Source organism: Cyprinodon tularosa, unplaced genomic scaffold (assembly GCF_016077235.1).
Source record: "Cyprinodon tularosa strain WSP-4 unplaced genomic scaffold, ASM1607723v1 ctg74, whole genome shotgun sequence".
Taxonomy (NCBI): Eukaryota; Metazoa; Chordata; class Actinopteri; order Cyprinodontiformes; family Cyprinodontidae; genus Cyprinodon; species Cyprinodon tularosa.
In genome coordinates, this window is record NW_024039496.1 from 1,278,581 (window position 1) to 1,338,320 (window position 59,740).

The window sequence follows — 59,740 nt, forward strand, 5'->3', positions numbered from 1 at the left end:
TAAAGTGGGGTTTAAAATGTGTTAAAAATCTTTATTTTGTGATATAAGATGCACATTTTTTTGTATTAATTTATTTAACTCATCCTTCCATGTTTTGTCCACCCTTACTTTTTTCTAACTATTTATTTTTACTCATTTTGATTTTATTCTTTCACATTAAAACATTTTAAGATGATTTCATATGTTTGTCTGATAACCTCATTTACACATATTTTTAACAAGTACTCAGTACTTGAGTAAATACTTTTTTGTCATTTTATAGTCTTGCTTTCCTGAGTATCATTGCTCTTATTCCAGTACAAGCTTTAGCTACCCTTTCCACCTCTGATTGGAGCATATGAATGAATATATGGCATTATATTCATTCACTTATCATTAAATCACCATCATGTCTGTTATGCAGAAACATGCCATCGTCTTTCAGAGGAACTCATGGAAAAATTGTCTACAAACTGGAGGCCAAACTGTCCAGGAGCTGGAGGATGGATTCCACTGCAGAAAAGGAGTTCAAATTTGTTTCCAAGTCATTTTCCAACTTCAGGACCCTTTTAGTGCGTATTATATTCATTATGCTCAGACAATAAGCACAGATTATTAATTGTTTTTTTTCACCAATATCATGTAAGTGAGACTAGACAAAATCATTCAACAAAAAGACGACTAAGATGACTGTCAAAGTTGATGTCTGAATGATGATTTCATTCAAAAGTTTTATTGCATCTAAAAGGTTACAGTAACAAGACTAAACGTATCAGCCATATTTTATCTCAATACATGTTTTGAGTGGAGAAAAATTGACTATTATACTGTAATAGCTATATCTCACATGAGACAATAGAAACAAATTTCACAGCATTTTGTACTTTCAGTCACACTGGCATCACATTCAGTATACCAGTATCAGTATGGTTAAATTAGCTGAGTTATGAGGTAATATAAGTAAGAATTTACTGTTCATAACTGCAGAAATCTTTACCAAGGAAATGTTTTGCAGCCATATTATATATCACTGTTGTACTCTTGGTAAAACTTTGAATGTGCCACCTGAAATCTAGCTTTAGGGACATTTGGGACCTGAACTTTACTCCAATATGTAGATCATATTCTAAAGGTATGTTCACATCGAACGCGAATTTCACAGCTTAGAGCAAAGGATTCCCATGTTAACTCTATGTAGAAGGGTGGATCTGGTGCGAAGCAAACCCGAACGAGGTGAGAGTGGCAAATGGATTGAGGCGACCAGCGCAATTTTGGTGATGGCGACATTTGATCGCCCTCTCGGCCACAAATTAAATTGAAAAATCTTTACTTTTTTTTACTTTTGCGTCGCAAATTCCAGTAAGAGACTAGATGTAGGTGTGAGCTACAGTGAAGGAGCACAGTAGAGATCAGCTTTTTTTCATTAAAAATGGAAGATAGAGAAAATAATGTTGACAAAGGATGAAGTAGGAATGCTCTTAAGAGGATTTAATGTGGCTTTTAAAAAAGCTGTCTTAATTTAGTCCTAGGAATTTTCCATTGTGTTGCCTCCAGTGCAGACAGATGCCTTCCTTACCCAGCTCTCTTGTTGTCTGCCCAGGCAAGCTTCGCTGATCCTCCCCATTGCTCCTTTCATCTCCTGCAGTTAGCCTAGAGTCTAGCTCCAGCCAGCCGTAACCTCTACTCACTCTGCTTCCATGGGTGGCATCTTGGATGTTCCACTGTCCTATCCCCCCGGGCAGCTGTGTTCTCTTACTAATCTAGTGCGCTGATTTTCTGGGGGCCTCCTCCGATCCCCTGCTGTGGTTCCAGAGGATGGCAAGGCTGGCAACCTGGTCCCGGTTCTGTTTTTTTTCTATGTTGGTTTTCCAAAAAAGTAAAAAAAAAACAATCTACTGGACTTTGTTTCCAAGTTTGAAGATGTTTCGCTTCCCATCCAGGCAGCATTGTCAATTCAAATTGACTGAGAATCTTCACCAACATATCCTGGTTTTCTTGCACTGTTTTCCTGCTGCTGTGGTCTGAGCTCCAGAATGCCATCTCATCTACCCTGTGTTGTCCAGGTGATTCGTCCCCCAGTGTGGGAGAGTAGATCCCCGCAGCAATCTGTGACTCACTACGGGAGTCACGGATTGCTGCGGAGACAGCTAGAGACAGCTTTTTTCTGCTTTCTAAAGTAAAAAACACTGCTGGTTACTTTGTAAATACATGTCACCATGATGAGGTGAAACCAACAATGCGCAGATTCCATGATATAGGACGCTTTCTCCAACTGGCCAGGCCGAAATAAAGACAAGCAAAAGCAGACAAAACTGGCAAAACTTTTGTCAAGTTCGTGTTCAGGGGAAAACCCACCTTGATGCAGCTCTTGTGGTAATGACAAAAAAGGTCTAATTAATGGGTGGAGGAGAATATGTAAATGTAGATATTTAGCACAAAGCAATTTTCCAAATCAGAAACTCAACTGCGTTCTTGAGTCTTTTAGAAACTCAGAAAGCCAGGTGCAAACTAACACCAAATATAACTGCTATTGTTGCTGCCACAAAAAAGACATTTTTATAATGGCAGAGGATAGAGAGAAATTCTTGGCGCATGTAAACATTTGCACCTTCAGAAAATAACAATAGCAAAATAAATGAAAAAAAAAAAATCTACAGGCCACCTCAAATTAATGCAGCGGCGACTGCAGACAATCTTTATACTATTAAACCAAATTGATTCCTTTAACTTTTGTTCTTATTTGGTATTTTGATTATTATCTTTATCTCCATGGCTTTGAACCTTATCCTTCTTTTGCAGCCTCCCTCAAACTGTTAGTCGAACGTAAAACCTGCTCTTTTTTCATGGGCAGAACCTAATTGTTTTGCATGTCTAAACATACACAGCTATCTTTGTAGATCAGCCGCAACATGCCCTTTTATTGCACATATTTAACAAATTGCACAGGTAGGTTCTTATTTTGAATCTTTGAAGATTAGGCCCTTAATCTATATTCTTAAACTTTTTTCTTTGGAATCTTGACTTCTTACATTGAAAATGCCTTTAAGCCAGTAGTACCTTAAAGACCCTTCTAGGTAGTTGTATCTCTGGGCCTAGATCACAATCAGTACTCTTATAAAAGCTCTTCAGGGTCACCATTATGACCTTTGCTGTTCACATAAGAACATTGTTTTTCAGATTTTGTCATGAATAAGGTATTTTTTTGTTTTTCTTCTGTCCTTCAGAATGAGCAATCTGGTTCTACTGAGAAGAAGATGGGAGTTTTCTCTAAAGGACAAGTGCAAATAGATGCTACTGTTAACAAGACAGCTTTCGCCACAGGTAATCGGATTCCTTTCAATTATAGGTTATGTTTCATTTCCCAAAATTTTTTTTGGGTTTTTGGTTTAGAGGGTTAAGATATCAACCTAGAATTATGAGCAGAATGCTTGAATTGTGTTATTCAATTTAATTCAAAAATACTTTATTCATCCCAAAGGGAAATTAAATGCGTTGATAGCTATAGGCAGGAAGGATCTTCTGTAGCGGTCTGTCTTGCACCGGATCTGGAGAAACTTCTTACTGAAGACACTGTGTTGTTGTTTAATTATCTAATAAAGAAGATACTCACTATTGCCCATAATGTTCCTCACTTTATGAAGAATCTTTCTTTGCGAAATCACCTCCAGATGTTCTAGAGGAGTTCCTAGAACACAGCCAGCTTTATTTATTAGCTTGTTGAGCTTTAAGTCATAAGCTCTGATACTACTACCCCAGCATATGATGGTAGGTGAGATTACACTCTCCATAACAGACATAGAAGATATGCAGCATCTTGCTGCAAATGGTGGAGGACCTAAGCTTCCTTAGGAAGTACAGTCTGCTCTGTTCTTTCTTTTAGATAGCTTCATGGTTGCTTTTCCAGTCAGGTTTCAAGTTGTCCAGTGGCCTTTCTATGTGGAGTTTGCATGTTCTCCTCATGTCATGTGCATATGTTTCCGATACCACTAAAAACGTGCTGGTTAGGTTAGCCAGTAGCTCAGGCTAACCCTCTATCTGATCTATAAAATTTCATTATATGTACACTGTAGGTATAATGACAAATAAAGCGTCTTATCTTATAACGCACACCAATAACTACTCTAGATTTCCAGAAAAAAAAGTCAGAGAGAGCATACAGTCTATCTTCCTTACAAAAATCAATCCATGACATAAACTAAAACTGCTGCTGCAGACAGTCAACATATATGGATTATTTTTTAGTATAGTTTTAATTCCTAAAATGTAATGACACATGTGTCCAACAAAAACTTCCTTTTGACAATATTGCACACATTGCTGTTTTCTGAAATATGAGGACTGTTGTAGTGTCTGTGGTGCTAAATAGTGAGCAATGAATGAAGCATCAAGTAGTGAATCTTTTGGCAAAGCATTGGGTTGGAAGCCTTCTTTGCTTTGTGAGGCTTCATTTGGCCATCACTAGCTTGTAGAGTCCATCTCATGCAACCACAAGTGCGAAAGCACATAAACATTCAAAAGTGATCAAAACATCAGCCAAAACGCACAGGTACTGAGAAATGGTCTGTGGTCCTCGCCTGCAGAACCACTCCTTTATTGAGTGTGTCTTGCTAATTGCCAATAATTTCCACCTGTTGTCTATTACATTTGCACAACAGCATGTGAAATTGATTGTCAATTAGTTTTTCTTCCTAAGTGGACAGTTTGATTTCAAACAAGTTTGATTTTATTTAAGTTATATTTTGTTGTTTATATGTTCCCTTTATTTTTTTGAGCAGTTATGTGCAGTTTGTAAATTTGAAAAACTCCACAAAGAATGCCAAATCTAGGAACCTTTCACTGAGGCGACATTAATAGCTGAAAGGCAACAATTTCTATCCTTGGCTAAGATAATGGAGTTTAATGACTTTAATGGCAATATACAATAAACATTGCTGCTTCTTTGATTCATCAAAAAGAGGAAGAGACCGATTAAATGAGATTGAAATTGTCATGGTGTAACATAATGATGTGGCCCATATTAGGAGAACTTTATGGGTTTCTCAACTTGTGAAAGACTGGCACATCAGAAACTTTACATCCAGTATTGTTGCTGATGGGCCTGGGCAATCAACTGCATTTTAGCATATCAATGTATAAAACTTGAATTTCTAATCCAGTGAAGTAATCAATTTTGGTCACATTACATTTAAAGAAAATAAGGCACCAAGTCTCAATCCAGCCCTTTAGGTAGTAGTTTTACATTTAGTGAATTTTCTTACCCACCTATTTGTTTTTTTGTTTCATATTCTTGGCTTATGTTTTCTGAAACTATTTAAATTTGTAACTTTGAGGAAAATAAACATTTTATTTTTATTTATTTTTTGCCAACAGGTGAAACTATGCATATATTTGCAAACGTCAACAATGCCTCCTCAAAAAACATGACTCCCAAATTTAGTTTGATACGGACTATCAAGTTTTTTGCGAAAGGAGACTCCAAAAGTGAGGAGCAAACTGTTGAAAAAGTGGTTGATAAGGTTATTAAACCTCACACCCAGCAGGAGGTGAAGTGTGGGCTGAAGATTCCCACTGATGAGATGCCTTCAATCGAGAACTGTGATATCATCTCAGTGACACACCAGTTAAAGGTATGTATCATTATGTGTCAAAACAAATTTTACTTTTAAAGCCTTTTTAACTATAACATTTTCCCTTTTTAAACGTTAATGTTAATTTGATGCTGTTGTATGTGAAACATGATCTTCTTATCAGGCATACCTGTTTTTTTGTAGGTGTATCTGGACATCAGCTTTGCCTTTGATCCAGAGATAATCTTCCCAGTGGTTATTGCTCATCCTATGTTTGTTGCTCAACTTAGTGGGTCTTTGGACCCTTACCCTGCTGGGGCTTTTGGTGGTCCAACTAACAGCGATTTTCCTCCTCCTGTTGCGCATTATCCTGCACCACCATATCCAGGTCCTCATGGTTACCCAGATGCCCAAAGTCCTTATGTACCACCACCCACATACCCTACTGACCCACAGGTCTATAGTGGCCCACCAGGTGCATATCCTTACCAGCCACCTCCCATCTTCGGGGCCCAGACCAACCCAGTACCCATGGGGCCTTCTCCCTATGGATCTCCATTGTCATCGTCCTCTTCCGGGCTTCAACATCCACCGCCTGTCCCTGCTTTCTATATGCCGCCTCCAGACCCTCAGAACCAGCCTGCCTTTGCTTCTGTGCCTCCTTCAGCTCCCTCTTTCAATCTGAATCCCTCTGCTCCTGAATTGAATGCAGACTTTCTGTCTCAAACAAACAATGCTCCTCCAGAATACACATTGCTCTTCCCAACTTCTACTCCAGGAAAATCTAAAGATAAATAACAACATATTTTAACCTTACTTAAGTAGCTAAAACACTTAACCATATAGATTTAACCATGTAAAAGCTTAAAAAAGTGTAAAACAAATAATCTTTATGTGCACTGCAAAAACTATCTAAAATTATAATCTGTGTATTCATCCTTATTTGGTAAATAAGATGATCTGCCAATGGAATTGGTATTTTTACAGTTAAAGTATAAGTAAATAAGAAAATTCAGTTGTTTTTTATCATTTCAAATGTAGATTGTCTTATTCGATTTGCAAAGAGTCTCACTTCCCTGCCTAATTCAATAGAAAATTCACGTATTTTTAGAAAAATTGGCCTACTTAGATTTACATTTTTTGCAGTGTGCATCTTTTGTAAGACCACTGTATGCACTATTAGAAACATTTACACTTGTATGGTATCTAAAAGGATTACTTGCTGTATCATATTACAGGTTATATCTGATGAGTTTAAGTTGCGATGCTGCAGTCTTCTGTCTGGTGCTAATATCATAACTAAAAGCGTCGCCTCGGGTTGTACTCTGGAAAAAAAGGCCATTTAATACGTAAAGTGCCCTTCATTGTTTGCATGAATTTAAGTCTGTTCACTCTACCTCTATATAGTTTATATCTAAAGCATGTTAACACTAGTATTATATATATATTGTATATTTGCTATATTGTATGTCATTTTAAGAAAGTAAATGCATATGCTTTAAGTGGCTGCACAGTTGCTAAAAATGCAGTGAGCTTGTCATTATCATAGATAAAAAGAAGTTAACTTGCTATAGTTTAAAACAGGTCTCAGAATGAGGAAAATGGTGCTTAAGTTCCTTTATTGTGTAAAATAAATATGGTGCTTCAGAAACTGTTGATCTTCTGTTATTTTTTATATCCAAGCCTTTCTTATGTTGAGTGAGAATTGTCAAAAAAAAACAAGGAAACCTCAGGCTAAAAGGTTTAGACTATTAATCTCAGCTTTCACATTTAGACGGTAGTATGAATAGTCAATATTGTATGCATGGATACACCCTTTTCAAGCTCTCGGACAGGTGGTGATAACATATTGGTTTGGGTAAAATACTGACTCTTTTGGCCCTTAAAGGTCCCATTTTATGCTACGTACTCGTACTCGTCGTCTCCTGCTTTATCCGGAGCCGGGTCGCGGGGGCAGCAGACTAAGCAGAGACTCCCAGACTTCCCTCTCCGCTGACACCTCCTCCAGCTCTGTTGGGGGAAGCCCTAGGCGCTCCCAGGCCAGCCGAGAGACATAGTCTCTCCAGCGTGTCCTGGGTCGTCCCCTGGGCCTCCTCCCGGTGGGACGTGCCTGGAACACCTCCCGAGGGAGGCGTCCAGGGGGCATCCGAAGAAGATGTCCGAGCCACCTCAACTGACTCCTCTAGATGTGGAGGAGAACCGGCTCTACACTATGCTACATTTGAAAATAAAAGAGCATGTTTTTGCTGTGTGTGCAGGAAAATTCCTCAAATTAGGCAGATGGTCTTTACTAAAATGTCCTTATCCAGCCCCCCACCCCACCCAATGAGCTGATTTTACTTTCTCCGCCCCATCCTTCCAAAGGCTGTGTGCCCAACCCGCAATTATGACAACTAGTTAGAATTTGTAAAGATAGTCTAGGAGCATGGAATATGCATCAGTTGAAGGCTGTAGCTTGACCGATGTGCTCCTACAGACCACTCTGGACAGCTTATTTCCCCTTATGACATCATCAGGGGAATGCTTTTTAAACAGACCATGTTAAGCACAGATAAGATGTGAGGAAAAGGCAGTAATAGAGGTTAAAGGATTTTTTTTCCACTTGTGAACCTCATACTCTGGCTTCACTGGCTGTGACTGTTACAAAATTTTAATAAAGTTAATTTTGCATTATATGGGACCTTTAAATACCACTTAAGCATTTTGTTCCAGGTCCAACTGTGGTGGTCACAGTGTGTTTCTTTTCACTAAACTATTAAACAGAGCACAATATATAGAAAGATATGAAGATGCAAAGCGCCCTGTCATTTTAAAAAGAAGAAAAGAAATGTAGTATCACGTCTCTGCTGATGCATATTGCCCCCTGCAGCTGCAGGAGGCACAGTACAATAAGGGGGACACCAACAGCCTTCTAAATATGAAAAGAATAAGGAATTGGGCTAGTTTAGCAAAGATACAAAAAAAAAAGAGAGAAATATATGATTACAGTGAAGAATGTTTGTGCTGGCTGCAACCTGTGTACAAAAGAAATCAAGTCTTTTTTCGAAGAAACCAAGGTCAGGTTGGCTAGAGTCAGCCAGGACAGCTACAACACCAAACTGAGCAACATGGCTACAGCAGGTTAACAAACACTGGCTACATATCATATCTATTATCCTAGAATTGGTTTAGACCTGCTTTACCTATCTTTGTCATTCGTTCAGGATGTAGGATCATCAGTAAGTAAAGAGACGTTTTTACTATTTTTAATGATCATTTGTTGATTTGATTCTAATAAACGTGTTATTTTTTTTTTGTTTTTTGGCGGGGGGAATTAAGATAGTATTATCAATATTTGACTGAAGGAAAAAACATTTAAATAGCCAATAATTAAGGCAATATGTGAGAAATGTAAAGGCTGATATCCTAAAAAGTGATGTTGGATGTTTGATCAAGCATGTTTCATGATGCTCTCTCATCTTTTAGCCTGGTAATCTAATTTAGTTGAGTGCTCATTTTCGAGTAAGGCAGCAAACCAAACCGCAGACCATTACAGAGGCAAATGTAAAACACATTTACGCTGCTTCCTCTGAGCATGCTGGTCCTGCTTCAACAAATATTTTCTGTAATATAACATATTTGCTTATAAGTAAGGTCTTGAACTTTGTAAAATGAAAGGTGAAATATTTGTTTGCTATTAAAACTTATTAGAGCAAATATTTATTAGAGCAAACTTTAAACTCTTTTGTCCAATTAAATACCATACAGGAAGGCAGGCAACAGTGACATTAGACAGATAAAGGGTTTGTATTCATACTGTTGTGCAAATTTAATATTTTTATTGCCGATGTTTTATTAGTGATTTGCTTAATCAGGGATGATAACATTTTGTCTATTGATTCTTAACCTTTTTTGATTGAGCTAGACATTAGAAGACAGGATTCTCGTGCACTGAGTTTTGGTCAGACTTTGGTAACAGAAAAGGAATGAGCATTTGATAAAAGACATGAATGTTAACGTTATATTAGAGTCTAAACTCTTAATGACATAAAGCTCCTTTTAGCTTTATAAACAACAGCTCAGAAATTTTACCAGGCGTTCTGTCTTGTTAGCTTTGTCTAAGCCTTAACATTTATTAAGTACTATTTAGAGCTAGATTTTTAATTGGACAGCATCAAAATCTTTATTATTTAATAGTAACCTAACTACCATTAATTATGCATCCATCCATCCATCCTCCGCTTCCCCAGCTGTCCTTCTCCCCAGCCACTTACCATTAATTATATAAATTAACATTTTGATGTATATGTTAAAAAATGAGTAGATAGATAGATTAGTTTGTTTGAATTTATCATTTTCTTTTTTAAACATGTTTTTTTTTTTCTTAATTTTTATTAATCTATGGCAGGCAAAACATGCATTTTAAATTATTTTTTAACTACATTTAAGTATTTAGTTTTTTAAATGTATGTTTAATTTTCTAATGAAAATAAATTAGTAAATTGTGCACTTTCCAATAGAGTTATGGGATTATTTATTATACAGATAAAACGTACATTTATTAAACTTTATTCCTTTTATGGTATAGTTGGTGAATTTGTCAGTTTTTGCCCTCCAAAGAAAATTGTTTTTGATCTAATTGTGAAAAGATGTAAATTTATTGTGTTTTAAAGTCAACATGCAGCATAGGAAAGGGTTGATGGATGCTACCCCATGATACAGTATCTATGATGCTGACATTTACAGCAGCTTAGACATCATTTAAAGATTTTATTTATCATGGCTTAATCATAATAGCTTTAGTAGAAACACAGGCATAAGAAACCTAAAAGATAGATGTCCGTAGTATGTATGCATGCATCTTCTGACTATATTGTTTTAAGTGTTATTTTAGGCGCAGAAGGGATAATATTGTGGGGATGTTTCTCAGGAGTTTGGATTTGTCCCTTATTTCAAGTTAAAGCTTTACATGCCAAGACATGTCAGCCATTTCATAAGTTGTAAATTTGACCTTAATTCGACTATGGTAAGGTAAGACTGCTGATGCCTGAGTTATGAGTTTAGTGCTATTCACGCTCAGGTTCACATACAACTGCACACTGGATACAAAATAAATCTGTATTGCCTTTTAAAAATACTACAGCCTTTTTCTGTTTTCCACTTGTTGTTTTTTATGCTCTCAATATATATATGTATATATTGTCCAGTCCAACTATCTAGGCCAATGCTACTAAGAAAGACTTAAACTTTTTATTTATTTATTTGTTTTATATATATTTTTTTTTGCTTTCTTGTTATTTTGTTGGTAATTTATGGATTCAAGAGACATGTTTATGAATAGGCATATATAAAAAAGACTAAACAGCAAATGAATAACAAATATCCAGATCTGGTTCTCGGATGAATTTCTTCCTGGTCAAGATTTTTCCGCACACAACCAGGTCTTTTCTACAGAAATATTAAAAGTCAAAAGCTAAATGTCAAACAAAGGCAGTTTTACAGTCTTTTTAAATGTTTTGTTCAAAATACTGAGATCTACTGTGTGTTGTGCCCTCTGTAAAATGAACTCTGGTCTGTTTTTTTCCTGTCCAAAATAAATGGTGGTGCCTTTTAAATTATTCAAGGAGTGGTTTTGTGTCAATAAAGAGAAACTAACAGCTTTGGTCTTATGTTGTTTCCATGTTTATGTGTATTTACAAATATTGCATCTGCAATATGGTGGACTTTTTGGTCAAATATAATATTCTAATACTCTGTTTGTGTTCTTATGAAAACATTCTTTGTTGGGGGTTGAGCTACAGGAAAACATCACATGATCAAGCAAGTCCACAAAAGCTTTCTAGCTTCTCATAGCGACGAGTGGGGATGTTCTATTTGAAAGAGAGTCCTGTTTTCTTCTAATAGCAGATTTATGCTCTTTAAAACTCATTAGTAGTCTATGGAGTCTTGGCAAAGTGCTTGTAAAGTCCTATTCTCCTCAGGCAGGGTGGGAAACAAGGCGGTGAGACAAAAGGCTGAATTTCCATTTTACAAAATACTTCTCATGTTTTTAATATATAAAGTAAGGTTAAAGTTTTGTACGTTTTCAATGGCTTTTTCATACGTCCTCTTTGTAACATGCTGTGTACATATTATAACAACAGATTTGTTTTGAAAGCTGCAATTAGTTAAATATTTGTTGATTAACTGTCCCCATGTTAGTAGCAATATGTAAATATTATATTTCATCTCCCTGAGTTTAAAAACAGTTATAATGAATATTTAAGACATATATGCCACACAAGGTTACGGTGTAATCTTAGACCAGAAGTGTTTGGGTTCTTCCATGTTTTTCCGCACCTGCTTTTCATTTACACAGACAAAACCACAAACACATATCTAAAACTAAATAATTTTTTGTTTATTTAACCTTTATCCAGGGGGGAAAAATCCAATTGAGTTTAAAAACCTCTTTTTCAAGGGTGTACTGGCCAAGAGGCAGCAAAGTTATATAAGAAACAGAAATACATTAAATTAAATGACAGGTACATAAAAAGTAAGACAATTGCAGATCATTTCATTGAGGCTCCTTCAAATTCTTTCACATTCAACTTTTATCATTAAAAAACCAAAGAAAAGGTTGTTTTGTTGTTGTTTTTTTGTAAGCTACATTTTGTATTCCATAGCCTTTTTACTTTGGTGCTGATAGTTGAACATCCTGTTACCAAAAAAAATATATATATATATTCTTATTTATAAATGGTAATTTTATTTTAAAAGTCACGTTTAAGACAATATTTCACAGTTTAAGTCACTTTAAATGGTAAAAATATATCTGCGTGTCCCCTTTAAGACATTTATTTCGCATCCCCTCCCTGCAGTGCGCACTGACTGTGGGAAGTTTTGCCCCCTCCCACTTGTTGCTAAATAGGAGCTCTCTGGGGAAAACTCAAGTTTTTATCTTTGACTGCTGTCGCTATGCGAGGAAATCGGCTTCCTTCCTTCTTTTTCCTTATCCTTGTCATTTTCAGAGGTAAAATCTGTTGCAGTGTGTAATTTCCGCTGGTTTAATCAAATCTAACTTTGCACAGTTTAGTAGACTAACCTATTCGAGCAGCAGCGTTGTTTTAGACTTAATCTGTCAACAATAGGCCTATATCCTGAAATAAATAGATCTAGGAGCTGACAATTTAAACACGTGGAAAAAAATCCTGAAGTCTGATAAAATGCTGGTACAACCCTGATGCATCTGCTGTAAGCATTCAGGCAAGAATTTAAATCAAACACTGAAGTTTCCCTCTGTCATAAGGTAAAACGGTAGTCATTTTTGATTAATTACTCATTTATTTAAAGATTTTTAAATTAAAATATGAACTAATTAAGAATGAATTCCATCCTGGCCTTAATTTTAAATATTAATTGTAATATATGATTTTTAGTTTTGGTAGCTCATTGTTGTGTTGTTCTCCATGATGGGGGCCATTCATGTCAATTACAGGTGTTTTAAAATCAAGAACTGAAAATCTTTAGTCAACAACATAAGGTGCACTAAGTTATAACGTGACAGATTGTTTTTCTTTAGTTCAATAACCCACTAAAGAAAGTGCAACTCTTGTTACATTAATTACCCAGGTTAGAGTTGTATTTGTTGCTGTTATGATTATCTTACATTTTCAAAAAAAAAAAAAAAAAATAGCATGTGTTGTGTGACTAATACAGAAAGTTAAGTGGAAAAACAAACTGTTGAAAAAGAAGCATCAGCAACAGGAATGCATCCAAGCTTTGGTGGAAACAATAGAAACTACAGCACTTTCCGTAATATGGAGATTCACAATTCATGGGTTCCGCATTCATTCTCTGTGGACCAGGGGTCTGCAACCCATGGCAGCAGGTAGCTCTATGGACCCTCTACAATGGCTCTTAATATTGGCCAGAAATAATCAAGAAACCGACTAATGGTTTTGAATAAATAGCATTAGTTGAAGCTTTAGTGTTTTTTTCTAAAGAATATTTTAACTGAATTTTCTCATTATAGTGATTTTAAAGAAGGAGACATATGTTTTTAGTACTATATTTCTTGTTATTAGTTTGGAAACTGTGTGTTAATGCTTTTAAATAATATCCAGTAAAAAAATAATCCATTCATCATCTTTATCCTTATTTTAACCCTTTAAAACACAAACCATTATATTATTGACACATTTTTAAACTGTTCATCATTCTGACAAGAAAAAAAAAACTCCACCAATTTGGAATAATCTAAATTAGATTATTTAGTTATGTCATTTATGATACATTAGAAATTTCTGTACAGTGCATTGTTTATTCACTGTGAGTTTCTGATTGCGTAAACCAGGGTTACTGTTCATTTTTTTTGTTTTGTTTTTTAAATATCAAACTAAATATGTAGAGGTCTTAAAAAATATGATACACTTGGTGTTAAAGGGTTAAACAAAAAACTGTTTGTTGCTTCATAAAATGGCATAAGAAGTTCCTACAACCAATATAATAAGTACTGTTTTATTTGAAGGCCATGTAATATTTGCGGATCTTAATGAAATTAAATTAGCTGCACTCTAAGAATGGATTGGTTGGAAAAACAACTAGTTGGTTAAACTAATTTTGGTTAGATTAAGCAATATATTGGTCTGAAAATGACATAGCCATTGGTTTTTGATTAACCAATTTAACCAAACAACCAACATAAATGGTAACTGATGGTTTACTACTCTAAATGCTTGGCCGTAGTGAAGAGTAGTGTATATTAGTTATGTACATAGAGAACAATTACAATGATGTGCACACGCACAACATGCTAATCTTGGCATTAATCTTGTTTGTAACATTAGGATTAACTATTAGTAAGTCCCAAAACTCATTAGCGGTGACAGTGGTGTTTAATGAATGAGTTTCCCCTGCAATCATAGGGTTAGTGGTTCAAACACTGGTCCTGGCTTTCAATGTTGTTACACTATTAACCAATATTTTGGTCAAGGTGAAAATTTTGTATTTTTTTGCCTTTTTACCAATATATATTTCTTTAAAAAAATCCCAATTAGATTGGTTGTTTTAACCAAATAATTAGTTGGACACATGATAGGTAGATAGATAAAATCCAACCAACCAATCTTTTGTTTGTATTGACCAATCTGCTTTTAAGGTGTGAGCTTGGCGTAAAATAGCTCTTTGGATTTGAAAGGTTGCAGACCCTTGGTCTAGAGCTACAGACAGACATATCCTAGCCTGGAATTAGTTTAGCTACTCCCAAACCAGTCCCAGTTCTGAACAAAAGTATTTTTTCCATCTTATTTATGAATTGAACACAGAGGCAGAGATTCAGCATCCCACCCATGAAGGTTCCACGGTTTGTGGTGATTGGAGGACCCAAAAGTCATTGCAGTCATTATTTTTCAACAATACTTTATGCTTTAACTGTTTAAAGGAGAGAAAGATAAATACACCAAAGCCAGCAATACAGATGACCTAAAGAAGGCCACTACTAAAATGCCTGGGCCTTAAAATCTCCACAATGCCACTGGCTGATCACCTTCATACCGTGTTGTATTGATAAAGTTATTCTTGACCCAAAAACATAATAATCTTGACGGCATGTTTAGTGCATATATACATTTTAATAAGTAAACATTTTTACTTTTAAAAATAAACATTCTTTATTGCTCTAATAGGATTTCTATATCTTAATTTGTTGCTAAAACAACAAATAAGCAAATGTTTCAAATCACTTGCATCCTAATATAACATAGTCTTAATTCCAGTTTATAATACTGCTCTTACCCCTGTTTCATGATTACTAACCTCATTTTTATTGGTTGGTTCATGTCTAGTTTTAGCTTTTATCTTCATGTCATTTTCTATTGTAATGTACCTCACATTGGTTCTGTGTGGTGTTTAATTCGCCAGATTGAAATGGAACTTTCTTTTGTAAAAGTCTTCCACAACCGCTATGCATAACTCATACTAGATTGTTTAGTTGTATACAGAATTTCTTATCAGAAAACAGCTGCTTTATGTTCCCTTCTTAGGGGCGTCTGGATTAAAGATCCGGAACAAGCTTCTGGGTAAATGCCTGCAGGTGCCAGAAGGAAAAAAAGAAGGTCAAGTAACACTGGGAGAGTGCAACACATATTCAACTGTACAAGAATGGCACTGGCTACCAGGGGGCAAAGCTCTCCTCAACCAACACACCAGAGAATGTCTGACCGCACCGAGGGAGGAGTATGAAGGTGTTGTTCTGCAGTCCTGCATTTTCAAAGATGGAGCTTTGGCAGACGATGTAGAAAGAGAGGCGAGTGGTCAGGCATGGACCTGCTCAAAGAAAGGCCATATTACTCTGATAGAGAATAGGCTTCACTTAAGTGCAACAAAAGATTCCTCTTTAGTTTTTCTGTCGAGGGAACATAAGCAGGTAGTCCCAGTCTCTCTTATAATACTTGTGGCTAAGTTTTAGTTGGTTTTATTTTATCTCATGATACCTTCTGTTTTGCAAAGCAGGGCAGCAAGTGGCGCGCTCTTGATAACCAGACGCTGTGTAACAGGAGAGACCATAAAGAAAACCAATCTCATCATTTGAAGGAAGAAAAAACTGAGATTTCTCAAACCCTGTCATCTGAAAGACCCATGCATGAGAAACCATGTAAGAACTAAACAGATTCTTACTCCTAAATCTGTTTGCTACATTCATTTGTGAATTGCATTGAAAACAGTGTGATGAAGATTGCTGGTCTACCACCAAACAGGCTTAAATGGAAGGTGGTCAGACTTCAAATGTCCAGCTGTCCTCTTTTTAATCCTTTTTTGTAGTTGCCGTAACTTAGTTTACTAAAATGTACCCAGGTAATTAATATAATGAGCTTGCTTTATTCCTGTAGTTGGTAATAGTGTGGGGTAGGGTTGTCACGATACTAAACTTTTCAACTCGATACCGATACTAAGGAAAATATTCGATACTCGATACCATTTTCGATACCACAAGGATAAAAACAAAGACTCCAAAATTCTACAGAAATATTTTCATTAATAAATAAAATACAATAAATAGATACAATAAAGGTTGTATGCTGTGCACAATATTAAGCAAGCTTGATAAAAAACGTATAAAATTAAAATTAAGTGTTCCTTCCTTGGCTATGCTTTGCACACATAGCAATAACGCTAGCCAAACCGGTTAAGAAACAAAAATAATTCTCAGCAGCTGCACCTCTTAAAAAAAAAAAAAGGTCTGAAACTGAAAAGTGCACAGAATTATTCAATCACACGGTGTTCTGAAAGTGCATTGTCCTCTATTCTGCACTTTAGATGAATGACTGCTTAGGTGCCACTGGTGGTAGCACTGTATCGATACTTTTAAAAACGAGTATTGTATCCGGATACAACATTTCAGTATCTTTTTTGAGTATCGATACTTTTGACAACCCTAGTGTGGGGATATAAAATAGGTTCACCTATTTTTTTATGTTTAAAGGAATCCCTGTTTTCATAGTGCTGTAAACACAACTTAAAGCAAAATCAATACTAGACTGCTGCAAGTGCTAATGTATCTAAATCAGCCACCAAAACCTTTTAGAGTATTGCTCATGAGAAGCTTTTATTTTACTGATGCTTTTCAATGTGGCAAATTAGTTGCAAAAGCTAATGAAAGAAATGTATGTAGACCATTTCTTCTAAAAACAAATGATCCAGCCATTATCCCCCTATGATGAGACCACCAGTGGTTTTTCTGATTGACTGAAACATGATCCGCTCTTAACTCTTGTGCTTTAGCTCAGAATTTGTGTTTTCAACCATAAGAACAATGTGCAGAACTACAATATGTACTCAGCAAAACTTGATAGCATTTGAAAATCACTAAATTTTAAGAATGTATGTTTGCTTTCTAATTAATCCCCCAAAAAAGGGTTTAATCATTTATTTTCAATACAGGCTTCTTAATAACTTGGGTCTTCTTTTTTTTCCCTCGTGTTCAGTTCCAGGTATAATGGGCTTTAACGGGACAGAAGCTTATTCTGTAAAGAATGGGATAATCCCTTATCCCTTTGGCACCAAATCTCCAGCAGATCCCACCATGGTTTTTTACACTATGGATTATGGTAAATTCAGCAAACTGTAATTCACAAAAGGGTTGAACTTGTTACTAATACTCTGTTGTAAGTCAGGTTGCAATTATTTACTTCCTAATTTACTGTAATTGCTTTACACAACCACTAGGAGGAGGTAATTCTTTAATAATGGTGAGCAAATGTTTCTGTGAATGTGGTACAGCACTTGTGAAGACTCAGTTACAGACTCAGATATGATTTATTTAAACAAAAATATAAAATATAGCGCAAGAAATAAAACATTAAACTGGTCAGCTTACATATCTATACTGTATGTGCAGGAATGGGATGGAAGATAACCATGCTGGTGTTGAGCTCTTTGGCTCTTGTCCTAGGAACTGCAATTTTCATCCTCAGTGTGTATTCCAACAGGTGAGGATTGCAATACACAAACACTGAAAATGTAATCAATTTTTTAAGTGAAGATAACAACCATATCCTCAATTCCCTATTAAACCCACCGTCTTCACTTTTGAACAGCAAAACAGAATGCCTAATTCTAGAGTTACATGTAATTCCTCACAATAGCTCTTAATACCTGTCTTTAAAAAAAATCAAAACAGTTATTATATATTAGCATTAAATGTCTATATAAAGTCTGTAGTGTCTATTTTAGCAGTTTCTCCATCTTTGTTGATCTTCAACAGAACTATCCAACCAAATCTTTCAACAAACCATTTACATAAACAGATATCAGAACCACAGTGCTAAAGGAAATGTGGTGCAATGTAATTTCCATAGAAAAAGAAATCAGGCTGAAATTTAATTACATGTCAAAAATCCCCATTTTATAATGATCTGTATCTAAGATTTATCCCATAACCTGCAAGGCTTTGTGGAATGATTGATAGCTATTAAACTTTTTCAGTATTTCCTGGCCTCAATGCCACAACCTTAAATGAACCATGTTGGGATTTTAGGTAATATAGCATCACAAGGCTATACATATGAGTTAAAAATTAGGCACACTTTAATTTAGTGTATAAATAAAAAGTTGAAAAAATGAGTATATATTCAGTCTTCCCTGAATCTGTACTTTATAAAACCACTTTTCTCTGCAGTTACAGCTCAGAGTGTTTTGGGATATGTATCTATCATCTTTGTATTCTTCTTGGCAGAATAGCTTAATCTTAATCAGATGCAGTAAAGAGCTTCTATGAGTATAAATTTTGTAAATCCTGCATAGCTGCAAGATTTATTTTGCTCTGAGCCTTTTTACATATTACATAAAGGTCTGGCTGTGTGCCTGCTCTAAGGAAAGTCCTTGGATATTTTGCACCCCTTCTCTATTTTTTTATTGCTCTGTTTTTATCCCTTTGCCTGTGTATAAACTCTAACCCCACTGTCTAGCTAGATAGAAGAACTCCCACTGTAGCGTGCTGCTATTACCATGATTCATGGGGAGCAGGATGTCTTCAGGAGATTTGTATTCTGTCACACGAAGGGTCTGATATGGTTTCTGTGTTATAGCTGATAGCGATTTGCTTGTGCAATTCAGCAGACAGTGGTTGCAAACTGTTTTTTTTTTTTTTTTGAGGTGATTTTGCATAACCCAGCGACCTGGTCTCGGATAAGCGGAAGATCCAGAAACTCCTAACATTGTGTTCTGATATACACTCTAGTACCTACCATGCTTGTGATAGTATGTATTCTTTTGCAATAATATGGAAATAACAAAACACATTAATATCCATGTACTTTGCATCTGTTTTGTGGGAAAAAAATGCGAAATAGTTGAAAGGGTATTTTTAGTTTTGCACGAACTTTTAACTACGAACAAAAAATAAACTGATTTGCAATGCTTAAATACAAAGGGATAAATGGTTTGTTTGCAAATAACGGTAAGGATGTAGATATGAAATGCTAACGGACAGTTCCCAGAGCCCTGTAGTCTCCGGAGCTGTAATTTGGTTCCAAAGTTTGCAGGAAGGATTGTAAAAACTCAAAAAGGCTTTAACGTCCATGTATATGACTGAAAAATGTCTTTATTTTTATTGCAAAGTAGTGTCTTGAGTTGAAAAAGAAAGCCAGTTAAAGCATGAAGGTATAGCCATTAGGATTATTTTTATTGATGCTATGTGAGCCTGTTGAGTCCTAATAATACCTGCCTGTTACGTGTCAAAATGAATGTTTTCCCTAGTAGTTTATCTAACTAAGACAGTTCTTCTGTCAGAATATGCAGTTATCATATTCATTATGTACAAAACAAAGATTTGGAAATGAAATGGGGGCACAGACAGACCTTTCTTAACAGTGAGTTATCTGTGCTTTTATCGGGGACATTCTGTAATTGTTATGCCATGGATGTGTCCTCATTTACAAACATGTATGATGTAATAATGTGATGATGTGGCATACCGGAGTTTTATAAAATGTGAACTGTGAAGCAATACTCTGATCTGAGTAATATTACAATTTCTATCAAAATCTGTTGTCATGTCTAATGGTTACTTAATACATACACATTATGGAGTGTTATTGAAAGAGTTTGTCCCGAGTGATCTGTTCTCAGGAAAGAATCGGGGAGAGAAAGCTTTATGCAGCTTTCCTTTACATAGTTTAAAAAATTATGTTTGCTTAGCTTGCTTACTTCTTTCTCCTATCTTTTTACTTTTGTTTCTTTATGTTGTGTCAGGAGGAAGAAAGTGGTTTGTGTCTTGAAATCATACACTCCAAGGTCAGAGACGAGTGTTCCAGGATCGCCTATAATCAGTGAAAGAGCCACCCTGACAGAACATGCCATGCACTTTCCACACTCTTCGCCCGCCTTACATCGAGGAGAGATCTTGATTGAGTGGAAGGACGGCACGGTCACTCCGCTGTATGAGGCCTGAGAGCTTTCACTGCTGATTCACACCTGCTATGAATGTGGTCATTTTTGTTAGAGTGAACTTGTGCAGGAGTATGTTTATCCTTTGATACTGTTCTTCATATGACACTAACAGGCACAACAGTCAAATCTATGTTAGCAAACTGTTAACAGTGTTCAGTAGATTGTAGATATGTATTGAAAACATTACGTCTTTAAAGCCTGCTGACACCTTTATCTTTTTTCGTAAAATTTAAACAATGGATAAAATGTGTAGACTGTGAAAGAAGGTTGTCATAAACTGCTGTTTAACAACACAGCACCAAATTGCAATTTAAATTTTGTGTGTTGTTTAACTGCCTGTTTTAGTTTTCTTATGTTGTCAAATGTTCGTTTTTTTTGGAAAGATTTTTGTTATTGGTTCTAACTGAATTATAAATTTAACACAGGTACAAGATTCTGGTAAAGAATCCAGAGGGGCTCCTTTCTCTATTTTTTGTAAAAGGGTAAACATTCTGGATCCAAAGCAACTCTAAAATAACAGTGAGTAAAATGCTGCCCCGAAGAAATCAATTAAAAGTCAAAAACATAAAATACCGTAGTTTTTCTTTCAAGGTTGAATGGTTTTTTCCTGTTACATTCAGGTAAAATGGTCCGTAATTTTCACATGAAATGTATTTCTTATGTGGTCTAGTTAATAAATTAAATCATAACTGTTATTTTGCATTGTAAGAATACTGTTTGGCTACTGTAAAAGTTAACCATGCTTCAATATACCAAATTTGAAGTACATTTCAAATTATTATATAATTAAAAATATGTTATGGCTCATGATCAAACAAATTTTTATTATAGTTTTGTTAAATTTTAGTTTAAGTGTTTCAAACAGTTATTTATAATGAAAACTAATGAGATAATTTGCTTTCATAAAAAAATGAGACCCAACTCTCCTGGTGATGTGGCATGGAGTCATTCCATAATAGCTGTTCTGAGGTGTTACAGAAACCAACTTTCAGGTGCCTTTAGCTCATCTGCATCATTGGCTCTATTGTTTCTCATCCTCCTCTAGAGAATCTAAATAATCTGTGGAGTTTTGGCCAGTTCAGTTTGCTAACCAATTAAACGCAGTGCTACTATAGTCATCAATGGTTTAGGTACCACTATAGTACCTGAAAAGATATAAAACCAGCATCTCTGCAAAGCTTGTCAGTGAACAAAGCATGAAGCTCTCTGAATTATCTCTATGGATGGTTTCTCTGAGTTTTGACTTGATAAAACCCAGGTGGAAGAACGCCACTAGAATACATGGCTTCTCATTTCATCCGCAGTAGGAAGGTGGTATGGATTTTGGACTGTTACATGTTTCCTTCAAACTCCGTGAACTTGATTTTTAAATTAAATGACTAAGTTACTTTCATCTGATGAGAGTACTTTCTTTCTCTGAGTAACAGTTGCATTTTGTTTCCAGTTAGTAAAGTTGACACTATTAACACTGTCTTTGGTCCAGGAGTTTATTCACACAAGGTAAACTAAGGTTTTAGCTATTGAAACACTTCCTAAAGCTGCAGGACACACTTTCTGAATCCCCCAAACATTTACATAGGCTTTGCCTCACAATCCTTTTAAGGCTGGGGTCATCTCCTCATTGGAAATATTTCCTATTGTTCTTCTTTAACTCTGGTAATATAGCTTTTTTAAATGAATATAATTATATATTCCAATGAGGCACAGTTCTAAGATTAAAAGTGCCATTTCAATATAACAACCTTTAGGCATTCCTTGTAAGCATATTATGTAATATTACCTATCTGCTACACATCTGTGAAGTGCTCCTTTGGGTCTTGTAGAGTCTTGTGCTGTATTCTTAATTTCTAATATGATTTTTTTGGTTTTCTTTAGGTATTAAAATGGGCAAAACCCCCACTTTGAATAAATAAAACATTTTCTGCATAACTCATCTTTATATTATTCAATTTATTTCAAGATACTTAAATAACTTTTCTCACTGAAATTCAAATTATTTTAGATGAACCCTTATGCAATATACTATCAAAGGATTTTGATATTTAAGACATTTGAGCAAAAGCATCTCAAAAGATACAGACATCACAGATATTAACATAATGAGAACTATCTTAGATTTGTAGTTTCTGTGGTTCCTCTGAGCACAAATAATGTCCCAGTAGGTGGTCTTTTTTTATATAAAACCAAAAAACGCTTCTGTTTGGGATCTGTAGGTTGGTTTGAGCAATGAGTTGCGTGTACATGTTTGGTCCGGACATTAAAGAGTGTTACGGGGAATACCAAGCACTTGTATTTGGAAGCGGCATAATTGTTTTTTATGAGTTTTTCTTCTATTTCCACCTTAGTGAAAGTAACATTATGTCAAAAGATTATAGCCATTTAATATTTTAAAGTTTGCCGAAGAAATATTGACAAAGAATCCCACACCCCTGTAAACCATAGTCGCGTACCGAGATAAAAAAAAAATGTAAATTACAAGATTTTAAAAAATATTTTTACTTTTGTTTTAATATAAACATCTTATGCATTTCTGTTTGAACAGTCTGGAAGCTGAGCGTTAGCCAGTCTTCTCTCTTTTGTCTCTATTATTTGTTATGAAGCTGCCACCTTTGTAACAACAAAAGGTTCATGTTCGCAGGCAGGGCAGAACAGGGTGTGGATCGCACCTGTATGAATAAGGGGTGTGTTAAAGCCGACCCAGCGTTCAGAACATGTAACAATTCACAAAACGGGTTCCTTTAAGGAAACCTTCCAAAGCTTTTTACACAGGCGAAGGACTAAAGAGGACTGCTGTCACTAAAGGTTTTACTATTTTATACCACATTAAAAGTCAGCATTAGGTGTTGCATATTTACTATAGCTAACTGGGCAGAGGATCTCAAAGCTTTACCCCATCCAAAAACTTTAGAATGATTTATAATTCAAAAGTTGTGGTCACATGTAATATGACAGAGACAGCTTTTAAGTGTGAACACAGATAGACAAACACTATGCTGTATATGACATTCGATTCAATGTCAATATTTTGTCTTCTTGAGTACACTCCTAAAATCAAGCAGAGTAAGGCTGGTTCATCTGGAATGAAATCCAGATGCCCTGCAGGATATTGCAATTATTGCAGGATATTGATTATGCAATTGTACATTGCATAAGGCTCTTACATGATCTCATTCTTTTTAGAAACATATCAGTCAGGATGGCAGCACAAAAACGTCTAAGGCATTTTAAACATAGATACTACTTTGTAATCAGAACTTCAGTTACTGGAGAACAGAGGATGGCAGTGACAATATAAATACTTGATGTTCGAGGTGTGACGTTTTCGCGACATGTATGGAAGGCAAAACTAACACTGATGACGAAGATGCTCAGCCGCTGATAAAATTAAACTGTAGGGACATGATTCCATTAGGTATATATGGTATAAAAAAAAGTCTGTAGATCACTAAAGGATTGACATCAGTTAAACATAATGTTGGTGAAATAATGACAGTTCTAAATGTCTATAAGTTTTAACCAAAAACCCTTGGCTAGAAATCTGAAATTGAAATCAGGTAAATCATTATCACTACAGTGAGTCCAAACAACCTCACATAACTAAAGAAATGAATTAATTAGAGAATAACTTACTTATTTTTGGAATAGCCTAACTAGAATCCATATGGGCTCCGCTGTAGAAATGTCATCGCTAAGTAAAAGAGCTGGAGAAATTCTACAAAGCAGAAGGGAGAACTAGTGATAAGATGGGATTTGTTCTGCAGCAAGACTTCCACCACCGAGGGGTGAATCTGTGATCTTTACAGTTACTGAACTCTCATTCAATCATATCTTTTACATTGTTTATTAGGTATTTTTTAGATTGTCTCTATAATTATTTGTTAGTGAGTGATACTGTATGAGAAAAAAAAATATTTTTATACATTATTTCCCTCTTGACAACACAAAAAATCTACCCAGTAGTCTAAACTTTTGAGAACAACTGAGCATATGCCTGTAAAAAACAGAAATAAAAAAAATAAAAAAATAAACAACCTTTGCATATTGGACCAAATACTCAGAAAAATTGCCTTAAGTAAAAGGGAGGGGAGGACAAAAGAAAGGAACAAACAACCAAAAACAGATGTGTTTTATGGATTAAATGTTTATAGTTGTCCTCTTGTTTTCTTCCTTAGTATCACCCTTTATTTTTTAGGATCCAGAATATTGTTAACATTTTTTTTAAGTACATACCGATAATACCTAAAAAAAATAAAATAAAAAACACTCCTACTCGTTGTCTTCTTTTTAATCTAGTACTAGGCCATAGGGGCAGTAGTCTCAGCAAAGATTTCCAGACTTCCCTCTCCCCAGACACCTTCTCCAGCACAGCTGGACGATGCCTGAGGTGCTTCCATGCCAGATGAGAGACACAGTCCCTCCATCGTGTCCTTGGTTGTCCCCTGGGCCTCCTCCTGATGGGTTGTGCCTAAAACAAATCTCAAGGGAGGTGTTCTGAGTGTAACTAATAAAGAAGTCCGAGCCACCTCAGCTGACTCCTCCTAATTGGGAGCAGGAGCAACTCTACTCCAAGCCTCTCACAAATGACCGAGCTCTTCATCCTATCTCTAAGGGAGCATCCAGCTACGCTGCAGAGCAAGCTTATTTCAGCCACTTATATTCAGGATCTAGTTATTTTTTGGTTATGATCCAGATTTCATGAGCACAGGCTAGGGTAGGAATGTAGATCCACTAGTGAATCAAAAGCTTTGCTTTAACCTTTGATCAGCTTTCTCTTTAACACAATAGACTGGTGCATTATCTGCAATAGCTGTACCGACCAGTCTGTCAATCCCCCACTCCATTCTCACCTAATCAGCCAATTAGGATGTGATCAACCAGATACTTGAACTCCCCCGCTTTAGGAAGGAACTCTCCTCCGTGCTGAAAGAGACAAGCCACCTTTTTCCGTTTGAGAGCCCATGGTTTTAGAGGAGTTGAGCTTCATCCTGGCTGCTTCACTGCAGCCACATCATCTTCAACTACTGGGATGCAATCCACTGGTCTCCAAATCCGACTTTGGCCCTTGCACTGCTTAGGATTCCTTTCTATAAAGCTAATGAACACCGGAGAAAGAAAGCAACCTCTCACAGTAAATATTGTGGCTGTAACCCCGAGAAGAGTTTAGATAGAACCTTAAATCATGTTTAAGGGATCAAGGCAACAACATTACCCAAAATTAATAACATTGATGTTATTCTACAGTACATAAATTTACCAGCAATATTACGTTATAAGTGTTTGATAACACATGTCAAATTCCCTGCTGGTTGTTCAAATTTCCCCAAGGATATCTAAATTGTTTAAGTAGCTATCATTTGGTTTGGATTATCTTGGATTTCTGAACCCAAATATTTGGAAATCACACATGGCCTGCACATGGAGCGAACTCTTCCCTCAAGTGTTTCCGGCTATTTGTTACAAAACATGCCATTAGCATGCCGGTCTTTCCTTATAGCTATCTGAGAAACATTTTATTGCTCTATTAAAACAAAGAACAAAATCTGGTGGAGCTAGCCTGTCATCACTTTTAGTTGTCTGTCCTACCTGTTTCCTACACTTCCATTAATCCACAGTATGTGATTTATGGAAGTGTACAAATAATTGTTAGATGCAATGTTTTTTGTTGCCACTTGTTTATCAAGGTGGACCAAAACTGTCTTGGTAAAGTGATTAGTGACTTGAGATGACATGTTTTGGAAATTAAAACCCCCTTTTTTTCACAAGTCGCTCCAAGGTGGCATGTTCTGTACTGTTTAGCTGAAAAAGTCAAAATGTTCATACTAGGACATGAAAAAAACAAACAAAAACTTGCCTACTCATGCTTACATAAGTGCACACCCTCCTGTGGTTGTTTTCTTAAGACAAGTTTTGATGTTTGAAACTATAAAAAAAAAGTTAATCCCTCTATTGTCCCACATTTTATTGTTGTATTGTCCCTCTTGTATTTATTACAGTATTCACATTTTCTTCTATAGAAGTCTATCTGCACATCTCACTTTGGTAGTATTTGCCATTTGTACCTTTATTATGATTATGAAAGGCAGGTAAGACTATAGATTTTCTGTCTTTGGTAGCATATCTGTGAAGATTCTCCCTCACCCAGGTCACGGTCTAGCTTGAAAGGTTCAGTTTAGGCAACTGGGGGTGAAGTTTTCTAGAAGATGTCTCACTTTTAATCCAAGAGGATCTAAGAGTTCTAATAACTAGTGGTGGGGAGCAGTAAGATGAATAAACTGTAGGTGTGACTATTACCCCGTTTACACTACCCTTAAAAAACTGAGCCGAGACCGGTCCGAGCTCAGTAACTGAGATAACTTGTTGTGTGTGAACGGAAACAACCTGAACTGAACCGAGATAGACATAACCGGACCGCGCTAACTGCAGACCAGTTCCCGAGGTGGGTTCGGCTCGGTTTTTTCCTGGCTCGGTTCTCTGATAACAAGAGCGCATGAGCACAACGCTTCATCGCCGACTGGCTGAACATGCCGATTCACACTCCATTCCAGAAAGTCGGCTTCCCAAAAGCCGACTTTCTCAAGTACATCCGCGCAAGGTTGCCGTCTTCGCCTGACCCACCGCAAACACGGAAGTACAGCAATAATAATCAAGCATAACTTTCTGAATGTGACGGGCGCCGCCATTTTGATTTGCTTGATTCCCTCCTCCTTCGTCTTCTTCTTCTTGGGTTTTACGGCGGTTGACAAACAGCGTTTGGTGCATTACCGCCACCAGCTGCTTGAGTCCCTCCTTCAATCCTAGCAGTAATACAGCACATCGTCACTAGGAGGCGAGGAGTCAAGGAGTCGAGATAACGGAGATAAGTGTGACGTGTGAACGGTCGTCAAAACTGAGCTTGGCCTGGTTACCGATCCAAGCTCGGACCGGTCTCGGCCTGGATCGGTTTTTCAAGGGTAGTGTAAATGGGGCAAAAGAATGTAGGGGAACAAAAGGTGGCTTTGATCCGACCGGATAGGCCGCAGAGGTCACCTGAGGGGTGCTAAAGGTCGTTAAGGAGTTCTGATGGGTTGTTAACTTCCTCTTCAAAGTGGTTTTGGTCACATGCCTCATTGGAGTGTTACTCAGGTGGGGGCAGGTGATAGATGAATCTTTTAGGTATTGTTCCTAAAAGTGCTTTGTAAGTAGGTGAAAGGTTATGTCTAAGACCACCTCCTCTGTTGAGAGATGGTTTTTCCAGGTTAACAAAGATGGCTTCCTTAATCCCTTGCTCAAACCATCTTTCTTCCTTGGCCAGAATATGGATGTTGTTGTCCTCAAAAGAAAGTGTTTTATTTAATTATTGCCATTTTTGCCAGGCCCCTCTGAAAATCAGTTTTTAAAAATTGTTTTTATGGCACTAGTGTCTCATTTTTATGGATACTAGGCTGACAGGAAAGGCAGAGAGGGGGAGAGACATGCGGCAAAGAACCAAAAGTCGGATTCAAATCCAGGTCGGCTGCGTCGAGGATTAAGGCCACCATACATGGTGCGTGTGAGCTAACCACTGTGCCAGCAAAGCATGCCCTGAAAATCAGTTTAAACACTCAAGGGTTTTTCGTCATATTTAACTAAAAAGTGCATAAATTTGATCCGCTTTAACTTGTAAATATCAGTGAATCAAATGAACCCCAGACCCTGATGCCTCCACCAACATCTCCGCTTTAGGGTGGGGCTCTTTTGCTAAAATACAGACATGTGGATATACTTTACATACTATTTGGAAAATTTGAATAAAAAACATAAACAATTCAGCAAATATTTAACAAAGTCAGATGGTATTTTATCCAGACTTGTGTGTTTTCTTTGTAAGAATAAGCTTGTCTTACACCCATACTCGAGTCAAATGAAAAAAAAAATAATAAAAAAAATGGAGATTGACATCAGACGAAGGACATAACCAATACCTGACAGAAATTCGTCAGCACTATTGTCTCTTTTTAATTCCTTAAAAGAAAATGTAAAAAATATATATATTTTTTTTCGGTGATCTTGTCATGATGGGTTTTAGGTTCCTAGCCCACATGCAGAACACACAGAGTCAGGAGGAAAGTTAGACTGTTTATTGATGAACACGAGGTTCAGACAGGTGTTGGAAACAGGTTCGGGGCTGGTGACACAGGATCTTCTGTCCAGAGCTTCAGGCTGAGCGTCTGAGGGAGAGTGGTTCAGACCTTGAGTGGGTCTCCAAGTTCTCTCCAGAGAACTGGCAGGGAGATGCAGGCTGAGGTTCTTCAGGTTTGGCTTCTCAGAGCAGGCAGGCTTCCCAAACATGAGCTCCACCAGAGCTCCAGGTTTCAGTCAGGATCTTCCTAGAAGAACAGAGAGGACAAAAACTGATCAGGATCTGGTTCTAGTTTTCAGGGGAGTCAGAGATTCAGACAGACTGGTTGGCTCAGGTAGGCTACCATAACTTATTCAACACTCTGGCAATGAAGGGAAGCTCAGCCACTGCTTATAAAGCTGATCTCCTGATGACTGATGGATCTCAGGTGTGGTCCTCAGCTCAGCTCCAGGAGACCAAAGGGCGCCCTCTGCTGGAGGAAGGGGGACAGACCTCCAGATCCCAACAGTACCCCCCCCCCCTCAAGGGCAGATACCAGACGCTTCAGATCAGACCTAGGGAAACAAGGGAAACAAAGAAAAACAACCCACCAAAGGTGGGCGGAGGGGGCACCAGGCAAGGAAGGCAAGAAGAAGCAGAGTCCATAACAAAAAACAACCCACCCAGGGTGGGCGGAGGGGGAAAAAAAAACAAAAAAACTGAGTCCTAGAACAAAAAACAATCCACTTATGGTGGACGAAAACAATGAAAGTCTCAGAAACAGGTTCAAAGGGGGGCCGCCCACTGCGGCACAGGAGCAGATTCAGAGGGGACCGCCGACTGCGGTTCCGAAACAGGAACAGAGTAGACCGCCCACGACGACTCCGGTGCAGCCTCCGAGGTGTCCTGGGGCGCCCATCGTGGGCTCCTGGATGCTCGGAGCGGCCGCAGAGGGACTCCTGTAGGTTCGGCGGAGCGGGGACTGGTTGACTGACTGGAGGCATGGCAGGAGGAAGACCACGATTCAACGTGTCTATTAGTCCAATTGATATGAGGGTTGTGTCGCTCCAACCACTCATATCCCAGAACCAAGGGAGAACAGGCTGATGGGAAAACAAAAAAGGTTATGGTCTCTCGGTGACTACCAGAAACTTGAAGCTGAAGAGGCTGAGTCTTGTGGGTAACTTGGTGTAGACTCTTTCCATCAATGGCTGAGACTTTAAGAGGCTTCCTCAGAGGGATTGTCTCAATGTTCAGCTGTTGAACAAGATTTGAGTCAATAAGGTTTCTCTCACAACCAGAGTCTATGAAGGCTGACGGAGTGAGAGTCTGATCAGAACAGAGTTGCAGGTAACAGAAGATGAGGAGATTTTCTATTTAGTTGATGCTTCACCAGACTCCTCATAATTTCCGACGAGCCCCAAATCCTTTTCTTCGCTGGACAGGACGAAACGAAGTGTCCAGGTATTCCACAATAAATGCAAAGTTTCTTCTTAAACCTTCTTTTCCTCTCATCGGGTGTGAGCCTAGTGTGACCAATCTGCATAGGCTCCCCCTCAGGTGACTCTAAGGCTGGAGAAACAAAATGAGTTCTAGACACAGGATCAGATACAGGCTGGGCACGGCTCTCAGTTCTGAACTCCTCTTCAAGAGAAACAAAGGAAGAGACGTCCCTTCTCTTAGTCGTAGAAACAGGTAAAATATGACTCTTAATTTTTGGCTTGGATCTGGTTCGTGGACGGTTGTCTAAGCTAATAGACAACCTGATGAGTTCCTCCAGAGTTTCAGGTTCCTTGAGCGAGGCGAGTTCATCTTTAATGTTTTCATTTAAAGCCTTGAAATAAGCACTCTTAAGTGCACACTCATTCCAGCCTGAGGCTGCAGCTTTAACCCGGAAGTCAATGGAGAACTCAGCCATTGTTGAATCTCCCTGCTTCAAACTTAGCAGAGCTCGGGAATCGATTGTTTTGTTTGAGTCATGATTGAAAACTTGGGAAAACTCAGATATAAACTCAGAAAAAGTACATGAAAAGCTGGACTCAGAAGAGAACCTTGCCTCCGCCCATTCAAGGGTTTGTCCAGTAAGCTGAGAGAGAATGAAGGAAATTTTCTTCCTATCATTCGGAAAACTGCCGGGGGAGTGCTCAAAAAGCAAACGACACTGGAACAAAAATCCCTTACATTTGCTTGGGATACCTGAAAATTTCTCTGGGAGAGACGAACGGAATTCCGGAAGTGACGTGACTGGCTCTGGCTTCAGAGGCGGATCTGGTTCAGGAACAGGAAGTTGAACAGGCTCCGCTCTAGGAATAGCTTCTCTGTAAAAACCGGCAAAGTCCTGCAAAAACACATTAAATCGTGTGTGAAACTCACGAGCGAAGTTGTCCAGTCTCCCCATAAGTTGATTGTGAACATCACGGATGGCTCTTTCAAATCTTCTAGCCTGATCATCGTGGCTCTCACGAAGAGAGGTTTCAAGGCTCTGAATCAGAGTTTGTTGATCCTTCAGAATCTTCCAGAGTGGTTCCGCTGGGTTAGTCGGTTGGCCAGAGTGTTCTGTCATGATGGGTTTTAGGTTCCTAGCCCACATGCAGAACACACACAGAGTCATGAGGAAAGTTAGACTGTTTATTGATGAACACGAGGTTCAGACAGGTGTTGGAAACAGGTTTGGGGCTGGTGACACAGGATCTTCTGTCCAGAGCTTCAGGCTGAGCGTCTGAGGGAGAGTGGTTCAGACCTTGAGTGGGTCTCCAAGTTCTCTCCAGAGAACTGGCAGGGAGATGCAGGCTGAGGTTCTTCAGGTTTGGCTTCTCAGAGCAGGCAGGCTTCCCAAACATGAGCTCCACCAGAGCTCCAGGTTTCAGTCAGGATCTTCCTAGAAGAACAGAGAGGACAAAAACTGATCAGGATCTGGTTCTAGTTTTCAGGGGAGTCAGAGATTCAGACAGACTGGTTGGCTCAGGTAGGCTACCATAACTTATTCAACACTCTGGCAATGAAGGGAAGCTCAGCCACTGCTTATAAAGCTGATCTCCTGATGACTGATGGATCTCAGGTGTGGTCCTCAGCTCAGCTCCAGGAGACCAAGGGGCGCCCTCTGCTGGAGGAAGGGGGACAGACCTCCAGATCCCAACAGATCTTCTTTATTGTATATAGTAATCTGGATTCTTTTATGTAACCTTCTTCTAGTTAATCCCTTTGTACCACCACATACTTTTGGCTCTCTGTAACTTCTCTGCAAACTTCCTTAAACAAATGGATGGTTATGAGCAAATATGAGAAAAAAGCACCTTTGACAGCTGAAATTGATTTGGGGTTAACTGGATTAATTTTAATTAGGGGCAATAATAAACTTAAGATGACAGAAAGGGTAAAACAAATGTGAAAATATTTAGTGGTAATCTAAGTGCATGCTTACTTCCAAAAAGCAGGGGCTGACTTTTATTCAACATTTCCTCCTCCAACCTTTGAAGTAGGCTTTGCACAATTTGAGGAGCCAGTTTATCAAAGTTATATTCAGATTAAATTTCCTGCCTCAAGAGAGCTGGTATTTTCCCACATAAGCATCAGCTGGTTTTTCCTGTGAAAACATATTATATAACTCTGAAACCTGGCCAGGTGTAAACACTTTGATAAAAGTTTGGTGCAAGTGATCTTTGCTGAAGGATACATGGAGGCTTTGCAGGCATATAGCCTTGTAAGACCTAATATGCCTGATGGCTGAGATGCTGTTTTAAGGATTTTATATTGCTGAGAAATGAGAGGGTTCTGTTTTTGGGGTGGCATGCTTCTTTCTTTCCAGTTTTTGTTTTTTTCTTTTACAAGCTAACCTTTCATAAGTCAAAAGTAACAGCAGAGACATGCTGGCCTCGCCTATGTGAATAATATAAAGGTTAATTTCTTTGTTTTCCTTATAAAACACCCTGAACCTGCTGAAACAGGCCCAACTTTCTCCTGTGTTGCCAGCTAGTTGCAACTTGCTGACTTTCTTTTGTGAGAAAAGTGAAGTTATATGCCGAAAGCAGGCTGATTTCACTATATAGTGTGAAGAAATGAACACAAGTTAATGTTTACTGTTATAAGATATACATTTAGTATTGCTTGCAAAATGTATGTGGAAGAAATGAAAAAAAAAAAAAGATGAACGGTTTGCATCTTCAGCAGTGGAGATGGCTTCAGGATGAAGAAACCCTGTTTCGGGGTCATAGCAAGATTACATTTAGTCATCTTCTTCTAGTTGGAGAAAAGCTTGATATGGTCAAGATTCTTTCCAGGGAATGTGGAGTATATAAATCAGTGCCATTGGCATAAAACACAGGAAAAAAAGCAGTTAATGCTGAAGTAAAATTAAAAAATTTTCTTAGTTAAAATACAGTATATAAAAAAGTAAATACAAAAAACATCTACATTCCACCGACCACGTACCTGTAATTTTACCTTAGAGTACATTTATTATCAGTTTTTTTTTTCCAAAAAACTTTATTCTAATTAACACTAAATGAACTTAGGCCACACACAACAGATGATATTATTAGATGTAAAATAATAAGTGTAAGCCTTGAGACCTGCAAACCGAAAAATTATGCAATGATGAAGTAAATGCCAAAAATGGTTGCATTATTTTTCAGTGAATTAAAATAAAGTCCTTCAGACAAAATATACAAAAAGCTGTTGCCCTCACACTTTATATTTATGTCTTTGGTAGTTTCTGACTTTTTGATATCGCATCAAAGTTTTTGTCTTCTGTTATTGTCTAACAATTTTTTTCATTTACTTTACAGCTATGGATAATTTGTTTTCTCTCATTTTCATAATGACACTCAGAAAACTTGGTCTCTTGTTCCAGTTTTCTAACAACATCAAAGCCAAGAAAACGATTGTCATTATAAACTTAGACACAGTCACAAGACTCAAAGGGCCGGATCTATCAAAGGTTTGCGCGTATAAAAACGTGAGTTATTTCACTGCGCACGCTAAAAAATGTACAAACTGATCTATGAACAGCGTGCTAAAAGGATTTGATCTCTAAAACGTGCTAAATAGCGCGTTTAGTACTTTTTCTGCTATGAATATGCAATTTGGGGCGTTTACACGCAAAAGTGCGTCTTGTGGGAGGAGAACATGTAAATATATTAATTTAGCACTCGCAAAGTGATTTATCAAACCTGAAAGCAATTTTGCTAACGGTATCTGACTCTATATTTAACACGTTTCAAAAGAAGGTGCAAATGGTCTGTATGCGTAATTGCGCACACATGGCAGCGGTTATTGTCGCAAGAAGGAGACATCGAAATGAAGCAAGGAGACGCAGAGAACGCATTTTTTCACTCCGTGTGAATATTTTTGGAATGAACGAGGAAACGATCATCAAAACATGTTGTTTATCCAGCATTGCCATGTTGGAGCTGCAATTCCAGTGATTTGCTCCTCACAGAGCGTCAGCTGTACTTGTTCCTCAATGCTGGTCAGAGGCATCTCATCTACTGTGCCCCCTTCTCTTTTGTTCGCAGATGTTTCGTTATATGCCAGTTTTCTTTGGTTCGCCTTCTAATATCCTGGTATCCTCTTTTTACTTCATCCACTGTTCGCAAGGTTTCACCGACAGCGTTTACTTTATTACTGATTTGTTCACATATAGCGTTCCTCTGTGTGACAGGCACACTTCTTTGCTGTAGCTCACTTAAATGTTTGTTGGCTTCATCCACCAATACCTCAATTTCCATGGGGTCGAATTTCCTTTTGCGCCTTCTGCTGTCCAAACTCGCCATGCCGCAAGCCACAAAACGCGCAAAACCATCATTTAAATAGGGCGTCTCCAACAGTTTTGCACCTGCCACCAGTTACGCAATCACTCTTGTTAAATCACCCGCAAACCATGGTTCAGCCCCTCGCGCAAAATTCCAGTTTGCGAGCGCAAATTACTGCACGCAAAATTGGATCTTGATAAATACGGCCCAAACTGTTCTATTTAATCATATTTTTATAGACTGTTAAACTGTGTTATAATCTGTCTGAAACTAAACGTGTTTATAGATTAAGGTGCGACCAGGGTGTGGTCATATTTGAAGCATAGATCATTTAGTGAGTGATGATCAAACAACCGATTTTACATTTTAAGTCTTTGATAATTTTCTAATAGTCCTTCTGTTCTTGAAACAGCATCTTGTTTGTTAGTTTTTATATGATTATTTCTTTGTTTCTCTCTAACTTTGTTTGTTTGTTTCTTTCTTTCTTTACATCAAGTCTTTATATCTGAAAGTACAACTCCTCGTACAATTTCTTAAATTCAATCCATACATCTTATTTTCCATCCTTCTGCTTATTCCATCAGGGTCGCAATAGGGCCGGTGGCCATCTCCAGCAAACTATGAACAAAAGGCGGTGTACACCAGTCTGTTCCATGGCAACACAGAGACAAACAGGGACATACAACCATGCACACATTAACTCAAACCTAAGTACAATTGAAAGCCAATTAATGGAACAATTATGCAGGAGGAAGCTGGCGTACTGAGAGAAAACCCATGGGAGTCACAAAGGGTACATGCAAACTCCATGCAGAAAGACCGTGGACTGGGAATTGTACCCACTGCCCCACTGTGCAATTAAAAAATACTTTATTGATCCAAAATGGGAAATATCGGCGGGACACTGTATCTGAGACTGCTGTGAAACGCTGCCCTAACGATACCAATATTGGATCTTTGAGTATTGATATTGACCCAATTTAATATCAGCATGAATCATACATACTTTAATGACTTATTTTATAGTGTGGAATGATAGAAACAGGGCTTGCACAAGGGATATTTTTCAAAAAGAGAACAATAACTAACAACGTCATTTATGAGAACAACTGACCAATTCTTTATTCAGAAGAAAAGTGTTTCTAGGAGTTTTCTAATATTGAAGATTTTAGAGGCAGGCTGATATAAAGTATATACGATATTTTAATTGGCTCATCTCAGACAAATTTACAACATCAATATCGACTTTGGACAGCCCTACCTAAAGAGCTCTGATGTTTAAAACTTTTTGGGGAGGGTTGTGGTTTTTATGGTCCAGCCCAGGGACCTTATGTATCATGTATTCACGATAACTTCACAACAACTGAACTGAAATCCTGAGCTATCTCTATAGTTATGCTGCTATAGGCTTAGACTTTTGCAGGACATAGGGACCCCCATTTCATCATTCTGCTTCATTCTCTCTCTGTTCTCCTATTCTGCAGAATCTGTTAGTTCAATCTCTAACCTTCTGCTCTCTCTGCTTTTCCTCAGAGTAGCTTTGCCTCGTCTGTTCCTGTTTGGCTGTGACGTCATCCTGGAAAGAAACATCAGCTGTGCTGCTTCCATCAACACCCTTGTTTATAGATGTTGGAGATCGGCCTGTTTTCCAGTGTGGTCCTGTTTCTCTGACCGTGACTGAGTGGATGTGCTCTCTTCGTCCTCTGACATGGGAGCTGCCTTGGAGCTCGTCTGCCTGACTGTGTGTTTCCTGGACGGGGCCGCCTTTTACAGCTGCTTTTTGTATCTCTGCTTCTGTCTCCTTGAACCCCAGTCGGCCTCGGCAGATGGCCGCTCACACTGAGCCTGGTTCTGCTGGAGGTTTCTTCCTGTTAAAAGGGAGTTTTTCCTCTCCACTGTCGCTACAAGCATGCTTAGTGTGAGGGATTGTATTTGAGTCAATGAGTCAATGCAATCAACTGGTTTTCCTTAGATAGAAAACTTTGTATCAATTTGACTGTATGATCTGGTTGAACTGTAAAGTGCCTTGAGATGACATGTGTTGTGAATTTGGCGCTATAGAAATAAACTGAATTGAATTGAAAACTGAATTGAATCTGAATCTGACCTGAGATTAAGGAGCGGCTGAAGAATCCCATAGAGCTGCACTGGACTAGACTTCAGAACTATGCTCCTTTATTTTGATTTTGTCAAAAAATGAATAAATAAATAAATAAATAAATTTTTTAAAAAATTGTTAAATGAAGTAGCCAAAGCAAACTGGCAATATGACTAGCAAAATGTTGCCAATAATAAAAAAAAATCAAACAAGATGTGAATCAACTAATAAAAAATAAAAAAAAACATGTTTTGAAATTTGTATATTTATTATAATCTGAAGGATCCCTTAAAAGGCCTTCACATGTAGCCATGATTACATTATTTACATTAACCTGCCTTGTTTTCAATAATACCCATTTTCTACAATGGTTAACGATGGAGCTCTACAGCCAACAATGCAAAAAGTGGAACAAGTTTAAGATGTGTTTCTGTAATGTTTTTCTGAAAAATATCATCAGAATATTTTCCAAGTTGGAAAAATTTTACTTTTTTTATGTATTTTGCTGTGAGAGAGCAGCTTACTTTCACAGAAAAACAACTGATTGCTTGTGCTAATAGGTATGTGAAGAAATCTATGTCAATGGAGTGGAAGTGGAAAATTTGGCAGAATGTAACAGGGTGGTTAATAGAGAGTACTGGGATCCACTAGTGTAGATTCTCAGGCCTATGACCTCAAACACTAAAGCTTTAATAAAAAAAAAGGTATGACGTTTAAAGGAGTCAATGACTCACATATCCTTACATTTAGTTTTTTACGTTGTTGCACCTTGTATCTCTCCAAGCAAGTTTAACAAAATATTTCCACTGCATGTTCCAACGTGTGAATTGCTCTGGGGGAAGGGGGAAGATAAAAGGCTGAATTGGAAGTGTTAGCTAAGTAGAAACAGAGATCCCCTTCCTCTGTTCAATGTTCATTAGGGGGTTTTTTCTACACAGGGATGAGGTTTTTTCCTCATATTCTATTAATTATTATTAAATAATTAATTGAAATAGATTTACTTTCATAAGATCCAGCCTAGTGCTTTGTAAATGTAGCTTAAACAGTTTGAACAAATTCAATTTAACTTTTTTTTGCTGGAGTTGAATACAAAACAAGATTATGTTTTTAGTAATTTTCCTTGTATTAAAGCTGAAAACATGCTTTTCTGCCACTTCATATCTTAAAGAAGCATTGGCTTTCCTCCATGCATGCATTAGTTTACACCATAATTCCTCTAGAATGGATCAGTACCTCTGTATTAAAACCTCCCAACAGAAATATGCTGCCAACACCATGTTACACCATGAAAAAATTCCATAAATCTGCAGTGCTAGCTTTGGAAAGAGTTAATTGACTAGAACTAGTTTTTGCTGCATTTTTTTGTGGCTACTAAAGAGCCTGATTTGTGGAACTCTCAGGTAGCCCTTCGTTTTGATAGGATCTTTTGATTCTAGAACTCAAAACCCCTTTATTGACATGCTTTATAATAGAAAAGAGAGGCTAAATAAAAAGCAGATAGTAAAAAATAAATCAAAGCATCAGTCAAAGAATGAGTTTTGGTTTTATGTTGCAATTCAAAGAATCAGGGTTCCGTAAATGGAATTATGAAAGCATTGAAAATATGTTTTATGTTTGGGTTCCTAATCTCCAAATAGTAAATTATTCAAGTTTTTGTTTGAATAAAATGTCCGAACATTCTTCTTTAGATATTGCTGACATATAAAGGACATTAATAGAGAAAATATGCTAGAGCAAAGCATGCAAAGCTGGTATATTTCCACCAGAGCCTGGAGCAGTAAGCCCTTCTCAGCACGGCAGCATAGACAGGAAACACATGTTTTCAGCCATAGAACTGCTAAATGTTGTTTGCATTTGGTCCTTAAACAGACATTCTGGTGGAGTTGCAGGTTGTAGTTGTTTTACTGAAGACTGAACAATAGTTTAATCACCGCTGACAGAGAGTGCTCAACATCACTCAGTGAACTAGTTTAGCACCGTCTCATTGCAGGAAGTTCTCATTACATACACAGTGCACCAACCCCCCACCCGCTGTACCTATTTGACAACTACCTGTTTTGAGTTGATTACCTTAGGTCAACCTGAAAGGAGAACACATGAGAAAGCTTCACTGGGTGGGAAAAATACTCCCACCACACAGTAGAGAGCTCAGTTTTGGACTCCGCCCTCACCTGTGGAAAATAGCAGGCTTTGTACATGGCTTCAACAGCAAATTGCTACCTTTGTCTGTCAGCCAAATGATATAGAGACGGATTTGTGTGTGTGTTTAAATGCCACAGAAAACAGCTGTCCTTAGTTGACATAATTGCTTGTTCACATGTCTCGCAGGGAGTTATGTTATGTAATCTTTGTCCTAACTGTCATGATCCCTGTTTTGTTTTTTTGCTTGTTTGTTTATTGGTGATTTTTTTTTTTATCAGCATAAATTTCTATCTTAAAAAACTGTTAGAATATATATCTTCAAGACACATTAATGTAATCAACAAATTTTCAAAAGGAAATCTTTAATCTCAGATTTTGTCAATTTGAGACCCTTTATTAGGGACCTTTATTGATGACCTTATTTGATATTATTCAGTGAGGGTTATTATGCATAGTAATTACACACAAATTAATATTTCAAGTCTTAACCCTGGTAATTATATTAACTTATTATGTACAGTTCATGAAAGAATGTCAGTACATTTGTAGAAATGTAGAATAGTAAAACAGACTAACAAAATATGATTCAGTAAATCAACGACTATGGAAACAGAACTTTAGACAGCTTTGGATTATTTGGCTCTAGATTCTGGGACCTATAACGTCAAGTAGCACAAATAAGATTTGTTTATTTTTTTCAAGTTTCTTTTTTTCACCCAAACTGGGTTTTTTTTTGCCTTTTCTCTCGCTTAGAAATGGGTAATCATGAGGAATACAGCAGTGTTAGCCTATGTCCTGGATCTGTTTTTGTATTAATCCTTAAACTCCACCTTATCTTCTCAAAACCTTTGATGGGCTCCTCAACCCTAAAGCTGTAGAAATGCATGTTTGTTGTTAAACTTTTTCAACCAATGTGTCCTATTTTGAACTGAATGACTGGTGCAACTGATGCAATTTTGCAAATACAATATACCTTTGTATTTTTTTGTGCAGAAGAAAGGTTCTAAATCTATCTGTTTTAAAATTGATCCCAGCTGAAAAGGGATTTAACATCACCTGAATTTTGTGATCTCTGCCAAACAAAGAGCTGAGCCAAAAAGCTCCAAGGGAATAGGTTTTACCAAATGTGAATCATCTCTGTCGTTAAGAACACAAACTCAACGTGACCAGATTTGTTCTTGTCTTGCACAGATGGAGTCTCTTTCTTGCTATGAATACAGTTAGACCTTTAGAGGGCAGACAAAGATCAAGCAGTCACTTGGTGGCAGATTTGGAAATAAATTTTAACAAGTGGAATGTTAGGCTTGGTTTGCCATGCCTAAGAGGATTTGTTTTTTAGGTTGTGTTTGGAAATGTCCATGAAACTGGAAACTGCAGTTTCAGCTTTTCTTTCAGCACCCTTTGTGAAAATGTGTCTTTTGTTGATTTTCTTGTCCGGTCTTGCTGATTCTTTCATGAGCCTGAAGCAAATGCATATGGTCTTTGTGAAACGATAAAGCCTTAATATTTACCTGGAAAATTTGCCACTTAAAATACGGAACCTGAGCCAAATGATACAGCCTCGCCAGTGTTGTATCATCCAAATGTTATTTAAAAAACAGGTGTGGTGCAAAGAATGATACTCCAAGATTTTCTTTTTTAAAGATTTATTTTATCAGATGCATTCTGTCAGCAGGCAACAATTGATATAAGCATTTTGTCAAACAGAAAAAAAAGCCTTAATAGCAAGATAATAATACAAGCTGCTTTCATGCAAAAAATATAAAAACAGAACTTCATTGTTTTAGTGTCAAGTCATTTCCTCTCAGCTTTGACACAAAACACAAACCAGAGACATTCCAGCCTGAATGCAGTTACACAATATGTAAAAATATCTACTTTTAAAAAATAATTTAGAGAAAACAGGAACATTTGGATAAAAGTCCAACGTCACCGATACATACAATATAAAGATAGATGCACATCATTATAGCAAAATGAATAACTTCTGTTCAGGCTTAAGGGTTGGTTTTAGAAAATGTTCCTAGGATTAAAGTGGGCTATTCCCACTGCTCTCTTAACTGTTAAAAATAGATCAAATAATGAGAAATAATAATAGGCCACTAATATGACATGACCTTGCATTAAGGATTACTTCAATTTGGAAATATAAGCATTTTTTTAATGGACACTTTCTCCTCCTGACTGTTCTTTACTGAAATAAAATGTATCACACACATAATAAAGCTTTGGTTCTTTGAAAAATGTCTTTTTTTCTCAGTGGGCTGCATTTTTCTGAACAACAGCTTGAAATAGATGCTTAAGAGGCGAAGTGGTGTGCCTCAGAATGTAGCAGGGAAACCGCTGTCTGTCTGCGCAGATTAACACAGCTAACACATTTATGACACTTTACTGTTTGTGTTTTTCTGTCATTTTTGGACAATTTTCACCCCAAAACACACTTTGATAACATTTTGCTAAAAGTATTTCTCAATTGACCATATATCAGGAACTGAACAAAAACAAACAAACAAAAACATAATATTTCTATAGAAAGATACATCTGTTTTAAAAAAAAACTTTACAATGAATGTTACATGAAAGGCAATAACTATAAAAAATATTGGAGATAAGAGTAAAATACTGTTAAAAAGGAAGTACAACAGACACGTCTGTTCTGGACCAAAATCACTTCCTTGAGAAATAGTGTCTCTATTTATTCTGTACATAGAAATAAATCTACAATATAATACAGCTACACAATATTGTGAAGAAAAGTCATTTTGAAGATGGTTTTCCAAAATATAACTGGCAGGAATTATAAAACGGTGTTATAACAATACCATATTTACATAGGTAGATTTCAGCGACTTAAAATCTTTCTAACACTCTTTAGACATGCCTTTGTTGGCCTATTTTTAGCAGTTAGCCTCTTTGCCGTTGGAATTAGATTTGCAGTTGGTTGTGACGGTGAGTTGTAGATTCTCCTCCTGTTCCTTCGCCTCCTGCCTATCCCGAAATTCTCCCTCGATGTGGAAACCAACCATTACCTGGTAAATCATGGTGCCAATAATGGCTCCAAGGAATGGCGCACAAAGTGGCACCAGAAACCATCCATTTCTAAACCTGTGGGAAACAAGATACATTAACATCACTAGGGATATTTAGTTAAAGACATATAAAGGAAATATTTTAACCATTCTCCATGTAAATATGGAAGTGCATAACCCTTTTCCTACATTCCATTGTTGTTTAGACAAAAGAGTAATTTAACTTTATTTACTTTTTTCATTTTGTAATTTCTGATGTACATGCACTCCTCTTTAAAACAGGGAGTAGTCTATGTCAATGGTGGTTTTTAATTCTGATTCCACAGGACATAACAATGTAGCCATTTTTAAAATAAAGAAAACACCTTGTTAGGCAATAAATCTCATCATAGCTAAAGGCAAAACTTGTGAATAGTGTATAATTTAAGGAGAAATGCAGGGCATTAAGGTAAAGGTAGCTAATATATACAGGGCATGACACTCCACATGTATAACCTAAAAATGCTGGCAAAAAATGAGCTCAAACTTGGTGCACTTACGTGAAAACATCACTTCCCCAGCCAGCCATGGCAGTAAAAAGACGTGGTCCAAAGTCTCTTGCAGGATTGACAGCGTAACCAGAGTTAAAGCCCATGGCCAATCCAATGACCAGAACCACAAATCCCACTGTGAAGGCCTCCAAACCTTGTGGGATTGGGTTGTTGTACGGGTCCACAATTGCCAGAATGCAGACTATGAGGGCTGCTGTGCCAATAATCTGTATCAAAAAAAGATGTGGGCTCAAAACACGGGTTTCATGTTTCAGATATCAAGTTTTCTGTTATGTTTCTTTTTTTTGTTATTTTCGTTTTTTTTTTTTTTCTATTACCTGATCAAAGAAACCATTCACAAGAGTGAGATGTTTCCCTGGGTAAGTAGCAAAGATTCCAGCGGTGGCATTTTCCCCATCAACAGTGAAACATCCGGTGTCCCACAAGGCATCTAAAACAGAAGAATAACGCTAAACTTTTGCTTTGGTTTTTAGATGATGTACTCTGCAGTCTGACACATAAAACTCTTAAATAATAAATGAAAATAAATGGATAATAGTGGATCATCCCTCGGGGTCTCTGCTTACCATAATACATGCCAAAAATCACAGCGGCAGCAAAAAAGGCTCCAATTGTCTGAAAGAGGAAGAACATGGGGAACTTTCTCCACTTATCTCTTCCAAGCAAGCAAAGTGAAAAAGTCACTGCAGGGTTCAAATGGCCACCTGTAGGGGAAATAGAACGACATGTGAATATCATGTGAACCACAATACCAACATTAGATAACACTAGAAAATAATGACTTTATTTTTCCATAAACAAAGATCCATCCTCAAAAACAAGCTTTGAAAATAAGTAATAAATCATTAATGTCACATAGAGGCCCATTTGAATGGGCTTACCTGATACTTGGCCACAGACAAGGATCCCTAGAGTGGCAGCAAAGCCAAAGGCAAAGTTGACAGTAAGGAACTGTCCATGGGTACCTTTGCTGAGTGAAAATTGGGCCACAGAACCACAGCCAAACATCTAAAAGAAAGAAAAGCAACTTAACATTTCTTCAAAATAACTTAATGTACTAAAAATATAATTTACTGTTGCTGCAATAAAATGTCAGATCTTGTTGTACATGTTTGCTTGTGGCAATAATCTTTTCAAAATTTATTTTAGAAAAAATCATAATTGTGCTGACCTATTAATTTGGGATTTTAACTTATTTTTACATTTCCTAACACATAGCAGTCTTGTCATTTCATTGGCATAATAAAGAAACAACACTTTTGTCATTGATCAAGGTCTGAGAAATGAAAATATTCCTCTATGATTATTATCAGAGAACCAAGTCAAACAAAAGCTATTGGATGTGGAAATAAATGAGCTCTATTGTACATATGAAGGTACACAGGACAACGGTGCTCTGTATGTGAGAACAGGTCGCTAAGCTGTCCTAAATTTGATCAGGAACTGCATTCAGAAAGCTTTCAACAAAGAGGCTTTATTATGAACTGTATTCAACGAAATGGGAAAAATTGTACCTGCCTAATAAAAATAAAATATAAAAATGTGGAACTTTAAAACTCAAAAAATGTCAATTTCACGGTGGGCCAGAAAAAAAGTATTTATCACAATCAGCAGATGCTGGAGTCAACTGTTTTCATGTGGTAAATATAGAGAATAATTTACAGTTTTGTTGTTCTATGCCACAACGTTGATCCATCTTTAGGCTTTGACTTTCAGAAGCCTATGATGAGCCTGCTATTCAGCATAACCACACCTCTCAGAAGTTGAGGTTATGATTTGGGGGTAACCACATTGAGAGGGACTGGCGCCTACACTTACAAAATCACACGACTCTTTGGTTCTTACCATAAGACTACTGCATTTAAGTTATGATGAATTATGTTTTAAAAAATAACTTCAAGATGTCAAGATGTGACCACGAAGGCTGCAAACGATTATGTTTACGGGTTGGTTCAAAGAATGTGCTTCAATTTTTGTAGCAGAATGGTGTAAAAAAAAAAAAAAAAAAAAAAAAACGCTAGCAGGAAACTCAGTTAAATTTAGTTCAAATTTGTGTTGTGAGGGGATAGACTCAAAAACATTTCCTTTATATTGTTTACAACAAAAACAAAATATTGAAACTCTCAATAAAATGAAACAGAAGAATCGTATATCTATCTATTTCAATTTAGCTTTATACATTTCATGGAAAAAATGGCATCAGATGATGCCATAACTCATGAACAGGAAACTAAAGTTGGAAAATGTGCCAGCAGAAAGAGGTATGTAGCTGCAGCACAGCAGTGCCGAGTCTTTAATGTCAGGGGGATTAGATTACAGATGATGAACCCTCAACTTTAAAGTCTCTGCTTCCTTAGTCAGCTTCACAGTCTGCTTTACAGGTTTTTCTCTACTGTTCATTTGAATTACACTGAACCAGCTGATTCATATGGTTATGCTTTCATACTACTCTGCTACTGCAGGGCTTTGAACACAGTATGAGAGCTTGTAAAAAAAAAAAAAAAAAAGAGATATTGTCTGCAGCTAGTCTGAGGCGCAGATTTGGGGATCGTCTGAGGGGAAATGAACCTGCTGGCCACAATCTTCAAAGGACAATTTCCACTTTTAAGGACTTGATTAACCTGCTGCATTTTAATTAAATCAAACTTGTTTGATTTTCTTATTGGGAAAATCAATAGTGTCGATTTGAGTAAATGTTAATATCTTAAATGTATAACATTATACTATCATTTTTTAGATTTTTTTTGTCATGAACTGAACTAAGTCAACCTGTTTGGTGATGCAATAATGAAATTACATCATAATAATGCAGGTATGCAGTTACACACGCCCAAAAATGTCCTTACTAGTATTTAGTAGTTACTAAGTATTTATTTATATTTGCAAACAAACTTTAGCTTGCTTCAGGAACAAAATAGTGAAAAAATTATTTAATAAATTGAAATAATACATTTTCATTTGTGAAATATAAGAATTTATGTTGGGAATAGGTATAAGACAACATTTCACCACAGTAAAACCCAATCAAAGGTGACAATGATACCTTTTGTTTCAGGTATGCAGAGGACATGTGTGACCTGAAGAATAACTTTGCCACACCTATTTACATCACAACAGAGACAACTGCTACCTTTTTACGTCAAAGATATTTCAATTTGAAAAGCTATCTAGCAGAAGCATTGTTAAAGATAATCCAGGTTTTAATGAACCGAAGTAATGCGAAGACAATATTTAACTTTAAGGTTCCCAACTTATTAGGACGTCTCAGTGTAATTTAATTTATAGAAGCAGAGGAATTGAATATTTTAAAGCGAAAAATGTAATTGAGGTATAACAGGACAATGAGTCTCAAAATTAGTTATGAAAAGCAGAGCAAAAATTATTTTCCTATTTAGATAAAATAAAAAATGAAACACTTTGGCATTAATGTTCTAATGCAAACACACATGTGATTGACTACAGTATCGGCTACAGTAAATAAGGTTTTATTGATATGGCATGCAGCCCCGAATAAGATTTTACTTTGGCGTTTAATCTCACTACACCCAACCTGTGCAAATAGCATTCATTAATCTCCTTTCAAGTCTTATCTGCCATCATCTATTACTTCTAAAGAGGTTAGATAAGAGGGCTGCCATATTTATGAATAGTTTGAAGGGGAAGAATATTTTAAAAAAAACTGCCTCACAGGTACAGAGGTTAAGTTTGATCAGAATTTATAGTTATAATGTAATGCTATTTTGCTGTTTATTTATTTAGTCACCCATATCAACATATATATCTATGTTGTGTTTGGCAAAGAAAACACAAAGCATGTACAAACTATTTCTTATTAAGATTTTCACTGAGTCCCATTAGAAGTACATTAGGACCCTTTTATCTATATGTTCTGTTTTCTTTTTTGGTGTCTTCTACACCACAGTTAATACCATGGTTCACCACGGTCTCATAATTATGAAATTATCCTACAAAGTAAACATCTTCAGCAGCACTTGGAGCACATGTACACTAACTTACCACAAGGATGAGAGTGCCAAGGCACTCTGCCAGGGCCTGGCGGAGCAGCTTGTTTCGGATCTGAAAGAAGCGGGCCAATTTGTCCAAATAAATCTTCTGTCGACTCATGATTTTGCAGGCTGGTGAGACTGTGAGAAGATCCAAACGCCACAGATGCACGGGGCCTTCTAAATGGCTCTGAATGTGGAGGGCCAGTGCTTCTCATTAAATAGTAGAGATGGGCTTGGATTTGGAGAATGGGACCTGCCCACTTCAGGAGCACCTCCCGTCATGTGTGACTCACAGACTGGTTTCTCTCCCCAGGCCTGTCCACCCCTCCCTAAAGCAAATTAACATGCAACAAACAAGCACTTTTTTTTCTTTGTATTCTTCCACTCTTTTCTCAGTATAAAAAAGGCAAATATATTTGTGTATGTATGTTGTCTTCTTGTGAAAATAATACAAATATCAAAGTTCCCATTTCTAGACCAAGCTTTGAGAAAGCAGGAAACTGCTATGCTTTGTTGCAGATCTAAACCTCTTCTCTAAATTAATGCAAAGTACAAAACCTGCGCTGATACCCAGCTGAACACAGCCTTCCAAAACTGCTGAGTTTCTATTTTCCCTGTAGTTTCATTCATTTATGGTGGGAAGAAAAGTGTGATGTGATTAATGTAAATGAAATGAACATTTCTAAAATACCGACACTAGCTAGTATCATGATTCTGTAATATCATGTTAGGCTTAAGACTTACATTAAAAATAATTCCTACTTGTAACACTGACAAAACAAGAGATATCCTAATCCAATGATTGATATCAGGAGAGGATCCAAATTCTTTACTAACTGTAATTTCCAGTATTGTCAACCTGCTGGCTGTATACAGGTCAGCCCCAGCAAGATGTGCAAAGTATTTAACCCAGGTAGCAGTGGAAAAGCTATATCATACTCTGTGCATATTATTTTGATCAAATCCCGTGTTTCTGGTTTTAACAAAAGCCTATTTCCTCAATTTCAATGATTCGGAAAAGGGCGAAAGTGGTTCTCAACTAGCCCCACTCTGTGTGTTATGTAACAAGCACTGCAGAGGTGTGCTCAGGTATACTCACATAATGAGTCATTAAACTGCATGATTTTAAACTCCAAGCACTTTTTTCTAATCATAAAAATTGTGAGTTTTGCTTGCATAAGATGGACTAGAAACACACTAAAATGTATTGAAAGTTGTTAACCAGACAATAAAAGTAATATTATATATATATATATATATATATATATATATATATATATATATATATATATATATATATATATATATATATATATATATATATATATATATATATATATATATATATATATATATATATATGCTACATTTGCCCAGCTGCAGAGAGGATATTAGCAGCAATGATATGAGAGTTCTGTGGAAGAATATTGGAGGGTTCTGTGGGCCGTTATTTCCATATCAAATAAATTGATGTTAAGTGCATACAAACAATTTTCTGAAGAATCTCTGGTTTACATGAAATATTTATCACTTGAAGAGAGTAGACCATGAAATCCACATGGATGGATGTTATTTGTTTCTGCTTTGCACAAAATTGTATGTTTAAAACCCTGAAATATAACCTAGAGTAAAAGGCTTACTCCCATTTTCATCACAGATGAATGTAAGCAATCCATCTTTGCAGAAAGTATGAGCGCATTTTGAACAGTTTAGCACGCTCCCTCCACAAAACTTCTTACAGCACCCTTTTCTTGTTATCAACATTAATAGGCACCAGGGGTGGTCTCTTTTCTGCTTCAGCTCATCTGTTTCCTGTTTCAGTATATTGTGGGCTCAGATACTACAGTATATGTTCTGCATTCCTTGGTTGTAACTATTTGAGCCCCCTGCCCCCAAAAACTAATGTTCTTTTCATTTTCTTCATTTTTTGATTGTAGCATCTATATGCTGGTTCATCAGTGCAGAAAGCTTTTCTAGCATTTATTTTTTATCAAGAGGGACTTTGATAATTTGCCACAGTGCTGGTTGTTCCCTGGGAGATTCCAGAGACTTGATGGAGTAAAGGTCTAGACTCTGCAGGGACCCTTTGGGTTAAAGTCTAAAGTTATTATGTTATCAATATTCTTGGCTGTTTTCTTAGCTTGAAAGCAGCTGAGCTTCTTTTCTGTGACCACAGCATGTCTGCTGCTATTTGTTTAAAGTAAGAAGTTACTCACTGCATCAGTTAGTTTTAAAAAAATGGCCCATGGAGAAATTAGCCAATGAGAGGTTCTACTTTTTTGTTTTGTTAAACCCAGGTAGTGACTGTTTTTTTCAAAATACTCTATCAGTCCGTAGCAGTCGTGTAAGATACCATCAATAACAGATTATTGCGTCCCTCAGCTTATTTGACTATAAGGTTTGACTATGATGAAATCTTTTATTTATTTATTTTTTCTTTTCTTGAGCCAACACTCCTCTGATGGGAATAAGAAGTAAATCATCTCCTCAATAATTTTTAAGGTCTAAAAAGTTGCTCCTTATTTTGACTCTCCAAACTCCTATTTTCATGCATTTAAACAACCATTCCCATGTAAATTTTTTATCTTCTTTGTCTATTATATTATTTATGGCACCAGTTGTCAACTATAAGAGTCTTGAATTGGAGGCAATAGGACTATTGCTGAGTTCTTCTGAAAATCTTTTTCCATATATCCAGGAATCTTTGTCTGTTCTATAATACCCTTTGTACGGAGCTCCAATATTTCGGTGACCTGAAGACCCATCCTTTTAGGCACATTCCAAGTCTGATATGAATCTATAACCACACATTGCCCACCTGAATCTTTGGAGTCTGTTGGTTGGCATCAAGTCTGCATTTGGCAAGTTGAATTATGATGAGACTGCTTGTTTACTTCTCTGGAATGAGTTCCAAAACAAGAGTGAATCTGCAATCCTCCCCCTCCGTTCACTATTGGGTTTTTTCTTTTAACAAAGATGGGTCCCATTACCACTCTTTCAAACCAGTTGTCTTCTTTGTCCAAGATCAAAACAAAATGTCCATCAAATGTGTGTTCTTTGAAAAAGATTGCTGTATAAGTCGAGCCAAAGTTTTATTGTCACTGATTTATTTCACACATTCCTAAAATCTCATTAACACTCATCTATGTGGTCGTCCCAGAAAGTGTGACCATTTGTGCCCTTATCAGTAGTCACTGGCCTTTCAGCACTTTATTCAGTATTTTTCCAATCTTTGTGCCTGTTTGACTTTTATAGCCGAAAATTAGTTTTCCTTGACTAAACTATCTGAGTTAATATCTTTCTAAATGAGAATGTGCAATTTATCTGGGAGAATTTCCAGTCTCAGCGCAATTTTAAAAGCCCTATTCTGTGAATGTGTCTGATTAATTTCAAAGTTACTTCCTCCTAACTACATGGTAAAACTGACATGCAGAGTCTTAACAAAACTTGTATGAGCAATGTTTTAAGCAAATTTAAATGGACATGTTGGATCGCTGAAGGCAGTCTGAGTCATGACATAGTACGGGCATGCATTCATCATTAGTGTTGCACAATGGCAACACAAATTTTCTGCAGTGAGTATATGAAATTCTGCACGAAAAGGGAGTGACACCATGAATCAGAGAATAATAAGCCTTTTTTATTACTCTTTCAAGTACATTTGAACAGTTTGAGCAAGTCGCGTTTTTTCAGTGTTCTACTGAAGAGTTTAAGATGATATCAAGGTATGAAATTGTTTGGTGAAGCAGATTTGACCGCTGGGCTTACAAAAAAATATATGCATACCGATAAAGCTTTTAATTTCAGCTTATACTCCATAGTTATAACAGCCTTAGCATTAAGCCTTTTCATGCCTTTGTTCTTTCATCACTTTTCTTTTGCAGATTTTTCCCTTTTGGATTTTTCCATCTAAATGGTTCACTGGCCAGGTTATGTATTAATAAAAACAGGACGGTTGATTTAGTTTTAACTTAAAAAAATATTATATTTTGGTGGCAACTTTGTTATCTTAAATCAGAAACTTATCAAGTTACTGATCAATCATAATAAATATATTTCTTCAATTTATCCTGCACCATACTGCCATCTTCTGTTAATGCTTCCTTACTGTTAGTTTGGGTTCCAATAGGTTTATTGATCTTTTTCTGTTATTTTTTTCTCATATTTTGTTTGCATAACTTTAGCTTTCTAATGGGAAATGCACTAAAATTAGGCCTAGTTTTGCATCTATGGCCATTTTTTATTTATTTTTTTATGTGAAGCTAACAAAATTTATTCATTTTGAAAAGTCGAAGGGATGTCTTGTACTCCTTTCACTTTTTCATGCAGTTTACTGTGTCTTTCTCTCTTAAATATCCTCTTGAGTTTAGTCAAAATTACGGCAGAAGTTTAAAAACCATATGATTTTACACATATTGCCTGGAATTGTTTAGTTCACCAGTAAATGTGTAAAATAGAACGGGGAAAGAAATGGTGTATGGCATCCAAGAGTGTCTTTTAGGGAGCCATCAGGATTAAGAAGTCTGCATAATACCTCTAGATTGTCTTTTAATTTTTCAATTCATTTATCTTTGACTTTGCAATGCAGAGTTCATAAAAAAAAAAATCTGTCAGCCAGATGTGTTTGTCTGTTACTGAGCCATTGTGCAAGTTGTTTCCATTGAGGAAGACAGAACAGGGGCTGACAGGAAAAGAAAGATTGATATCCTGGTAGGTCACATATTCTTGATCAAATACAAATCATGTTGTCTGTAACTGTTCTGTGGCATGGCGTACTTTGACATTTTACAGCTTCTGCATCTTCTATTAAGATGAAAAGGTAAAAAGTAACTCAGATCGAGCATTTGGGAAACATGCACTATTATTACAAAGTTATCGGCCGGCCCAACACCGTAGTGCACTTTACAGATCTGTGCCGTTAAAGCATTTTGTTCAAAGTGCATGTGGCAAAGTAGGGCATGTGGGGGCAAAATAAGATCAATTACAGTGGCAAGTCTGCCAAAATGATGATAATAAGATAAAAGTAGCTATATTATTTTGTCATGCAATGGCAGGTCATGGGTTCCACAGAAGTCTAGTGTGTGAGGTTGTTACATGGGTAACAAGCAGCTTCCTTGGGACATTTATAGAAGCCCAAGCAATTCCTGCTTACACCATCCAAGTCAACATATCAGAGAGCACATTTCACAGCCGCCAAACATGGCTGCAAACAGAAGGTCAAAAGAGAGTGTAAGGACAAAAGTCAAACAAAATTAGGCTCATAAATTGTAATACAATCTCCATAAGTCAGACATGAAATCCCAAAAAACACCTTTATCTCCAAGACAGACTGTAGGGCTTTAATCAGAAGGTACATTTGAACTTTCATTCATGCATATTGAAAAGTCATAATATAAAAAATAAACACAGCTTGAACTTTGTAGAAGTTTGCTGCAATGATTGCAGCAGGTCATTTTAAGGTAAGACTACAGCAACTTTGCAAATTTAAAGATTTTATTATTTTTATACAGCTTTGGCTTTTACAGATTCAATATAAAGTGTTTTTAAAAAGTTATTTTCAAATAATCCCAACACTTCTTTCAGATTAAGGCTGTTATTTGATCGGATCATTGCAATAAAACAAAATGTTTTTGATATAAACTATACCGTGTTATCTCTGGCTGTGTGTTCAGATTAGTTCCTTACGGAAGGTGAACCTCTGCCCACGTGTGAATTCTTTGGAAACGCAATATTTTTTTCTTTCCGTTTCAACCTGAAATTTCCTCAATCCACCCCAATGTGCCTTCCAAAGAAAATGAGTCCTGCAGCATGAATCTAGGATGGCGTATGAGTGACCTGATTGCATTTAAACCCAAGAAAATACATGCATGTTGGGCTTCTGCCTTTTTCTGCCATTTTTTAAAAATCTTTCTGATGCTGTATGTTCACTAATGTTCTATAGCAAACCTTACCGATATTCATAAAACACATCTAAATTGTGTGCTGAGATTGTATCAGATACAAGTGAACTATAGTTCCTAAATAGTTGAATACCAAAAGTTGAGTTATGTTTATTCCAAGGGTATAAGAAAAAGGGATTGGGCCATTGCACCGCAGCCTCGTGGGTCTGCGGTGCTATGGTATTCCGGGGTTGGGCCCCTCAGGGACTAGGCCGCTTTGTGGTTTGGTCCCTTGAGTCAGCCTCAGGGTGCTCTCCTCTGACCTTTTCTGGTGGGTGATCTGGGGTGCCTCTGGATAATGGGCCTCGCATCGCATCTTTTTTTCTGTCCTGGGCCTTTAGGGCTAGTCTGGGGCAGCCCACACCTGCTATTAAGCATATTTTCCCTCCTTAAGACATGAGCATGCTCCTGCATTCAGTTCCAGGTGTTCACGGATACACACTTATACTAAATACTAAGCTGCAACTATAGATATATACCACCTTGATTAATATTCTATAATCACCATAGGTTTTGACTCTGACACACATGGAAATGATACCCATTGCCTTTTTTTATGTTTAATTTGGTTCTCTGTTGTGTTCTTTTTGCTGTAATGCCCTCTGTTTTCTGTTCCTCTCATCTCATACAGGTATGGAAGCAGACTTCTAGGGTTTACTGTATATCTTCTGTATTGTATATTTTTTATACTTTCTCTTTTCATGAACTCTTTCCTGTGTCTACCTCTCTCTCTCTCTCTCTCTCTCTCTTTCTTTCTCTCCACCATTAGTTCTTATCCCCTCTTTATTTCTCACCTCCCTTTCCCTGTCCGTTGTATACTATTTTACTCCACAAATAATTTTTAATATAGCTAAATATACAAGCATCAAGCAGAACCTTATGGCAACAATCATACTGGTCTGTTTGTGAAAGCAAACAGCTATTAGCTAGCTCTGGGGCATCAATTCCCAGGTTTTCTAAACAGGACACAAAAGAAAAGGCACTGAATATGCAAACCAAGCATTGCTATATTGACTGTGTATGAAAACGTGAAAACCATGGATGCCATGTCTTTCTCTTTAAAGTCATATACAATTTTGTTTTGGTTGGTCACAAATAGAACTTGTGACTATCCACGTAAAACAATGAATAAGAACACATAAACAACTTTATTGTCATTGCAAACCAATATGACTGACTGGTTTTTCTGCACCTGAATGTAGATCTGCACCTGAACATTTAAAACAGATCTTTTCTTTCCTGATAATCCTAAAATAAGGGGTCACCTGAAGTTGTTTGGTCTTCTAGAAAAGAAGAGTGAAATAAAAGCCTTTGTGTTCAGAGAACAAGAACTCACCAAAGAATAAATTCTGTCATGCTATAAACACTACCTTGGCTGCATTGAGGATTTTTTTTTTTTTTTGCTTAGACAGTGGAAGCTGTCCAACTGAAATCTTAGATAAATCTTGGCAAGTGCAAGGCAGGCCAATTGTCACGCTACACAGATTCTTAAACAAGAGACCAAATAGAGGCTGAGTTCAGAAACATGGAAAACACTCAAAGTTCCAAAATATATTCTTAACCTTTTGATGGATAACACACAATTTAGGGAAAATGGCACACATTTTATGATTTCTTTGTATGCATTGCATAGTTTTTGCAGACTTGATTAAAGTCCAACCACACCTGTGCTGAGCTATGTCGATTCAAAGAAATAGCAAGTCCAGGCATTAACCAGTGGTTTTGAACGCTAAGATTTAACCTTAACAAAAATGTATACAAGAACATGGCAGTTCTTGGAACTCCAACCGAACTGCCTCTCAGAATACTTAACAGCTGAGGTTTCTTCACAACAAACTGATGTAAAACACACCCACTGTTTACACCACAGCTGAATTTTACAACATACACAGCAATTGTGTTGAGTTATTAAAGCTGAAGTCTGTAAGTTTTTAAAAATCACTTTTTTGTCATATTGGCTAAAACTGTCCCTATGCCCAGACAGCAGTACATGTGATATGTAACCTGTGAAAAAAACTGCTTCAATTGGTCCCGCCTACTGCCTGTATTTCAATCTGGAAAGAATAATTCGGGACGAGTCAAAACAACCAATCACAGCCAGAGGAGCGTCTGATGGAGTGTCAATCACAGCTCACACACGCTGAATCCCGGCAATCGACCCATGTTAAAATCACCTCGGCTCTAATTGGCCTGCTCTCGGAATCATCAGAACCGGGTTGACCCGCTAAATTATGTGACACCATTGAACACAACGTACGGACGTCAACACGCCGTGCCGGTTGCTTCTGATCTAACAAGCCGAAACAATGCTGTTTTAGATTCGTTAACATGGTGCAGCACTGGTAAGAGGGATTAAGGCAAATAAAAGAGAAACATTAAGCCCACTTACTATGCCCTAGCTTTCTTACATGTTGTTCTCCATTATCTACTTTCCTGATTTCAGTGTGCTGCAGATATTTTTGATTTATGCCCAATACTGAAGCGTGGTCAGCGCTATGTTATTCCACGCCAAAATGCAAGAGGGACAATTACGAACTAGCTGTGGGTCGAGATATGGCCGAGGCAGTGAGAAAGTGGGAGCAAGTTTGTGCCGCAACAGAGGGAGATGAGGGCAAAAAAGAACAGGGATGCAGGTGGAAAAAGGGTCCAAGCATTCTTGCGCACCTCGCTCTTCTAGCTGGTCCGTTCCAGTTGTACACAGGCTCCATGGGTCTTAGTTCTTAAGAATTTGAAACAGTTTAGAAAGCAGAGGTATGAAAGTATTTTTACTTTCAGAAAGAATAATTTGTAAAATACTTCTAAATACCCCATAGATAAATACATTTTTTTTTATTATATCAATTTTAGCTAAATGTCTCTAAAGGATGCAAGAGGAGAAATTAATAGAGGTCAGATTTGCAGCAAGACGCAGACTTTAGGTGACAAATTTAAGGAAATGTGTTTTTACATTTTTGTGTTTGCTGGCTGTATGTTATACTACACTGATCCAGATAGCATGCAGTCATAGACAACTATAGTCATATTTCCAATGAAGTCTTCCCAGAATCTTCTCACATTCCACAATAAGAGTTTAGGGCTCTTCACTAAATCTAGGAATTACCCACGTTATTTGGTCATATTTTAGCAGCCTAACCTCCTTGAGAAAAAACTAATCTGGATGCTTCACATACATTCACATAATCAAAAACATTCATCTAGTAGGAATCTGGCATGCTCCCATACCACGTCAACAACTGCCACGTTCTTTTTTGTTTTTAAAAAAGTGATCTGGTTTATTCGGATTCATTCTGCTGAGTAATGAAAAGGTGGGATAACAATTATGCTTCACATAAATCATCCAATTATTTTATAGGATTGTGTTACACTCAGTTGCAGAAGCATGCATATTGCTTAAACATTCACATTTTGTGGCTTTAAATCCAAAAACTTATGGTTTGCATTAGGATTAGATGGGAAAGGCCAAGAAAAAAATAAATTTAAAAACTGCGATGACTTAAGATTTTGATTAATTTTAAATAAGTAAAAACATCTGGCATATATCCACATTTTGAAATGGCAGACTGTCTGGATGTAAATTGCTTTAGCTTTAAAATGTCCTTATTTTAGGATGTAAGACATTTGTTAGAGAACACCTGTGAACAAATAGCATCATGGAGGCCAAAGCACCAGAAGGCAGGATGGGGATAATGATGTGGAGTTTTTCAAAGCAGAGTCTGATTATTTAACAACGCTCCCAGCTTGGTTGTCTTCCAGCAGAGGCGTAGGCAGAAAGGTTTTATAAGGGTGGCCAGGCAATGACCATAAAAGTTTTAGTGGATACAATTCTTTGAGGTTTTAAGTTCTAGGGCAAACATCTTTTCCATCGTCATTACTTACCTACTTTTATCAATAATCATTCTGCGTAAAATTGATATTTACAAGTATTGATATCTACATAAATTGATTATTTAATATGTTTTTATTAAAATAGTTATTTATCTAGGATTTCACTGAAGACTCTTAGATGACTTGCAGAGACATGGTTTTCTCTTTACCCAATATAACACAAAATCTAGTTCTGAAAAGATCATTAATTCTGTACTTATCATCTTTAATGTTAGTATATTGATGTATATAATTAACCACAGTGTTTTTGCTGTCGAGTAATTGTTAATATATGAAAAATTAAAAGGTTTTGAGTAATACACTTGAGAGCATTACTGCTGCCACCATCTGTGTTAGAGGGAAAAAAATGGTAAGGGTGGCCAATGATTGGCTATGGGTGTTCATGGCCACCCCTGGCCCCCCATCTAGCTCCGCCCCTGTCTCCCAGAGCATTATATAACCCGGTGTTTTTCCAGGAACCCCTGCCCTGCATATTTCAGATGTGTCCCAGTCTGTTAATCACTCGTTCATATAAGTCAGGTGCAAGTACAGACTGGTAATTTGGCAGACCGTTTCAGCATGCGAGGGATGGCCCTCCTTTAATCAAACTTGTCCAAAACCCTTACTCTCCTTCTGAAGCACCTACCGTGACATTATATAACTCAAGAAGCTCAAGAAGTAATACAATGTTAATCACTTAAGTGATGCATGCAGTATATATAGCCCTTCCTTGTCATGCACATCCTTGTGACGGCATATGGTGTAATTTCTTTATTTCTTCAAACTGTAAAACCCTTGGAACAAACTAAATCATAATGAAACTAGAATGCTTCCTTTAAACCAAACAACGATGTTCCTTTTATATTTAGCAAATTCATGTTTGAATATTTAGCAAAAATATGTTGCGGTGCATGATGGGGTTTTGCATCTATTACATTATTCCATTTCATTGCCCACATGCCACCTAGACTGACAGTGCATGCTTACACACCTCTGAGCTTTCATGTATTCATTCTTGAAGAACTGCCTGTCCGCCTCTATATTGTTTTATGTTGGTGTTTTTACAACACTCAGGCTTACGTAGTAGATCTAGTAAGTGTGAGTGGGTGTCTGGCTGGCTTTGTGCAAGTATGGACGGCAGTCACTGTGACATGCGTGATAATTACCAAAACCAGTAAAACAGCATTATAGAAGTCTTGGTGATGGTTGTGTGAGCAAATTGTTCCCTGTCTTAGCCTGTGGTAGCAGGGAGCCACCGACAACTTCAGGACAACAGTTGACATAAACGGACACAGACATGAAAGGAAGTGCCCTAAGGAAACTGCCTTGTGGCGGCCTCAGTCAATCGTTCCCCTGTCCAACCCCACAAATGTATTTGATGTATGTGATGAACGGTTTGTACTAAAGCTGAAATCTTGATTAAAATGTAAAAAGTAGTTGCCAATGAAAATGTATTGATTGATTGATTGAGGACAGGGGTAGTTGGAAGAGAACTGGGAACCAAAGTTTAAATGATAGATACCCCTGGATTGGATTTCTGTGATTTGATATCGGATATTGGAGATGGAACTCTTATTTCTTTCTTTTTGCTGATTATTTGTTGATAAAATAAAATTTGTTTATATTTGTGTCAGTTTTTTCCATTTATTTATGAATAAAAGGAATAAAAGTCACGGCTAAAAGTCACAGCTAAGGCCTTTACTTAAATTATATAAATTTTGGTTTATTCATTTAGCCGTTTAAATCAGATCGATATCAGATATGGGCCGATACACTCAGCCCGGGTATCAGTTACAGATTGGAAAAAAAGTGGATGGGTGCATTTCTAGTGTAACTCAATCATCCTAAAAACCAATTAGCAAGTCACAATCACTCTGAAACAGCTGCCCAAACAAACAGACAGCAATAATCAGAGATGCCAGCAGGTCTGTATTAACTGTGGAGGAGCTGCTGAGATCTCCAACTAAGAAAGAAAAGGCTGGTTCTCTTCATTGTTTTCTTTGATAACAAAAAAAAAGTCAAAATTAAAAGAAAATTTCATAGGAAGTTTAGACAATTTTATAAGTCCTGCATAGAGCATGCTTCGGTAAGATAAATTTGAAATGCAGAGCTGTACAAGCAAGTTCTGAGAATGACCCCTTTTTTTGCTCATCAGTCAGAAGAATGCCATGTATCAGCAGCAGGCCGATATAACCAACAGACACACCTGGGTTTGTGCTCATTTGGAGACACAGCATAGACATGGAAGAAGGTAGTCTGATCAGATGAGACCAGGATTTAAAGTTTTAGTGACAATAAACAAATATAAATAATAAATCATAGTTATTATTATTTATTGTTGTTATTATAAATAATAATAACAAATATAAAAAATATAAACAAATCTCGAGGGAAAAAGCTAACCACAACCAAAGTTGGCTATAGCTGAAGAGATAAAGCTCATGAATGTCTAGTCAAAGCAAAGGGCAATTTCCATTGAAACTTTCTGGTCTCAAGTATTACACATTCAGCTTGATGCTTGAGCTCTTTTACAAAAAGCAATAGAGTCACAGGTTGGCCTTAAGAACTTGTAGTTTGGGCTGTTTATTATGCACGTCAAACTTGTTTAAGATATAAAATGATTATAAAGTTATGCAAAACCTTGTGGTATTTGATTAAATTCAAAACAACAACTTTTTGGTTGTTAAATAAGACATTCTAATAGGTAACAGGTAGGTTATGTAAGGCGTATAACTGGACATCTGTTAGTCAAGCTGCCAGTAAAACAAAGAAATCATTAAATGCCCTCTTTTTAAAGTACTTTTGAGACTGATTTTACCTTATATTGTTCTGTTTTAGAAAAAGATTGATTATGAAGGTTTGATATAGCTTCTTTAAAATGACAGCCAAAAATATAAAATAAAAAATGTGAATTGCTTAAGAGGAGCAAAACCTTCAGTCCATAAAGTTGGCATGCTTTCATTTTAACATGCCTTAAAAGACTGCAGCAGAGTTTACCTGTCTGAAGCAAAGACAAGTTAATCAGGTCCAGATGGTGAGGAGCTCAAGGCTGCCTGTATTTTTTTTACGTTTTTGTATCCAGAGACAAGAGATGTTGCTTTTATTCGAGTACATTCACAGGTTCCAACCGTTTTAGAACCAGTTTTTCCAAGTATTATTGAAGCTCTCTGTGGCTCTTGTCGGCTCTGACTTCATAATACTGTACATGTAGCCCTTCCAGGAGTTTGATCTACTTTCAGGCAGTTAAAAATGCCGACAGTGCAAAGTCTAGACCCTCAGGGTTTGAGACGATGGGGGCCCATTTAATCAGAGACCCTCCCGAGTTTCTTTCTTGTAACTCATATTAGAAATCCCATCCAGACTGAGTTTCATATTAATTTCCTTTGAATTAACCCCCCCATTTTGGTTAAACCATCTGTGCTCTAAAAACAACTTAACATGAAGATAAATACATAAGTGTAGCACATAGCACAGGTTCTACAGGGGAAACCCTAAATAAATATTTACATTCCTGGAAGGATTAATCTTTGCACGTTGGATAATCACATGGTTTCAGGATGTTAAAGCTTGTATTGTTTGATGAACTGATTCCTAGAAGTGCTTGTCAAACTTAATCAGCCTCTAGACATGCAATCCTTCAACCTTCTCTTCATAAGAGTATTAGAAATAATAATCTTAAGAGATGTTTGGACCTTTAGGGCTGTGGCGGTTGTCAACCACTTCAATTCCTAGAAAGCATGCAGAGGAACCAGCCCTTTCCATGAATCCTTTACAGAGACAGACAAGTTGTCTCAACTGCCATCTACAAAGAAAGGTCTCATCTGTGCTCA

The 59,740-nt window shown here is 37.0% G+C and overlaps 3 protein-coding genes across 3 annotated transcripts in view; 2 read left to right on the forward strand and 1 right to left on the reverse strand.

The window, feature by feature from the left end:
- The window catches only part of LOC119773029 (arrestin domain-containing protein 3-like), a 10,431-nt gene extending 3,234 nt beyond the window's left edge, over positions 1-7,197 (forward strand). The window contains exons 3-6 of the mRNA XM_038269816.1: positions 404-551; positions 3,204-3,300; positions 5,350-5,606; positions 5,751-7,197. Coding sequence (XP_038125744.1) covers positions 404-551; positions 3,204-3,300; positions 5,350-5,606; positions 5,751-6,344 — 1,096 coding nt within the window. The 3' untranslated portion in view covers positions 6,345-7,197. The remainder of the gene's footprint in view (positions 1-403; positions 552-3,203; positions 3,301-5,349; positions 5,607-5,750) is intronic.
- A 5,188-nt stretch (positions 7,198-12,385) lies between these two features.
- Positions 12,386-20,656, forward strand: LOC119773054. Its single transcript, XM_038269872.1, has 6 exons — positions 12,386-12,537; positions 15,548-15,930; positions 16,017-16,158; positions 17,489-17,611; positions 17,902-17,992; positions 20,256-20,656. Exons 1-6 carry the CDS (start codon positions 12,483-12,485, stop codon positions 20,452-20,454), a joined length of 993 nt encoding a protein of 330 aa, XP_038125800.1. The 5' UTR covers positions 12,386-12,482; the 3' UTR covers positions 20,455-20,656.
- A 19,493-nt stretch (positions 20,657-40,149) lies between these two features.
- On the reverse strand, positions 40,150-46,305 carry aqp3a (aquaporin 3a). Its single transcript, XM_038269856.1, has 6 exons — positions 46,118-46,305; positions 42,982-43,108; positions 42,667-42,804; positions 42,418-42,530; positions 42,089-42,306; positions 40,150-41,625 (listed from the first exon to the last, which is right to left on the reverse strand). Exons 1-6 carry the CDS (start codon positions 46,223-46,225, stop codon positions 41,418-41,420), a joined length of 912 nt encoding a protein of 303 aa, XP_038125784.1. The 5' UTR covers positions 46,226-46,305; the 3' UTR covers positions 40,150-41,417.
- Between the last annotated feature and the right edge of the window lie 13,435 nt (positions 46,306-59,740).

Excerpts from the sequence above, each read along its gene's own strand:
- LOC119773054 (XM_038269872.1), top strand. The coding sequence starts at position 12,483 with ATGCGAGGAAATCGGCTTCCTTCCTTCTTTTTCCTTATCCTTGTCATT. Across the intron at positions 17,612-17,901 it reads TTTTTACACTATGGATTATG|GAATGGGATGGAAGATAACC; the intron begins GTAAATTCAGCA and ends CTGTATGTGCAG. Across the intron at positions 17,993-20,255 it reads CTCAGTGTGTATTCCAACAG|GAGGAAGAAAGTGGTTTGTG; the intron begins GTGAGGATTGCA and ends ATGTTGTGTCAG.
- aqp3a (XM_038269856.1), bottom strand. The coding sequence starts at position 46,225 with ATGAGTCGACAGAAGATTTATTTGGACAAATTGGCCCGCTTCTTTCAG. Across the intron at positions 42,531-42,666 it reads GATTTTTGGCATGTATTATG|ATGCCTTGTGGGACACCGGA; the intron begins GTAAGCAGAGAC and ends CTTCTGTTTTAG. Across the intron at positions 41,626-42,088 it reads TGGGGAAGTGATGTTTTCAC|GTTTAGAAATGGATGGTTTC; the intron begins GTAAGTGCACCA and ends TGTTTCCCACAG.